Below are 72,089 nucleotides of genomic sequence, written 5' to 3'. Positions count from 1 at the left end.
CAGATTCCTCATGTGATTGCATTTCTAAAGCTGTGATTCGAGCTTCTATTTGATCCATAAGTGATGATTGTGTGAGTGAGGCTCTAGCAGAATGTTCATTTTCACGTTGCGATGAATGATGCATGTGTGAATAGTCATTAGGGTTCATGTATTGCGGCTCGGGACTTTGAAAATGTCCATAATAATTCCTATGACTATTGACATCATGGTCCGTGGAAGGTTCATAACGTGAAGTTTGTCCATATGCAAGTTCTCTAAGGGATTTGTTGTACTCCCCAACTGTAGAAAAAGATCTATTTCATGATTGGCTCAAAAGCTGTAAGAATGTAACAAGCTCGAAATTTGGTTTTTAAAAGGGTTTGGATTTTGGGAAACATTTGTTTTGTGGGAGACTTTTTTTGGTTTTTTTAAAATTTGGGAGCAAGTTTGGTTTTAATGGGTTAAAGAAGAAAAAATTTGGTTGTTAAAATGGGAGCAAGTAAAATTTGGTTTTTGAATGGGAGAAAAGTAAAAATTTTGGTTTTTTTTTTTTTTTAAAAAAGAAAATAAAATTTGGTTTTTGAATGGGAGCAAGCCCACTGTTGGTTTTGTGTTTGCTTTGGCTCAGCTGGTTTGAAAACGTTTGGTGAAACTGAGTCCAAAATCTCGGCCTAGAATTTGGGTACTCGGCCCACTAACGAGTTAACCTAGCGTGATCGGTTACAAGCTCAGCTGGGTTTAAAAACCCAGAATACAAAATACCAGTCCAAATTAAACAAGCTCACAAAAATTAAATATAGGCCCACAAATTAAACAAACAAGCCCACAAAAATTAATTACAAACCCAACAGAAAATAAAAAGCCCACAATTAAAAATTGGAAGCCCACAATTCGGGTTCTCTTAAATGGGTTACCTTTTAAGCACAGCCCAGCTGCTCTGATATTGTTGCAAAAACCCAGTTGGGCTTTGGTTCTTTTCCTTGGTGGCGTCCCAGCAAAGGAAAACAGGTTCAGAACAGCAGGCCCAACAGCAAAAGAAGTGAAGCAGATGCAGATGCAAGTGCTATGCAGTGAAATGCAAAAATAGCTAATAAAACTACAAGAAAAACACAACACCAATCCCCGGCAGCGGCGCCAAAAACTTGGTGGGCCCGGAGGAGTGTGAAAATTAAGCGCAATAAAAACGGGCCTACAGTAATACCGCAAGTGCACGGTCGTCAGTTGTAGCTCGTGCAAGTACGGGTCGATCCACAGAGACTGGGGGTGTTTTGTAGTGTTTAGCTATTTTGGGTTCTAGTTGTCTATTGGGCTTTAGGTATCAAAGGGTTGTGGTACCAATGGGTTATGAATACCCTTTGGAACTGTTGGGCTTTGAATACCCTTTGAGTAAATTGGGCTTAATGGGTTTGTTGTAATGATGAAGTGCTTTAGGCCTTGGGCCTTTAAATGATTTTGGAATGAACTGTGAACTAGGATTTGGCCTTAAACTTAGGCTTGGGCTCAGTGTAGTGAACTGAGCTTGGGATTAAACCTGGGCTTTTGGTATGATTTGGGCCTTAGCTGGAGCTAGGCTTTTTAGCTATGAACCTGGGCTTTTAGCCTTTGGTTTCAATGAACTGAACTTGGGCTCAGTGTTGAAGTGAGCTTTGGGCTCAGTTGGCTTGTATGAGGATCTGGGCTTGACAGTGACAGGCCTTAGCTTGGAAAGTGAACTGTGAGCTGGGCTTGATAGAGCTATCAGTTTGGTTTTTGAATGAGTCCACAGTGAACTGGAATGGGCTCTTAATGATCAATGCACTTAGGCCACAGTGAGCTTCAATGGACAAATGGGGAGCAAAACAGAGAAACTAGAAGAGCAAAAGATAGCAAAAGAAAGAGAATAAAAGAGAACACAGACAGAGATGAGGAACAGGGAAGAATAGGGAACAATAACTAAGAGATTAACAATGGCAGTGCAACAAACTAACAATGATCATGGGAAAGAAGCAAACATCAGTGGCAATGAGGCACAAAGGCAGTTAGCCTAAGGCAAGGGAGCAGCAATGAAACAAATGGTAACAGTGGAGGTAAAAGCTAAGGATTTGAATCCACCCTTGTGTCCTAGCCAAGCAATGTGATCCTAGGTTGAATTGAACATCCTATGCATACATATAGAATGGGAGGAAAATCAGCTTGCTCACTGATATGCCCCTAGTATTGACTGTCTTTTGACAGCACAGTCAATCACAGGCATACCAAAGCACTAATTTCTTCCCATTGCACAAGCAAAACACTGCACTAAGGCTCTAACCTAGCATTCCACTACCTAACAGTCCACTAAAGCTTCATCTGAGCCTCGGCAGTGAACTCAGAACATGAGAAAACAGATGGAACAACACATGATTAACAGGAACAACACAAAAACATCACATTAACAACAACATCAACAGGATATTAAAACAGGGAAAATAATTAAACACATGAACAGCATATGCAGAACATCATGAACATTACACAAAACCAAACATAAAACATATGCAGAACATCAAAGTTCTGGACACTGGCTATTCCAGCATAAGCCAATTTCACACCCACAGTCCCCTTTTTATAGTTACAATCAATTCCCCCAAAACAGGACCAAAACAGTCCCCATTAGGGTTTGGTGAAAATCAAAATTAAATCACAATAATCCTACCTAATGTTGATAACAACCCTAATAGACTAACCCATACCTCAATTTAACATTCAATTGATTTCCCCCAAAAAATTCCCAAATCAGAAAAATTAGGGTTTTAGAAATTAAAATTAGAAATTTACCTAATCTCTGACTCCAATCAAACTTCAACCCATGCTTAGAATTAGTCTTCTCTTGCTTCCCATACCTCCAATTGCTCTCCTAACTCACCTAATTTACCAATTTTTCACACGTTAGGGTTTTGAGAAAAACGTGTATAAAAATGGGAAATTAGGTGGCTAGATAGGTTGTAATGATGGTAGTGGAGATGGGTTATGGTGTTTGGTTGATTTGAGAGGAGATGGTGGTGGTTGAGGTGGTGGTTGAGCGGGGTAGGGTAAGGTGGTGGTTGCAGCGGGTGAGGGAGAAGATGGAGTCGATGGGGTTTGAGGAAGGGGTTGTTTGTTTTGCGGGTATAGGTATTCGGTTGTTTGGGTGTTGAGCAGACCCATCAAATCTCGATGTTTTGTGAGGGGAATCCGTAGGATGATAGGATGAGGGAAAGATCCAACGGCGCGATGGAAATGGATGAGGGGAGATCGTTGGATGACGAGATACATCAAAACTGACGGCGAAGATCGAGGTTAGGTGTTGTAGTGTTAAGCGGAAGTATCGAGATTTGATGCGCAGGCAAAGAAGCGACCGTAGGATCTAAATGTGATCTAATCTGAAGGCTTGGAATTTAGGTACTATGGTGTTTTGCAGAGACTTCAGATTTTGATGCTCTACGAAGGAGCGACCATTGGATGATGAGATGGATCCGATCTAACAGTTGAGAATGGAGGCGGGTATGGATATAGAAAATGGGTTTGGGTAAGGGTTTTGGGCCTTGGGTATGCCAAGCCCATATCTTCTTTAAGAACAATTCTTCCTTCTTGAGCCCATTCCTAGCTTTTTGGACTTGTGCGCACCATTCTTTGCGGCTTCCTTGCGTAATTTCTTCCGGCTTTTCACCACTCTTCAGCTCTTTTCCGCTCCGCAAGTCATCCAGACTTTATTTATTACCTAAAAATGCAAAATTAAGTAAGAAAAATATTTATTCTTGAAAACAATGAAAATACAGAACATGGGATAAAATGTAGAATTACTGCACAAAAAATGAGTTAAATGCCAACAAAAAGGGATAAATATATACATTATTTGGCACTCATCAGCAGACTTATTTGCTACAGTACAAATGACAGTTCATCTTTATCGTTCTCTGTAACAGTGTAATTGCAACACTTAAAACTGTTGTGAATCTCTGTATTAGCTCTTTTCACCTCTTTTTATACACTTTTGAGCTATGAACCAATATTTTGAGCGAGTGAATAATATGAGGAGATAAACCCAACCTTCGGGGCGATGGAGGAAGCCATTCTTCCAATAATTATGTGGTAAAATTTATTTAAAATTATTTACGCAATTGTTTTATGATTATTTGCACCGAATGAAAATTGAGCAAATGATTTTTATTAATTAGTTGTGTTTTCTCTTGATGAAGTATGCTTAGTTTAGGACTTTTGATACTTCATGCTTGCGAATAAGAATTAATGTTTTGAAAATCTAGTTAAGGCAATGATTAGAATCACAAGTTCTTTTAAATTGGAGTAATATTGTCTAGAATTGCATGATAAAAATTAACATTGAATCACATGAATATTGGTGAATGGTGAAATCCTGAACCCCGGTTTCTCTAATTTAATCTTTACATAAACTTTTACTTGCTTTATTTTCTTTATTCTTAAAATTTACATCTAAAATCACAACCTTCACAAGTCTTAACGAACCACTTTCTTACCACTTATACAACCACTGTAAAAATATCATCAATTTTTGGCGCCGCCGACGCGGACTTGTCTTTAGGCTAGAATTTTTAGATTTATTTTTTAGGTTTTTATTTATTATTAGTTTTATTTGTTCTATTTTACGTTTTTGGCTTTTTGTCTTTTCATTACAGATTTTGGAATTTGGAGCGAAAGAAGAAGTTGCCAAAGCTGTTGGTGATTACTTGAAGATTTGGAGTCAAAAGACAAACCCGAAAAGAACGAAGAAAAGAATAAAAAAAAAAGAGAGAATTTTATTTTATTAGATTGTATTAGAAATTTTTTATTTTTCATTTTTTCTTTTCTTTTTGCACTTTATTTTTGGACTCTCTTTTGGACTTTGGACACTTGGACTTTCTTTTATTTTTAAACCCTATGGAAGGGTAGTATTAAATATTAAACTGTTTGCAGAGAAGGACGGCGATTACGATATCGCCTCGGCCCCTCGGGTTCGTACATGACATAGGAGTCGTGGCCCGAGTCGACTTCAGTGGTTCATCCCCCGTCTGGAACGGGAGGTAATTTTGTCGAAACACTCGCGAATCCCCTGCTAGCGAGTTACTATATTCCTTCATTTGCATATTTGCTGAGGAACTAAAAACGGCTGCTTTATTTTCCTAGTAAAGGGCAAGGACTGGCCATACAAGATAAGGGTTCGGATTTCATCACCGTTCTCTTCTTGCCCGCCTTAGGAAAACGAAACCAAACGCGAGCCTAAGATTTAAAATTTGGAATAGAACGAGACCTATAGGGTAACGAGCTTAGGAGGAAAGTCGTTCGAAAAATATTGGTTACTCTTTTAAGCGTACTTCGAAGTTCATGATGGTTTCTGTGAGTTGAATGCGTGATTGCGCCGCCTTGTAATAGCGGTGAGGCCTTGGGTATCAAAGCTCCACTGAGATTCCCTCGCCTCAATTCAACTTACTTTGACTCGGATTGATTCCATAGGGGTTTTCTTAAATTGTAACGAATTCCCTTTTGAAGGATTAGAAGCTGGTCTAGAAACAATCTAAGTGGAGCCATCATGCTTTTTGTTTGCTAGAATCCAGTAGGTTTGTTGTGGTGGAGTCATCATTGTTTGTGTTTGCATAGAGCTTCTCTTCCTTTTAGGCTTTTATTTTTTTTAATTTTGTTTTTCTAGTGTATGCCCGAGGCCATTAAAGAACGGGATTGGAAAAGAAATACTCCAGGTCGTTTGATTAGTGACAAACCTAGTAGTTCTTCTTGTGAAGGCGGGGAGCTCGAAGATTCTTCTTTTGAGAGCCCTGTCTTTGGAAATTTCTGCTTTGGAAACTTGACAATTAGTGAAGAAAGTACTCCTAGTCCGTTGGTAGTTCCAGAAATGGCAACTTTGAAAGCTTTATTAAACCCAAATAGGACCTCTCGTCCGTCTTGTATCAAGTTAGCCGAAACCGAGGCAAATTATGAACTCAAACCTGAGACTTTACAGATGCTCCCAATCTTTTTAATAAAAGAGAATGAGAACCCCTATTTTCATGTTAGGGAATTTGAGGAAGTTTGTAGTACTCTGAAAATTAAAAACCTTAGTGATGATGAGTTGAAACTTAGGTTATTCCCCTTTTCCTTAAAAGATAAAGCCAAATCTTGGTTGTATAGTTTGGATTCTGAGTCAATTGAAACCTATGACCAACTTACATCTGCCTTTATACATAAGTTTTTCCCAAGGCACAAAACATCGTCTATTAGGAAACAAGTCTGTACTTTTGCTCAACAAGAGGGAGAATCTCTATATAGGTATCTGGAAAGGTTCAATGACTTGTTATCTGAATGTCCTCATCATGGTTTAGAGAAATTTAGGCTAGTTCAGATCCTCTACGAGGGTTTAGATTATTCAACGACAACCATGGTTGAGTCCTTATGCACTGGTGGGTTTGAGAATAAAACTTTTGATGAGGCGATGAAATTTTTGAATGAAATCGCCGATAAGACCCAACAATTGGAAAATAGTAGGGAACCCAAGAAAACAGTTCTTCTAAGTAGAGTAAATGTAAATAGGATAGAAGGATATTATGAGTCATATGCTAAAATAGCTTCCATATCAAAAAGGTTAGAAGCCTTAGAATTAGGTCATTCTAGTGGTAGTAGTGGTAAAATGGAGCCTTTTTGGGAAGGCAGATGGTTGAAGAGCAAGCCAATGCTCTTTATAATAAAACTAGATTTGAAAACCGGCAGAAGTTTGACCCATATTCAGAAACCTATATCCCTGGTTGGAGAAACCACCCAAACCTTTCTTGGTCCAAGGGCCATAATCAAGGTCAGTCTAGTAACTCTCAGGTTCCCCCAGGTTTTCGCTATCATAAGAATCCTTCAGAACTAGCACAAACTCAGAGACCTTCAGATAAAAAGATCTCTAGTTTAGAAGAAACTCTCGCCTCGTTTATTAAAAGCTCTGAAAAGATCAACCATATGGTTGCGCAAGGGATAGAAGAAAGTAAAAACATAGGTTACGCTAACTCCCAGGCCATTTTCGAGTTAAAAAATCAGGTTAGTCAGATAAATGAGACTTTGAGAGAAAAAGGAAAGTTTCCTAGTCAACCACAACCTAATCCTAATGGGGTCCATCAAATATCTTTAGTTGGTGAGGAATCATCAAACCATGTGAAATCGATAAAAACCCTTAGGAGCGGTAAAACAGTAGAAATAAGGTAGGCATGACTAGTGAACATACTGTAGCTCCACATTCTACTTCCCAAGAGGAGGAACATGTAGCTAAGGAAACTGAAACAGTCTCTAAGGATTCCCAAGAAATTCCTGATAGGTCTACCTATGTGCCTAGAGCCCCATATCCACATTTGTTAGCCCCAACAAAGAAGGAGTCGACTTTCAACTAGATAATGGAAACATTTAAGAAGGTGAACATCAACATTCCGTTATTAGAATCAATTAGGCAGATGCCCGCTTATGCCAAGTTCCTTAAAGATCTTTGTACACGAAAGCGTAAGCTGAATGTCCATAAGAAAGCCTTTTTAGCTGGTCAAGTAAGTTCAATTCTTCTGAACCAAACACCCCCTAAGTATAAGGACCCTGGGTGCCCCATCATATCTTGTGCAATTGGTAATCACATGGTCGATAAGGCATTACTTGACTTAGGAGCTAGTGTTAACTTACTCCCGTATCATGTATACACCCAGCTAGGTCTTGGTAAGTTGAAACTGACTAAAATGACACTACAGTTAGATGATAGGTCTGTCAAAGTCCCTCCTGGTGTGATAGAGGATGTTCTGATTGGGGTTGATAAGTTTATTTATCCAATGGATTTTGTTGTTTTAGACACCCAGCCAGTTCAGGACCCAAGTACTCAAATCCCAGTGATTTTAGGTCGCCCATTTTTAGCCACCGCTAACGCTGTCATCAACTGTAGTACCGGGCTTATGAACATATCCTTTGGTAATATGACCACTGAACTAAATGTATTTAATGTTACTAAACAACCTTCTGAGAATGATGAATTAGAAGAAGTGAATATGATCAACACTTTAGTTCAGGATTTAGTTCAGGATAATTGGCATGATACTCTATTGGGAGATTCTTTAGATGAATTTGAGGAAACCATTCTCTTAGACCAGATATGTGATCAACCTTTAGAAGAAGCCCTTGAGTATTTTAAAGACTTTACGGACCCAGAAATTCAAGTAATAGTTAGAGGTTTGTCTGTGAGTAGTGAAAACCATAAGTTTGGGGGTAGTGATGGTTCTTGTGATCGTCAAGTTTCGCTAATTGGAGTTCCTAACTTGGGACTCGATCTTTGTGTGTCTGATATGTTACTTGAGTCTATTCAGACTCCGCAACCCGATCCTCTTGATACTGTCCAGGAGGTGGCCCGGTTATTAAATACCAGTATTTCAGATGAATCTCTTTATCGAGACACACATATGAAGCTCTCTTATGTCCCCCGGATAAACCCATTTGTCTTAACAGAAACCTTAGATGTGCTCCTTCTATTCATTTTTCTAAACCAGTGCAGTTGTCTCACTTTTGTGTTAGCCCTATTTGGTCTTATGGACCCACAATTATTTCGAATATTGGTATACGACTTTGGAAGGTGGCAATTCATTTTGAGGTATTTGATGTCTAGCTAAAGACTTTAAATTTAGCATTTTCTGGGAGGCACCTACGCTCATGCTTACGATAATATCCTTCCTTATTTCTTTTCCCTCAAGTGGTAACATTTTCTCCTTTTTCATGTTTTTAATTTCATCTTTAGAACATTGAGGACAATGTTAGATTTAAGTTTGGGGTAAGGGAGAAACTTCTAGCGTCACATGGTATCGGGGTAGCTAAGTTTACATTCAGGTTCTCACCGAAAAGATATAAATTAGAATGCTAGGGATAACAACCCATTGAGACATTAGAGAAAAAGACATTGAGATCCTTGAAATTCAGGAGAAAACTTGTTCCTTTTAGAGGGTAACCATGATGGACCTAACCATACATGATGGAAAGGCAAGTAGGTCAGGAAATGACAGAAAGACAAAGCAATCTCACAATGTAGTCTTAGTTACTGGATTGCGACTCTCTCTCAATAGAAACTTATCATCATCAACAAGCGGAGCGACATCAAAATGTATGAAGAAAGTTGAAGACGTTTAAGGTTTAGAAGCAACAATAGAAAAGAATGATTCAAAAAATCAAAGTTGAACACTTAGTTACAAGAAGTTATAAGAGAAAATGATATAAGTTGTTGAAGTTCATGATACCAAGACATCATAAGTTGCACAGACCCAAGTTTTAAAGTCCTTCTCTCATGGCCATATAAATTTTGTCTTGTAATTTTTGTGTCAAAAACAAAAAAAAAATGAAAAATTGAAAAATGAAAAAATCATCGTTTCGTTTTATTCAATAAGGCCATAGGGAAGTAGAAATCTATAAGGAAGTTTCAAGCAAGAAATTAAGGAGAAAAGTTAAAATGTCAAGGTTCTACGAGGTTCGAGAGTTTATCATCAACAGTTGAAGACCGAGGAAGACGTTGTTTTTACTGCGAATAAAGATGCATTTTGGTTGCTTTGTTAGTCCGCTTTCAATATGGCACAAGATCTTTCTAGAAGTAGTTTAACTCATCACACGTAATTAGTCCAGCTGTGTAGCAGATGTCCCTCTCATCTTTATCTCTCTCCTAATCTTATCCAGCTGTAAAGCAGCGGACGCATCTTACAATGTTTATCTAGCTGTGTAGCGGATATCTCTTTATCTAGCAGTGTTGCGAATGTGTCTCCCCTTTTCTTCAGTCATCTTTAGAGCTGACACCTTTAATTTATCTGGCATTCTAGTTACTTGGAGACAGGTTGAGAATTTGTATGTCCTCATAGCTCCTTGGATAGTTGTGACCAATTAGAAGTCATGGTTTTTGTGGGTACACCTCTGATAAACCTACCCGAGTTTAACTCGGTTTTATTTTCGTTTTTCTCGAGGACTAGCAAATAATAAGTTTGGGGGTATTTGATAGACACATTTTTGTGTCTAAATTGTCCTCAATGTCTGTATTGTTGGAACTCGATTTTGTACTAATATTGTTTTTTTTATGTATTTTTAGGTATTTTTGAGTAATAAATATTGTTGGAAAATTCGGCTCGAAAAGTTGCTCGGAGAACTCCCGAAGAAAGTACTTGAAACATCCCAGAAAAGGCGTTAAAGGCACCCGTATATTGGATCAGGGCACTTCATCTTCAACCTTTGAATATTTGAATTTTGGCGGGAAAATTAGGGTTTGAATGGCCAGAATTAGGGTTTGAGAATTGAAAGCTTTACAATAAGACTAAAGAGCTGATATTGAATGGGTATCTTTCTTATGCCTAAACAGGCCTGGTATGGTCGTCTGATAGAAGCAAAAATGGCTAGAACAGTGATTTGAAGCAAAAGTTTCAAATCTGGTTTTTGGCGGGAAACTTTTTGCAGACTCGCTGCAAATTTTTGTTCGAACTTTCGATTGTGCTTTGATGAGACTCAACGTATGAAATCGTTAGGGGAGAGTTTGGGCGAAGTTTAGAGCATCACAGAGGCGTGAAATCAGAGTTGCAGAGACGAGTTTTTTGCTGGTGCTGTGAAGAACACGAAGAACAACGACCCAGCAAAAACTGTCGTTCATGCTACAGTAACAGCGACACTTTGTAGGCAGACTTATTTGCTACAGTAAAAACGACAATTCATCTTTATCGTTCTCTGTAACAGTGTAATTTCAACACTTATAACTGTTGTGAATCTCTGTATTAGATCTTTTCACCTCTTTTTATACACTTTTGAGCTATGAACCAATATTTTGAGCGAGTGAATAATATGAGGAGCTAAACCCAACCTTCGGGGCGATGGAGGAAGCCATTCTTCCAATAATTATGTGGTAAAATTTATTTAAAATTATTTACGCAATTCTTTTATGATTATTTGCACCGAATGAAAATTGAGTAAATGATTTTTATTAATTAGTTGTGTTTTCTCTTGATGAAGTATGCTTAGTTTAGGACTTTTGATACTTCATGCTTGCGATTAATAATTAATGTTTTGAAAATCTAGTTAAGGCAATGATTAGAATCACAAGTTCTTTTAAATTGGAGTAATATTGTCTAGAATTGCATGATAAAAATTAACATTGAATCACATGAATATTGGTGAATGGTGAAATCCTGAACCCCGGTTTCTCTAATTTAATATTTACATCAACTTTTACTTGCTTTATTTTCTTTATTCTTAAAATTTACATCTAAAATCACAACCTTCACAAGTCTTAACGAACCACTTTCTTACCACTTCTACAACCACTGTAAAAATATCATCATTAGTCAATTAAGATATAAAAACGGAAACCAATTTGTTGATGTCATTTGAACATGAATTATACCTAAGCAGAGGATGTGAAACTTAAAACCATACTAGTGGCTCGGTAAGGCATTTTACCAAACATGTTAAGCAGACAAAACAATTTAGGCCATACAAAAGGAAAATCATTCCTGCATCGTTTGGGTAAGCATGAACATATATAAGAAGAGTAGATCATTTCATACATGAGAAGATAATCCATATAGATTAGAGAAATGGATTGAACAAACCATGTTAAATCATATCAAATGAAACGAAAAAGAAATGAAGCTTATCTGTTCCCAGGAGGTTGTGACTGCACTGCGTGATATCCTACAGAGATGGAACTGCGGAATTGAATCTGGGGAGTTGAACCTGAGTTGCGGAATTGATCTTCGAAATTGAGGCTTCGATGTTGAGTCTTCGGAGTTGAGGCTTCGGTGTTGAGTCTTCGGAGTTGGAGTTGAGCAGCGGGCCTGAAGCTTCGGAGTTGAATTGAGATGCGGAGCGGGATTTAATCGTAGTACTTTGAGCTTCGAAGTAGGAGTTGAGCATCGGAAACTGAGCAGCGGAACTGAAGCTTCGGGGAGGGACTTGAGCAGCGGGAATGAAGCTTGCATCTACGTATCTGTGCCTGCGGTTTTACAAATGTCAAAAGATTATCTAAAGTTTAACAACGCAGTTTATGTAACTTTATTTTCTTCGGCTGCGACTTTCAAGGTCCAAATTTCTCTGCGTTGCTGGTGCTGCGTCCGTAGAGTATCCGTTCTTCTTCGTTATGCCATATTTGTGGATTTCACATGGGAATCTGCGATCAGTGAGATTTTCAACTGTCGTACACTTTTACGCTCTGACAACGGCGTATGGTCAAAAACAAGTTGAGTTAGTACTCTGTCAGTTAAAAAATAGTAATAAAATAAGAAAAGGAAAGAGTAGAGTTTAGATCTGATGGAAGTTTCGCTGACAGTCAGCTTCCCTGAGATAAAACAGATCGAATATCCTCCGAAGTAAAACACGAAGAAATAAATTCTTCCACTGAAGTAGAGGATAGAGAAATAGATTCGTCAGTTAAAATATCCTTGAAGTAAATGTGCAGGTGAAATAAATTCTTTAACATCTCTCCCAGTTTCCTAGCGCCAAATTGTGACTACTGAAAATCTAGTAGCACAACCAAATCTGATTTAATGGTTAAAATGATATCAATGGAATGATAAATGAAATGTAAGAAAAAAGAGATGAGAGATACTGAAATGTTGACACCAGATTTAACGTGGTTCGACATACTCAAGCCTACGTCCACGGGTTAGTAATTTTTATTATGGGTGTGTTAGCCGAGCCTCCATTAATGAGGAGCTCTGCTAATATATGAGATAAAGAAACCGATGAAAAGAGAAGAAGCCCCCACTTCTACCCTAATCTCTTCTTTTTTAAAAGGAGAGATGTACAAAGACATTTACTATATTACCCTTAGCTTAATAATTAAGATGACATAAAAGTTGTAGTGTATGTTGATGTAGAGTTGTAAGTTGCTGAAGCTTTAATCTAATGCCATGTGTCGATGATATATTTGGTATCTACAATTGCCGAGGTTTTTCGGTAACTCAATAAGTGCAGGTTGATACGTCTGGCTTTTTTGCAAGTGTTTTTTTATAGAGAGGTTGTTGTTTCTGGTGATGATGACTCCCAATGAAGCCAAAAGGAAGCAGTTTACGTGTGTTTAAGTGTAAAAACATGACCAACCAACTAACAAATATCTGTGATCATCATGGAAACAAAGCAAAACTGAAAGTATCTTTTCCAAAATTTTTGGTTTATTAGTATGATGACGATGTAAGAGTTTACACAGCAAACACACCATTTTAATTGGTTAAAAATGAAGATCCTCGTGAAGGTTTTGTCGAGAGTTTTAATTGAAACCACTTCCTTGACCAAAATTTCAAATCTCTGTTCCTACTTTTCATTAACTTTTAGTGCACTTTAACAAGATAAATGTAGTGAAAGCCATATATCTAGACTATGTTCCACAATTCCTTGGTCTTACAAAATTTAGAATAACTTGTAACTTTTTCTTTCCGTTTATTCACTCAGTTTACTTGGCCAATGTAAGTTTTTTTGGATGGACATGCAATAAGCCGTCCTGGCTAGTTTAACCAATTGATCTTTACTTAAATCTCTTGAATTTCTTGGAATAAATCAAAGAAACTTAAATATACCTAATTTTTTCTTCAAAATAGCATGTGTTATTAAGCATGAAAGCAGAATTAATGGATCCAGCAATCCCAAAAGGGCCAAAATGCTAATTTTTTAAGTTGCAATAATTTGCTTAATTCAAGTGGCAATCTACTCCTCCTGCTTTTAACATAGTGACTGAATCACTGAAATGTATTCTTCATCATTTTGCTACGTTTGTTTTGTACACACATATTATCATTTTATCATTTCCTGCGCAAATAATTCGATTTAGATAACGAGATTAAACAATGCGGACGAAATAGTATCTTTTTTTTTACAAAAATAAAATAAAATGTAGCTAATTAAAAGAAGATACTACTAGATTTCAGGCTCCGTCACAAACTAGCAGTCTTTGTTATTTGTATTTGTTACTTTCAGTTTGTTACCCTTGTATTTTTGTTGTCCATGGCTCTCTCGAGTCGAGCTTTCCTCATTCAGGTTTCAGCTGCAACTTCATACGTATTTTAAGGCCCGGAGAAAACCAGTTTCGTGGAGATTAATAGTGTATGAACTCTTTTAACCCTAAACTGGGTTTGAGATGACTATTTCTATTAATCAAGTATACATAGATTGCCCTTTAGGAAAGTAAACAATATTATACATCAGTAATACACGGCTCATAGATAGTGCGATAGTCCTAGGTTACACCGACACCCTCTTGCGTTAACACCCTCCCACAAGCTGAACGTGGGGCATCCCGAAGTGAAAGCTTGGACGTAAGAAAATGAAACCGAGACTTGATATGTCCTTTGGTAAATAGGTCTGCAAGTTGACGTTGAGTAGGAACATAACGAACAAGTAAAGAACCACGAGTAACACGCTCCCGAATAAAGTGATAATCAATATCAATGTGTTTGGCACGAGAATGCATGATAGGATTAGAAGCCATGTAAGTAGCACTGATATTATCACATAGCAGAGTAGGTGGTTGCTTTATGTAGACACCCAAGTCATTCAATAGATATAATATCCAAATAACTTCAGCTGCGGCAAGAGCTAAGGCACGATACTCAGCCTCCGTACTGCAACGAGAAACCGTAGGTTGTTTCTTGGAGGACCAAGAGATCAAATTAGGACAAAAAAAAACGCAGTACCAGCAGTGGAACGACGATTATCAGGGTTACCAGCCCAATCAGCATCACTGTAAGCAAATATAGGATGAGAAGAACTGCCAGAGACCTGAAAAGACGATGAAGGCGTAAAGAATAATCCTCGACCCAACGTTCCTTTGAGATATCGAAGAATTCTCTTGACTGCCATAAAATGAATGTCAGTAGGAGCATGCATAAATTGACAAACTTGGTTAACAACATAAGTAATGTCCGGCCGAGTCATTGTCAGATACTGCAATGCACCTACCAAACTGCGATATAAAGTAACATCATGAAATAAAGTACCCTCATGAGCGGACATCTTAGAACCAACAGCAATAGGAGTAGAAACTGTTAATAAATCAACATGCTGAAGAATATCAAGAGTGTAACGCGTTTGAGATATATGAATACCTGAAGAAGACCTGTGTGCCTCAATTCCAAGAAAAAAAATGCAAATCACCCAAATCTGTCATAGAGAACTGTTGTTTGAAAGCCGCTAACGACTGAGAGAAATATCCATAGTCAGACCCAGTGATAATAATATCGTCTACATAAAGTAGAAGAAGGAGAAAACCAGTAGAAGAACGGCGAACAAACATAGAAGCATCATATTTAGAAGTAACAAAACCTAAATATGAAAGATAATTTGTAAACCGCTGAAACCAAGCCCTGGGAGCTTGTTTTAGCCCATATATGGCTTTATTAAGCTTACAAACATGGTTTGGATATCTCTTGTCAACAAACCCTGGAGGTTGAGGCATATAAACCTCTTGATCCAGAAAACCATGCAAAAAACATTTTTAACATCTAACTGTCAAATAGGCCAAGAGAAAGAAACAACAATGCTTAAAACCAACCGAATAGTAACAAGTTTGATCACCATACTGAAGGTTTCATCGTAATCAATACCAAATTGCTGAGTATACCCCTTTGCAACCAAACGAGACTTGCGACGATCAATGGTACCATCTGATTTACGCTTAACCTGATACGCCCATTTGCACCTATAACTTTCATATGAGGTTGACGAGGAACATACTACCATGTATCATTGATTTGGAGAGCATCGTGTTCTTCTTTCATAGAATCTCGCCACTCTGGAATTTTACATGCTTCACTGTAAGTCCTAGGTTCAACAAAACAATCTTTCATCTGATAAAGAAAGCAAGAAGCAACAGGATGCTTCGTAACAACAAGAAGATTCATCTTAACAAGAGGTTTACGAATACCATCACGTAAGCGAGTAGTCATTGAATGAAGTGTAGGACCCTTTTGAGGAGGAGAATAAGTTGAAGCAACAGACTCAGTGTCCGAAGAAGATACCAGAGATGAAGATGCAGAAGAGGTAACTGCTGAGGAATGAGGTGGTGAAAAATAGTCACTGCTAGAGGATGATGAAGTATTGGAGAATGTCGAAACATAACCCGATGGATCTTGTGCAATAGGACCAGAAGATGAAGGTAAAACTGTTTGTGTGACTAATGGCAAAACAAACCAAGTGGGCAAAAGTGAAGTAGTTTCAGGAGGAGCAGCTGGATTAGTAAGAGTAAAAGGAAAAGAAGACTCATCAAATAGAACATATCTATATATATAGACACGTTTACTACTCAAATCAAAACACTTATAACACTTGTGTTGGTTAGAGTAACCAATGAAGACACACGGTTTTGTTTTGTACTCCTTTTTTTTTTTGTATGGAACCAGGTGGGGGTAACATAAACAACCAAAAACACACAGAAAATTGTAGTCAGGCTGCTGATTATACAGCTTAAAAAATGGTGAATAACCATCTAAAACAGGAGTAGGCATACGGTTAATGAGGTAAAAAAGTTGTGGAGTGTGAAGGCAAGAAAATTGATGCAAGACACCATGAGAAGCAAAAAGGTCACGTAAAGAATGAGAGATATATTCTCCACCTCCATCACTCTGGAATATTTTCAAGGTTGTTAAAAACCTATTCTCAGGTTGAGCCTTAAAAAAATTTACACAGTCAAAAACTTGCGTTTTATTATGAAAAAAATATATCCATGTAAATTTGGAAAAATCATCCACAATGAGAAGAAAATATCGAAAACCAGAATTAGAGATAACTGGAGAGGGCCCCCATAAATCACTATGAACTTTAAAGAGTACGTTATCACTCACTGAATCTGATAAAGAAAAGGGAAGCCTATGATTCTTAGCACAAGCACAACTATTACACAAGGTGTGCCTTATTATGGGAGGAATAGAAACTAATTTTTGAGAAGCTAAGATGGAAAGACTTCGACTGTGTAGATGACCAAGACGCATATGCCACAACTGAGAAGTAGAAAGAGATGCAACATGACTTTTAGCAGCAACTGAAGAAGATGTGTGAGAAGGAACGGGACGAATTGAGTATAGACCACTATTACTGGGTCCGCTGAGTAGGAGTTTTCCCGTTTGTCGATCCGTAACAGAAAAACCGAATCGATCAAAACACACGGAAACATTATAATCTCGAGTTAACTGAGAAACAGATATACGATTTTTTGCAATCAACGGGACATGAAAGACACGATTCAATGAGATGGAGTTATGTGGTGTTTTGAGTAAAGCATTCCCAGTAGAAGTAATAGGAAGAAGATTACCATTACCAACCATAACATGATTGGAACCAGAGTATGCAACCAGTGTACTGAGCAGGTTAGGATCGGCTGTCATTTGGTTTGTAGCACCTGTATCAGCATACCAATGTTGATCAAAGGGCGTAGCCTGAAGTTTCATTGCCGCAAAAGACTGAGGAAGGTCACGAGCCTGATACGAATGATTGAATCTTTGTGGACAAGTCAATCATGTATGTGCTTTAGAGTCGCAAATTTGACAAGGTTGGTTGCTGCTTGAAAGCTGTGAAGGAGGAGAACTAAGTATAGACTGTTGTTATTGGGATTGATTGGCAAACGAATAGGTTGAAGGTGTAGAGTAACTACCACGTCCGCGTCCACCAGCACCGCGACCACCACCACGATAACCACGACCATTGTTTCCACCTCGACCACCTCTGTAAGGGTCATAACCACCACGGATGGAGTTGTAGAAGAACCGAGAAGGAGAAAAGTTTGTGGAAGAAGAAGAGGAAAAGATAGAACCTTAGAAGGAATTATAAGGAGTATAGTCTGGTACAGGTTGACTGTACTAGTGAGACGGATTTCATGGTTGAGAAGCAATGGTTTCAACTCAGAGAAAGAAGGAAGAGAAGAACGAGTTTTTATGACTGTTGAGAAGGCTTGATAATCAGGCCCTAGACCTCTTAGAGTGTTGAGAACAAGTTCAACATCACTTAATGGAGCAAAAGAGGTTAAAAGAGAGTCTCTTATAGAAGTGATTTTAGCAAGGTATGCAGAGATGAAAGGTTGTCTCTGTGAAGACTTTGCAGTTGATGACGAAGCTGAAGAGAGCGAGCTGCAGTTGGAGCAGCATAGGTATTAGCTAGGTTGCCAGAGTTCACGTGAAGAAGTGAAATCAGGGATGTCTGCAAAGACGGATTGGGTTAGAGTTGCTTGGAGACAGCTAAGAAGATGGGTATCAACTTGAAACCAGGGAAGATACTTAGGGTTGGGACTTGGTTCTTCATTAGCTGAACAGGGAAGATGAGGAGAGGGAGATTAAACAGTTGGATCTATATGGATGTAGATGTTATGAGAACGCAGGATGGGAACTATCTGTCGACGCCACTGAATATAGTTTGTTTCATCAAGTCTGAAGGAGATGTATGAAGTTTTAAGTTTGAGAGAATAAGTAGAGGAAGAGACGACGGTAGAAGCAGAAACTGATTCGTTAGACATGGTTATTAGGTTTTCTAGAGAAGAGAAAAAAAAATCGAAGAAGGACAACCCTAATAGCTCTATACCATAATAGTTTATGAACTCTCTTAACCCTAAACTTGGTTTGAGATGACTATTTATATTAATCAAGTATACATAGTTTTCCCTTGAGACAAATAAACAATATTATACATCAGTAATATACGGCTCGTAGATAGTGCGATAGTCCTAGGTTACACCGACACTCTGTTGCGTTAACAGAGATTACCATGCAAACTCTATGTTGTTGAAGAGTATTTTTTGCGCTATACTTGCAACTCAGAGAAACTTAGTCACCCCTGTGGTCGGCTGGTATCCATGCATATATTAATGCATGGACTAAAAAATAAATAAAAATTAGTGTGCATGACATGAGGCTAGAAGCCTAGAAAAGATATACGTGTGATTGAGTGTTGGGTATATATTTAAAAAAACATAGTTTTGTAATAATATGCCAAAGTTAGAGAGATAGTATGGTGGCATTGTTTTGAGCTCCCACACTATAGGCATGGGTTCAATTCCCACCCCACACAATTTCACTAGGGTATATACTATTTATACTATATATTATATTACATTAGTCCGGGAGCGGGGCCTTGGAGGTCTTGGGAGGTCTGCTGATCCAGAAACAATTTTTTTTGCTGTTTTTAACTTAAATTTTCAAAACGTATTAAGATAATTATATCATGATTAATTACAGTTAATGTTGAAATTTTAATACGGCCGTTTTTTTTGCTGTTACAAAGAAATTTAATTGGCATTTAATCGAAAATTAATTTTCCATTAATTCCATTGATTCTTTTTGATTATAAAAAAAACTGGTTTCTGGAAGAGAAAAAATAGAACGTCATTTTTATTTCGTCAAGTTTTCTGAGCAAGTGTTGTTGAAAGAGTTATTATTGATTCGATTTCTCAGTGCAGAGAAATCGAAAGAGATAAGCTGTTTTATCCCATAGGGTTTCGACAAAAAACTGACTGCTAGCACAATCAAGAGGCAGAGTCGCGAAACACCTTAAAGATAGCGACCTAGTACGCGACTCAGCGGTTTCTTTGTGTGATTTGATTATAGTGCTTTGTTTCCAACAATTTTAAGGTGTTTCTTTTCTGCTATGGAGAATGAAAAGAAGCGCGTTGATGATACCAACAAGCCTTTCAAATTTGAAGGGTTGCATTTCAGAAGATGGAAGCTGAAGATGTTCTTTTATCTCAAACTGATGAAGCTGCATATGATTGTGTCGAGTGTTCATCCTGGAACCCTGGAACCTGCTGCTGATAAGAATGCTGTTGTTGCTGGTGCTGTTGCTGCTGGCGGTGGTGCTGCTACAGATCCACCTCCTACCGGTGGTGTTGAAGAAGTTGTTTCTCAAACTCCCGAGGAAAAACAAAAGGCCATCGACAAATGGATCGATAATGACTTTGATTGCAAAAACTACATTCTTAATGCATTATCTGACGATTTATATGAGTATTATTCAACTTTTGAAACTGCTAAAGATGTATGGGATGCATTACAGAAAAAATATGACACCGAGGAAGCGGGTTCAAAGAAATATGCTGTGAGCCGGTATGTGAGATACCAAATGGTGGATGATAGATCAGTTGTTGCACAGGCTCATGAACTTCAAAAAATTTACCACGAAATTGTGGCCGAAGGTATGAAAACTGATGAACAATTTCAAGTTTCTGTAATGATTGACAAGTTACCACCTAGCTGGAAAGATTTTCGTAATACTTTGCGTCACAAGACTAAAGAATTTTCTCTTGAAAGTTTGATTGTTAAGCTCAGGGTTGAGGAAGAAGCTCGGAAACAAGATAAGAAGGAAGAGATTCTCATTGTTTCTAACAATAAGACTCATCCGAATTTAAAACCTAAGAAAAGGGATATGAAACATAACCCGAACCAGAAGAAAGGAGGAAGGCCTAATCAAAACAAGAACCAACACCCATCGAAAAATGGACAGAATTCCAATTCTGAATTTCTTTGTTATAAACCAAACCACATGGCTAGGAATTGCAGATTTAACAAGGAAAAGAATAACGCACAAGCTAATGTTGTGGGTGACGTTATAATTGCCATGGTCTCTGATCCAGAGTTCTACATGGTTGGTGGATCTGATGGGTGGTGGATAGACAGTGGTGCTTCGCGTCATTGTTGTTTTGATAGGTCCATGTTTAAGACTTATGCTGAAACCAAGGACAAGAAAGTGTTATTGTGAGACTCCCACAGCACTATGGTGAAAGGTTCTGGTACGGTAGAGTTGAAGTTTACTTCTGGGAAGACACTCATGCTGAAAGATGTCCTTCACACTCCAGAAATGAGAAAGAACCTTGTTTCCGGCTATCTTCTCAACAAGGCTGGGTTGTATCAAACTATTGGGTCTGATATTTACACTATAACTAAGAATAAGAATTTTGTAGGAAAGGGTTATGCTACTGATGGAATGTTTAAGCTTAATGTTGATGCTATGAATAAAATTGATTCTTCTGCTTATATGGTTTGCAATTTTAATGTTTGGCATGGTAGGCTTTGTCATGTGGGTAAAAAGTTAGTAAATAACATGAGTAAGTTAGGTGTCCTCCCTGAATTTTCTGAAAATGATTTTGAAAAATGTGAATACTGTAGTCAAGCAAAAAAACCAAGACTTCACATAAATCTGTTGTAAGAGAATCGAAACCACTAGACTTAATACATTCTGATTTGTGTGAATATGAAGGTATCCTAACTAGAAATGGCAAGAGGTATATCATGACGTTCATTGATGATTGTTCTAATTATACTTATGTTTATTTGTTGAGCCATAAGAACGAAGCTATTGAAAAATTTAAGATTTTTATTGCTGAAATTGAAAATCAATTTGGTAGGAAAATTAAGAGATTTCGTAGTGATAGAGGCACTGAATATGATTCTTCTCCTTTTACTGAAATTTATCAAACTAATGGCATTATACATGAAAGAACTGCACCATATAATCCTCAAATGAATTGGAAAGCTGAAAGAAAGAATCGTACTCTTACTGAATTGACTGTTGCTTGTTTGCTTAGCTCTGGTGCTGCTTCTCATTGGTGGGGTGAATGTTTGCTGACTGTTTGCCATGTTTTGAACCGCATTCCTAATAATAAAACCATGATATCTCCTTATGAACTTTGGAGAAATAGAAAACCTAATGTCTCTTATTTTAGAGTTTGGGTTACTTAGCTTTTGTTAGAAAACCTGATCCTAAAAGACATAAGTTAGAAAGTAGAGCTTATGAATGTGTTTTTATTGGTTATGCTCAAAACAGTAAAGCTTATAGGTTCTTTGATATTAATAATAAGGTTATTATTGAATCTATTGATGTTGATTTCTTTGAAGAGAGATTTCCTTTTAAATCTAGAAATAGTGGGGGTAATAGTGGGGGTTCTTTATCTAGTGTTTTACCTAGAGCTGATTCTGAACATAGATTAGAAGAACCTAGAAGTGCAGAAACTAGGATCACTGAAGTTGAACCTAGAAGAAGTAAAAGAGCTAGGACTGACACAAGAGATCCTGATTTTGAATTTTATGCCGTAGAGGAAGAACCTTCTAATTTACAAGAGGCGTTCAGTTCTGCAGAGTCTAGTTTCTGGCAAGAAGCTGTAGATAATGAATGGGATTCTCATATGTCTAATGGAACTTGGCGTATAGTAGATTTACCTCCTGGTTGTAAGCCTATAGGTTGTAAATGGGTTTTGAAAAGGAAACTAAACCTGATGGAACAATAGAGAAGCACAAAGCTAGACTGGTTGCTAAAGGATTTAGGCAACGAGAGAACGTAGACTTCTTTGATACTTATTCTCCTGTTACTAGATTAACATCTATACGTGTTTTGATTGCTGTTGCCGCTGCTCATAATCTTGTTATTCACCAAATGGATGTTAAAACTGCCTTTTTGAATGGTGAACTAGAAGAGGAAATTTATATGGAACAACCTGAAGGTTTTGTAATTCCTGGACAAGAACAGAAAGTATGTAAGCTAGAAAAATCCCTTTATGGTTTAAAACAAGCTCCTAAACAGTGGCATGAGAAATTTGATAATTTAATGATTTCACATAACTTCAGAATAAACGAGGGTGACAAATGCATCTATTATAAATTTGAGAATGATGTGTGTGTGATTGTTTGCTTGTATGTGGATGATTTGCTGATATTTGGTTCCAATTTATCTGTTGTCAATGAAACTAAAGGTATGCTTAGTTCGAATTTTGACATGAAAGATTTGGGTGAAGCTAGTGTAATCTTGGGAATCAAAATAACTAGAACTAGTAGTGGTATTTGTTTGGATCAATCTCACTACATTGAAAAAATTCTGAGAAAGTATGAATATTTTGATTGTAAGCCTGCTTGTACTCCGTTTGATCCTAATGTGAAATTGTTTAAGAACACTGGAGAAAGTGTTAGACAATCTGAATATGCTAGTATAATTGGAAGTCTGCGTTATGCAACTGATTGTACAAGACCAGACATTGCATATGCAGTGGGAGTTCTGTGCAGGTTTACCAGTAATCCTAGTTTGGAACACTGGGATGCTATTGAGAGGGTTATGCGGTATCTGAAAAGAACCACAAACCTAGGATTACACTATAAGAGGCATCCCGCAGTCCTTGAAGGATTTAGCGATGCTAATTAGAATACTCTTTCAGATGATTCCAAGGCCACCAGTGGATATGTTTTTACTATTGCTGGGGGCGCTGTATCTTGGAGATCAAAGAAACAGACAATTATAGCCCAATCTACGATGGAGGCTGAATTGATGGCACTAGCAGCAGCTAGTGAAGAAGCAGGATGGCTGAAGAGTCTGTTATCAGACATTCCAGTATGGGAAAAACCGATACCAGCCACTTTGATCCACTGCGATAGTACCGCGGCTATCGGAGTAGTAGAGAACTGTTATAATAACATTAAGAATCGACAGATACGTCGAAAGCATGACACAGTTAGAGAATTTCTCACAACTGGTGTTGTTAGAGTAGATCATGTAAGGTCTGAAGGAAATATAGCCGATACTTTGACGAAAGGATTAGCAAGAGAAAAGGTATGGAATATCTCTAAAAGTATGGGACTTTTGCCCGTGAGAAGTTGAGTCATTTGTAATGGATACCCAACCTAGAAATAGGTTCAAATGGACTAGACGAAGTTACAAATAATATGATAGAGTCATGCATTCCCATAGCATGATATCCTGAAGTGGGAAACAGGTTGAGTGTTTAAACTCTTAATGATGTCTATAGCTCTTAAGTTAAGAGTGGGATATACAGGAGTATCCTTGATAGACTCACCTATACGAATGTGAAGGTGTGGCCGCCTTCTATGAGAACTTGGGCATTTCTCTAGATCGTTCGTTAAGAAAGGGATAAGCACATGGCCCTAATGTGCAAAATTAAGAACTTTACTCTAAGATATAGTTGTGTGTGTTGTATAATCTATTATTAGTTAGAGTTCAAGACGAGAGTCACTCTAGTTACCTGATACTTAGAAAGTTCAACACTATGTAGAGGTTCAAGTCGAAAGGCACCTTTGCTTATGCACAACTGTATAGCACTTGCTCAATGTTTTAAAATATAAGTGAGGGATTGTTGGGGTATATATTTAAAAAAACATAGTTTTGTAATAATATGCCAAAGTTAGAGAGATAGTATGGTGGCATTTTTTTGAGCTCCCACGCTATAGGCATGGGTTCAATTCCCACCCCACACAATTTCACTAGGGTATATACTATTTATACTATATATTATATTACATTAGTCCGGGAGCGGGGCCTTGGGGGTCTTGGGAGGTCTGCTGATCCAGAAACAATTTTTTTTGCTGTTTTTAACTTAAATTTTCAAAACATATTAAGATAATTATATCATGATTAATTACAGTTAATGTTGAAATTTTAATACGGCCGTTTTTTTTGCTGTTACAAAGAAATTTAATTGGCATTTAATCGAAAATTAATTTTCCATTAATTCTTTTTGATTATAAAAAAACTGGTTTCTGGAAGAGAAAAAATAGAACGTCATTTTTATTTCGTCAAGTTTTCTGAGCAAGTGTTGTTGAAAGAGTTATTATTGATTCGATTTCTCAGTGCAGAGAAATCGAAAGAGATAAGCTGTTTTATCCCATAGGGTTTCGACAAAAAACTGACTGCTAGCACAATCAAGAGGCAGAGTCGCGAAACACCTTAAAGATAGCGACCTAGTACGCGACTCAGCGGTTTCTTTGTGTGATTTGATTATAGTGCTTTGTTTCCAACATTGAGTAATGTGTGGTTCCTAAATGCTGGCAGCCACACAGAATTAGTTGCAGTTTATCGGATAATTGATGTGCATGGTTATCGAGTCATTCCATTATCGGCACCATCATCTGGATTTAATATACTTTTATGATTCGCATCAATGCATCATACTCGTGAGTCGTCTAATGTTAAGACAACAACCAGAATAGAATCTTGATTTAGTATCAAATTTTTATGCTCACCAATGAAGAATCACACGTTAAAATGTCCTCATTCTTCAATATGCGTAAGATATATTTCATTTGGGAACGTATTCCCGGTGATGTTCCCATACTTGAGGATGGTTCCAAATCTATAGTCCAGTTCGAGAAATGGCATTTAGCTGCCAGGTGTACATCACTTTAGTATGGTCGACTATCTGTGCCATCCCGTACAGCGGTAAAATAGTGAAACACAGTAAATTTTGTATCATTGCATATCAACTTATTTCTTATTTAGTAAAACAAAGTTACAGACATCTGAATGCCAACGATTTTATATTAGTATGAAACCAATCTTACTCCTAAAGAAGGTCTGAATCCCTCGGCTTGGGCAAGTCTTTTGGGTACCCGTTAAGCTTCCAACAAGTATACTTAGTGTGACCGTGTTTGTTACAGTGATCACAGAAAGGCCGCTGTCGTTTGTTGTTTTCAAGATTTTGAAAAGGCCTTGACTGACGAGGATCGAAGCTGCGAGAGACATTCAGGGCAGCAGAGTCCACAGAAGGAATGGAAGAAGAATTGAGTCCTTGTTGTTCTACTTCCTGCCTGACATGGTTATATATCTTCGCAAGTGTTGGCATGGGTTCCATAAGAAGTATTTGACTACGCGGGGCGGAAAACCTATCATGCAAACCCTGCAAAAACTTCATGGAGCGATCCTGACTGTGATGACTCATATAGTTCTTACCTGCTCCGCATATACAAGGTTCAATGGGTCGAAAAGCATCTAATTGATTCCAGAGTGATTTGAGCCGGGTATAATACATAGCAACACTCAGATTCTCTTGTTTCAACAAAGCAATAGATTGTCTGATAGCATATAACTTTGACGCATTAAGATGAGAAAAACAAGATTTGATTTCTAACCATTGTTCATATGCCGAGGGGAAGTTCTGAGTACTTGAACGGATTTCTGGATCCACGGAATTAGAGATACAGCTACCTACTAAGTCATCACATCTCGTCCAGTGAGCAAGATCTGATGCATTAGTTGGCTTTTTTACCGTTCCATCAATGTATCCTAGTTTGCCTTTTGCACTTAGTGCCTTCATTATACCTCGACTCCAGGTGCAGTGGTTTTCACTTGTGAGCAAGGGAGAATAAATGACTGATGTGGGATTATCAGAAGTATGCACATGATAGGGACTGGTAGGAGATAAACCAGTATCCTTCTCTGGAATGACAGGGGGAAGATTGATCGCCTCCGTTAGTCATGATGATGATGTTGTAGGGGAAAAAAATTAACCTAGCTCTAGATTACCATAAAGAAAATTGGGTAACACGGGTTTTGGTTTCTCAGACAACAGTGTGAAGGTTGATGATTTTATTATGTATATATACTGATTGTTGTTACATAACAAGAGTAAAGATCCTAATACTATAAATATATCAAAGGAATTAAATATAATTACAACATATTCTTAATCACATATAATCTTCTCTGCATGCATTGAATTTCTTTCCATATTCTTCTTTGCATGACATCAATCACGTATTATCTTGCATGTACTAATCTTTCTTCTATGTTTAGATTACATGTACTAATCTTCTTTTTATGTTTAGATCATTGAGTAATGGTAGTGATTGATATTATCTTTCTTTCTGTAAATATGTATACGTGAACAAATTTATCAAGGGACCGATAAATCTAATAAGTCCGTACATGACATCACAGTTACATTTCGATTTAATATTTGTTACAATAAATTGTTCGGTTTTGTTGTTTTCTTCTCCACCACTATCTGGAGTATATGCCTCCCCCAGATGCTACTTTCTTACCTTCCGTTGTACAGATCGATCTATACACACTAAGGTGTGGGGCAGTGAGATGAGTTAATGGGAGATTGAGTTGGAGTCCTTGGACCTTGTAGGAGACGTATACGATCAAATTATAAATAAATTAATTCTGGTGGCCAGGATTGAATCGATGACATAGTCATTTGGTGGTCACGGCTCCAAATGGCCGCATAAAGAAGACACACATACCATGTTATCATTTTCTTCATGTATATTTTCGGATATTAAAAACTACTACAAATTAGGAAAAAGATAAAGCAAATAATGCATGGCATGAGGTAGAGCAGATACGTGTGAACTGTGATTGAGTAATGAGTGGTGGCTCATATATGCTGGAAAACACAGAACAATAGGAACTTTAACGGATAGTATATTTCTGGATGGTGATTGAATAATCATTCCATTAATGGCTAGCTAGTTGCATCATCTAGATTTTATTATATTCGCATCGTACATGCACTTCATGTAATGCTTAGATGACGAGAATCGAATCTTCCTGTAGTATCAAAACTTGATGCTCACGAAATATATAGATTAAGTTGTTCTCATTCTTCTATATATCGGGTAGGTTGCTTACTTGCATTTGGAAGCAGATTCCTAGTGCCCTTTCCATATTCGGGGGATGGGTTTCATCTCACGGAAAATGGGTCATTTGTCCAAATATTTTTAAAACATGGTTCAAATGGACGAGTAAAAATTAGTATGGGTGAAATGGACACCAAAAAAATAGCAATGATGGAACTGGATTCATCGCGACTTAAACTTAAAAAATAGCAAAGATGAGACTGGATGCATCCTGATGTAAATTAAAAATAAGATAAATATTTGAAAATGGATAGGATGAAACTGTTTACATCCTGACTATTTTTACGTTTTTGTCCATTTAAACAGTATCAAAATCTAAAAGTCCTTTTCACCCAGGAATTGTTGATTTTGGCCTTTTTAACCAATTTTGTGTTCATCTTAAACAAAAATTCCGCAAAATGGTGGGACTTGTCACGGATTATTCTTCCCCAGACGTGGTGCTTATTGTTGGGTAGTGACTAAGTTGGTTTTGAGGTAGAAGGCCAGAAATGTAATATGGATGATTAGTTAAAGGTTTGTTTATATACGATCCATGTGTCAGAGGTTTCGAAAGAGCATTATACGTGAAGGGGAGTGCTGAGACTAATAATCTAATATTGACTAAAAATTCTAGCCTTCATGCACAATAGAACATAAGGAGTCGCTCCACCAGTTGCTAATTGATTTTTAAGTTGGAAGCCCAAACACCTATAATATATTCATTTTCCAAAACCCTAATTATGATGGTGAAATAGGATAGCTCCAAAATTCCATTTATGTGTACTTTCATGGAAAAAAACCTTTAGGGTTTTCTTTTCTATATACTGTTTGCTCTTACAGATTCAGATTTATTTTCCCCTTCATACCTTTAATCCTAATTGTTCTGCCATTGCAATTATATACATTTACACTCTAGCTAGCCATCGACACCATGGAGCCTGGTAACAATAAGGTCACGCTAATGGAGGGAAAAGGAGGGAAATACGTTTTAACTTTCTACCAAAAATGATAATTAAGTGAACAAAATGAGTTCATAGAACATTAATTAGGGAACTTAATATAGAAATGAAAGGATAGATAGATTGATTGATTCATTATAGATTCCCACTTCTCCTAATCGTTGTGTCCTAACTCTCTTTAAATAAATTATGAAAACCAAACGACATAAATTCAAATTAGGTTGGCAATAAAACGAAAGAGTCCCAGGTATTACGCAACCAGACATCAAATTTGTAGTACCCTGCTACCTTTAACAAAAACAAACAAAACTAAAAAGAAAACCACCACAAGAAAAAAGATAACTTTACCTACGTACCTTCAACTAATAATGCTACGCAAGTGGCAAGTGCACTGCAAATTCTAATGGCTAGAAAAATAGACGAGCAATTATCATAGTTCCAGTGAGTTTTGAGCACAGATCGCTGACATTCTTTCAAAGTTCTAGTGTTTAACAGCCGAAGTTGTTTATCTTCTGCTTCTTGCAGAAGCAGAAGTAATAAGCAAAACCAATTTGCTTCTGTGAAGTTTATATTTATATGGACTTAAAAAAATACTTAACTTGTGTTATTTTCAATCCACGCCAACTTCTTGCTTAATTGTTTTTAGAAGTTGTAAATCAACTTCTTAAATGGTTGCCGAACACCCGATAACAAATAAAGAACTAAGTTTCGGTGACATCTGTGCATCATATTGAGTATCCCCCATGTTTAGCAAGTTTATGTGGGTGTAATAATCAATAACAAGGAGAAATCAAATAAGCAAAAGTTAGTGATACATAGTTCCTTTAAAATGAAAGTGATTGATTTGATGAAATGGATAGGCTCCCAGATCTCTAAAACAACAACAAGGCAAAACTTTGGAAAAACAGAATGAGTCACGTGTTCAACACGCTGTCCTTGAGACATTAGCGCCCGGCTACACTCAACAATAATGTTATAGCCCTCACAAAACGGATATTTCCAAGATAAAAACACCCTACCACACCTACTACTAGCACATGTAGTAGATGCTCAATCTCGAGCTTGGCAACTCCGAAAAAACACTTAAGGAAAATCGCGAACGCTCAAGGAAATAATATATAAATATTTTCCCTTTTGGGTCTCTCTAAAATATAGAGAAACCCATTTCCCATGGATTTTACAAAAGTAGAAAAATTTGTTTATATAATGGAATAATACAACTTAAAAAGCCCCGATGTGGGACTAATAAGATTTTCATTCACGAAGAAAACATAAAATTAATTTTATTTAGTTAAATACTTTAAAATTAAAAATTAATACATATTGTTTCCCAACAATCCACCACATGAATGGAAACTTCGGTAAAACATGAAAAACATAGATAGATATTGGTAAATAAACACCCTAATCCCCACGACCTTGTCTGACCGAAAAGACATACGGACCATCCATGTGTTGAAATCATACTAGTCATTTCTACATCCTCTCCCTCACACAAAAGTGTGTTGACCCCAGGGTCATACTATATGATTGCATAAATCATATTAGTATAGAGAGCTTTCATCTTTTAGTTTCTCACATGTGAGACTAAAGATATCTTTCACCAAAGTGAAAAATCATGAACTGGTGAACCCTTAGTGACCTTTAGGTCCTAAGTTCCAGTAATAGAAAAACCATCAAAACGAAAATCACATAAAATACGCAGGAAATACCATTTTAGGCATAGGTGTCCATGGGGTCTTGAACATTTGCTTAGTGAGATATTACCGGAACTACTTGCTAGAGAAAGTGAACGCGATGTCTTGAACTGCTAGTGTTTGATGTAATTCGCGATAACAACTATAGATGATATCTCCAAGGTTGGTGCCAAGCTCGTGTCACTTTGTCCAATTTGGCCCTGGACATATCATGTTTCTCAGAATGCTCCAGGGAATCAAAACTCATATTCTCATAGGAAGTGGCCCCACTTCCTCATTCAGATAGGTGAGTTTCCATAAAGAGTGTTACTACTACACCCCACTTTCACATGCAATCACACTATCACAACAAAGCACCATAGGGAGGGACAGAGAATGTAATTCTGTTGATAGTGCATACTTTTAATCACCACAATTAGATGTCTCATTCGAAACCTTGATCTTGGGGTCTCCAGTTCGGAAGGTTGAGTATCTTTCATGGAAGTTTTATTTAATGAACTTCAGTCCGATCCCCCTCGATGCAGCACTAACTTTCTCTTTAGACAAGCCTTTCATCAAAGGGTCTGCGATATTCTCCGTGGACTTTATCCAATCAATGGAAATAACGCCTATTGTGATTAGTTTTTTTTTAGCTTTATCTATTTACAGCTTGACTAACACAATGTATAGATATAGTTGGCACAGGCCTATGCCAGATAGGAATGTCTTCTAAGAAGCATCTTAGGCACTCGGTTCCCTCTCGTGCTTTATCTAACGCAATGCTCTCAGATTCCATAATGAGTTGAGCAATATATGTTTGTTTGGAAATCTTCCAAAAATAAACCTGCTTGCTAGAGTGAAAACATACCCACTCATAGACTTAGACTATCTAGTTCGGATCATAAATTCCCTCAAGGACCACAAGATACCTTTCATAAATCAAACAAAAGGTAATGGAGTATTTTAGGTACCGTAATACTCTACTAAGTGCATCCCGGTGCTCTTTCTCCGGAATACAAGTATATCTACTTAAATTACTCACAATAGGCAATGTATGGACTCTTACAGTTCATTAAATTCATCAGAAGTCTTATAAGTCTTGAGTATTCAAGTTAAGATACTCCATTACCCTTATTTTTCTTGAGTCTACAAGAAGAATCATACGGAGTACAAGCAAGCTTACAATCAGACTAATTGTATCTCTTAAGCACAAATCAAACTAATGAGAACGACTAAGACTATAAATGTTAGATTATCTTCTGATCCTCATCCCTAAGAATACATCAACAGGGCCTAAGTCTTTTAAGTCAACCTTCTCATTCAACACATGTTTTTAATGGAATTAATCACATCTATGTTTGAATCAAGTATAAGCATATCATCAACATACACCCATAAAATAGCACAGGCATCCTTAACAAGTTACTTGTAAATATACTTGTCAGATTCATTAATTTAAATCCACTACTCATTATCACATGATCAAATTTTCCATGTCACCGATTACGTGCTTATTTGAAATCCATATAAATATTTGTTCAACTTACAAAGTTTTTCTTCACAATCTTTCACTACAAAGTCCTTAGGTTGGTCTATGTAAATTTCTTTATCTAATTCACGGTTTTAGAAAAGTTGTCTTAACATCCATCTGATGTATCTCTAAGTTGTTTATGGCAGCAATAACAATTAGTGTCTCAACGGAAGTAATTCTCGTCACAGGTGAATAAGAATCAAGGAAATCTATACCTTCTTTTAGTTTATAGCCTTTAGCTACCAACTTAGCCTTATATTTTTTCACAGTTACATCTACCTTACGTTTCCTCTTAAAGACTCATTTACATCCTATGGTCTTACTCCCTGGAGGTAAACTAGCAAGTTCCCAAGTCTGGTTATGAAGGACTGAGTCCATTTCGCTAAATGAAGCTTCTTACCAGAATGGGGTTTCAGTAAATGTTATGGCTTCTTTACGAATCTAGAGCTCAGACTAAGCTAGGCGTATTATGAAATCGGGTTTATAAGAAGTCTCAGTTGTAATCCTTTTACTTCTCCTAAGTCAACTCTACTTCATCTTCCTTTGAAGGTAAATTTTGGCTAGTTGAAAAGACATCTAGGGGATCAACAACACATCCTAAGAAGAAACAGGTTTCCAAATAAACATGTTCAAAGAACTCAACATCCCTAGACTCCATAAAAGTATTCAGACCAATGTCATAAAAAGAAGAACTCAAAACCAAAAATTATATGCAGTAGGGTACTCAAGATACCTTATTTAAACACTCTCACACTTTGGCATATGCATAAAAAGGTTGTCTATTTTTTCATAATCATATGGAGTTTTATCTGATCTTTTAAAAGTTAATATATTCATGATATAACATAATTAGAGGACGTACGACCTCCCCCCACAAGTTTAGAAATGCGTAAAAGCTTTAGAAATGCGTAATTTCAGGCCGATACATAAACGACATCACGGGCAGAAATCGTGTCAGAGGGTCATAACTCATAGTATGTAATTGAGCTCCAACGATGGAGCTAAACAAGGACTGTTAAAATTTATTATTCATGCATATTTATAGAGAAGTCATCAAAATTACACTACCTATCTTTTTTCAAATCACTCGTGTCATCATCCAATAACTTTACCACTTACTATAATAATTTTAGCGTTTGTTATTATTTTTCTTCTTTCCGATATTGGTTTAGCAACAAATGAGTCATATAGGGCAACCTAATTGGAGTGTCGTTACAAGACTGTACAACCATGTGACTCACTACTAGGATGTCTATATAACACCTACTAACACGTGAAAACGTGACCATATCTGACCAACAATATCTAATACTCTAGCAGCCTGGCTATAGCACACCAAGGCCCATACCAAAAGTTTAAAAAATGTTCGCAGAACCAAAATTATGCAAAAACGTAGTTTCTTGGAAGGTAAAATAATTAAAAGTCCTTGAAGAACAGGAATAGAAAAGAATACACAGCACAAAAAACCGGAATATTCCAATTTCATCAAGCAAGTAAAAAAGCAAAATTCTTAGCGAATATTCAAATATGCCACCCAATCACCTTATCTCGTACCGATTCCATACGCAACTCGCCACTACCATAGCCACTAACCACTCAAACGTTGTCAAATCCAACGCTCATAAAGATTGGACCAGCATATTAAAATGCTAATGGTTGTATAAGATAATGAAATCTTAGGTAGAGGCCTTTAATGGTGGCACCTTCCTCAAAGGAGAAACACTCATGGACCTGTCAAATTTTGATGGCTCTTTTCAGAATGCGATGAAGTAATATTCCATCAGCATCTTAATCCGTTTTCTTTATTCTTTTCTTCTTCTTTCGCTCACAATTTGAGAACGAAATCCTCATTATAAATAGATCATTCGACTTCATCAAGTTTTACACAAAAACAAATCTACTTCTTACTTTTACAGAAAAACATACACATTTCCACCTCTCAAAAAAAGAAAACCTCTGTATTCTCGACGTGTAAAATGGCAGGAATTGTGATTGTATTCGACTTCGACAAGACGATTATCGATCACGACAGTGATAATTATGTCATTGATGAATTGGGTTTTACTCAATTGTTTGAAGAACTATTGCCTACCATGCCTTGGAATACTCTCATGGTATGTCTCCTCTGTTTTCGAATTTTTTAGTTTTGATGATATTTTTGATGCCCCATTGTTGATTTATGAATCAAAACCATGTTAGATTTCAGAATCTGGAGTTTTTAGAATTAATTTCGGATTTTTTTTTTTCAGGATAAGATGATGTTAGAGCTTCACTCAAATGGGAAGACAATTGAAGACATTGCCAATGTTTTGAGACGTGCTCCATTGGATCCTAATATCATTTCAGCCATTAAATCAGCTCATGCTCTTGGGTAAATTTCTTGAATTTTTGATACAAATTTCCGAAGTATTTTGCCACGTAATTATCAAATGGGTCTCATTTTTAAATATTTTTTTTTGTTTCAGGTGTGAATTGAAAATTCTTAGTGACGCAAATCTGTTTTTCATTGAAACAATCTTAGAACATCATGGGTTATCAGGTTACTTCTCAGAAATCAACACCAACCCGGGTTTTGTCGATGATGAAGGAAGATTAAGAATCTTTCCGTACCATGATTTCACTATTGCTCCTCATGGTTGCACTACTGCTTGTCATGGTTGTTCCATCTGCCCTCCCAACATGTGCAAGGTAAATTAATCTCATAAAACGAAATAATTAGGGTTTTGTCATGGTTGTTCCATCGGGATTTAATCCTTAAACACGTCGAAACCGTGTAATCGGATCATTACATTGAGGAACATGTAATTGACAAGAAATCTAGTTACATGCTAATCAACATGAGTGGGGTAATACTTTATTAGAAGAAGATTAGTTGGCTAATTGATTAATGTTTATGTTAATACAGGGTTTAATATTCGACCGAATCAAAGCAGAAGCTTATGCAAATGGAAAGAAGAGAATTATCTATCTTGGAGATGGAAAGGGTGATTACTGCCCAAGTTTGAAGCTTGAGCAATCCGACCGACTTATGCCAAGAAAAGATTACCCACTCTGGGAGCTAATTAGCAGTGATCCATCACTAATCAAGGCAGAAATTCATGAATGGACGGATGGAAAAGAGCAAGAACAACTTCTACTTCGACTCATTAACACGATAATCTACGAAGATGCTAACATTAACTCAACCGGGGTAACTCTGTTGGCGGGTGATTGCAAGTTTCAGACGATTCCAGTTTCAAATCACGAGTCGTTTCCTAAAGTTCTTCCAGTGCCCATTAGAAATTAGTTCTTAATGGTAGCACTATCTTGGCTAAGCTATAATAACACTTAAAGCCAAGATTTTTTGTTGTTTACATCCACTGTCATTGTTGATTTACTATTGTAACTGTAAGTTCACTAAATCCATGTGTGTATCGACATGAAGGTTCGTTGTTTTGGGCCATGGCAAAAGCAATGGGGCCATTGTGCTTGTGAATGCACCTCCCAATACCACCACGACATAAAAACACAGGATCAGTGAAATCTACACTAGAGTATGACAAGGTAATTGTTGTTTTCGAATCATGCATTGTGACGGTGTACAACACAAGATAACAGCTTTGAGTGCATGTCATGTTGTAAACGTTTTGAGCTGTTAGCAGTAAATTCAAAACAAAAAGAAAATGTTTAAATTGAATAGAGATAGTCAAAGAAATTGTTGGAAATTGCTTGTTGGAGGACCAAAGGGAGTCCCTATGTGATGAAAAAAACCCAAAGATGTCCGTCACAACAAATGTGCAGAGAAAATAAAATTGAAAAAAAAAATTCACAAAATTCAGTAATGATTTGAGTTAATTGCACAAATTGTTCAATTTTAACCAACAATGATCAGACAAACAAATTAACAGTTCAAAGTTATTCAAAAACTCAATATCTCCAATTTCCCTTGCAGAGTCTCTCTCCGGAGTTTATCAACCATAAACAGTGATGCCTAAGCCGATGTTAATAAACTGAGAACCTAGTTACGGATGACAGGAGCCTTATACATGCAAATGTATGCCGTATGCCAGTCACCTGATAAAATAACATAGAAGTGGTAGTTATATTATGTAAAGTAAAGAAAAGAAAATAAAATTTAAAACTCCGGATAGACTCACCTCCACCGGAGAGCTTTGTGATGTCTTCTTCACATCGTAGAATTGCTTCTTCGTCATCAAATTGAATCCATTTACCTACAAAAAATAATATATACCATTGCTTTTAATCAACCCAAACACCGGTGGTTTTCTCAAATTCAAATAAGCACATGGATTCTTAGTTTTACGCACCACTTTCTTGTTTTACCCAAGCAACATAATGCCCCGAGTCGGCACTCCTTCCTTGATGCGTTAAGACAGAAACTAACTCATAAACTCCAGTTAACTGTCCCTCACTTTTGGAAGTAGAACCTGAAATGTGGCCCCTCAAAGTCGGCAGTTAAAATGCCAATAATGAAGCTAATAATTTGCATTACGGGACGGTTGTTCTTTTCGCTAATATACCTTCATGAGATGAAGAGGTCGATGTCTCCCCTATTTCACTTGATGATCCCTGCAGAAATATGATGCCTTGTTACTGTACACTACATGCTTATAAAACAAATCTTAGGTTCACAGCGGACAGACTATCTAACCATCCTTAGATGTATGTTGGAGACAATATTTATTTAACTAATATGTCCAAAGAGATGACCCGTTACCTCTGCATCAATCATCTTGACATCAGTCTCTTTTGGCTTCTTTTCATCAATTTTCGAACCAGCTTTCCTTCCTTCCTCATCTCTCAAAAGCTATTAAAAAGAATAGGAGAATTTATGTAAAGATGTGGGTTAATGACCAAGTAAACAACAGTTGGAAACTTGGAAAGACAGATCATTAACATCTCTCGATTTTACTACATGCGTACCTTGCGTGGAGCTTCCAATTTTTTGCGAAGTTCATCTGAGCACAGTTCATAAACATCCAGCTCCAATGGGTAGTCGACTTTCTGCAGGGAAATTCATATCATTCAGATTATTTGAAGAGTAGGAGGAGGATGAACGGGAGTGGTTATCGACTGAGAACTAATTAGCTTCACAAACAAATAATGATTTCAATTCCGTACAAAAAATCAAATTTAAGATTACCTGCAAATTCATTTCTGTCTGATGCGATTCCCTATTCCAGAAAAAACGAACAAACTGGACCGTCAAATACCTGGACAGACAGCAAATATTACTTTGTCAAGCAAATATCTTATAGCAATAGATACAGCAAAAGGAAATGATCGAAGTCAAGCAACATCCACGGCGTTGATTAAACTGAGATAATTAGTTTTCCGAAAACGTAAACCTTGCCTTGGTAAATTGTTGATACGTGATTCTTTCAGATAAATAGAACTGCGCCCTAAGGAAGGCGAAACCTTTTTCAGTTCTGATTTCAGACCCTGCATGAGTTAAAATATCACAAGTTAAGACTTTGCAGAAGTTGACCGATAATACATTGAATTTCGTGGAGAAGAAAGTTGTGTTTCGAACTTCAATACTTCAAATTTTCAAATTTCTTTAAAAATTTTAGACAAAACTTTGTTGTTTTTTTTCTTGGAAAAGTTTCAATTATAGATGATAAACAAAACATGTAAAAAATACAAGGGAAAAAAAGAGAGCAAACACGTAATCCATGTAACTGCGCACTTACATGCTTTAATCCCTCGTGCAGATGGTTCACTTCATGTGAGATACGGCATTTAAGCAAGAATTTCGACTCTGCCTCCGACCTTTCTGAGCTTTCTTCACCACTTTCTTCATAATGGGACCTAGCAAACAAGGTTCCATGGATACCTTCTATACTTAAAAAGCAGACTTAACGCAGAAGCAACAGAGGATAGAAACTAAGAATAATCTGGTAAGTATTAGAGTACCTGCTAACGAGTTCAATTCCAAAGAGTTTCTTCACAATTTCAGGATATTCACTGAATATCAAAAAGCTTAAAATTAAACGAATGGATAAAGAAACAGCATAAATGCGGGAGCACATGAAAGCACTTGTCAACAAGCAAAGCACGGTCAATATCCAATGGAAATATAACCTTTCCCATGAAAGCACTTGTCAAATTAGACTACCAGAACGACATAAGGTCAGCTAAAAACAAAAACAAAAATACTACAGTATAAAATTGGGATAAATGAACGGCATTGATTTGATCCTAGAAACGGGAGTTGATGTACCTGTCATGTGATGTTCTAAGGGACCATAAAAGAGAATAAATAATTAGGGTCCGAAATTCCTCGGCATCCTATTTTCAATTCAATAGAGAACACATCAACTGATTAGCAGATTTATATTAGTGGTACTTGTCAGCTTCACAGGAAAAATAGAATACCTGTTGCTTTAAAGCGCCATTATGTCGCTGGCTAAACGGTGGATACGTTATGCACACCATCTGCCAGAATGAGAAACCCATAATGAGACAATGTCATAAAACTTGCACATACATGTGAGTTTTTGAAGGCGAAGTTTAATAAGCTAAAGGTTATCATGGATATCAAATATTGATGTTCATAGTGAAAAGACTATGTATAAATGCTGGAAAAAAGTGAAACATTAACCCCCTAAAATTCCCAGAACTTTTTACAAGTGAAGTATGAGAACATTATGCTGAGATGGAAAGGTTCACGGTAAGGGCATATGTAACTTTAAGCTGTTGAATTCCAGTCATGTTGAACTAATCTGACCTAACAAAAAAGATAAATTCTGGCTCAAAAAAGTTGAAACTTTCAAGATTCACTGTTGTTGTGGGCATTGATCATTTTAGTAGTACAATCAATGGAAGATTGACAAAGTATAGGCGCCAATTTTAAGTTGTAAATGAGTAAGTTAAGCTAACGGAACACTGTTAAGATATGCATGACCTGATAACATAATACAAAACCATTTTAAAAACACCATAAAACCTTAGGAAATCAATACCATACCCTTGCTATCTGATGTATATGCACGAGTCATAATATTAAGATGAAGAAAACATATCAAAGAGAGCTCACCATCCAAAACTGCTTCAGGGAGACAGGTTTAACATTTCGATCTAACTCTCCAAACAGATCTCGAGTTGCAATAGTCAGGAGGTGTGAAGACTGATCCAAGTCATTGGTTTTTCCAGGATACCTAATTGAAAGAAAAAAAATAGTTAAAGCAACTATTGGGGGAAAATACGCAAATACAAACCCGATATAATATGGAAAGATAATTATTTTATGTAAAAACAAATAAAAAATCATAGAAAAAACTCACTTAATTAGCTCAGATTTCAACTCAAGAACTGAATGCAAGCATTGCAAAGTAGAGCTCATATAGCAGATTTTTTCCAGATTATACAAGTCAGCAGTGTGCCCCTGTGAAACCAGTGTAGTCATTCGACTTTAAATACAACGGTGGTACAAACAACATAGAAAAATTGTACACTTTAAGATCCCATAAACTGGTAGAAAGAATGTTAAGACATTAGAAAAGAAATCTCTAAGTCGTAATTTGTAGCCATTATGTTACTCGCAACCACAGAAAATGAAAGAAAAAATCCCATCACGAAGTGATAATATATATACGGATAATGGCAGTTTTAACACACACAGTAGAATAATCAACAAATTCTGTCTCTTCAACGTAACTTTCAACTTCAGAACCTACTGCAATCTCAAAAAAAACTAGCTTCTGCATAGTTGTTAGCTGAAATTATCTAAGGAGACGTCCCACTACCTTCTACATTTTTTTAACGGAGGGGAAATGTTCACGATACAACTTGGTTCTAATTGATTTACCACAACTTGACAACAAAGGTCTATAAATGACCGAGGTAAAATGATGAGAAATCTAAAGATCAGATCAAATTCCATTTGCTCTATGCTATGATCAGGATTCTGTACTATATACATCTGACACAAGGTAGAAATACATAATCAAAGTCGAATTGTGAATTAAACAACTAAAACCATGGAGGCTGGAGCTAGCATTTATCCAGATATTAAAACTAAGATCCAAACCTTAAAGTTAAACTCAAACGTAGCAGCTAGACGTCAGACACAAAATATATTGTCAAGGTTAATTTAAGAACAAACCAATATTATTATTTATTACTATGAATGGACCAATATTAATATAACACAAGAAACTTAAATCAACATGTTAGTTCTAGGTACCACTGTTCTAACTTATCAAACAAAACTTAAATCAACATGGTTATCTCTGAAACAAGACAGTTTTCTATCTCACCACAGCAATGGCTTTGTTCTTCTTGGAGGTCTTTCATAAAAACAGGACCCTTCTCTGGAGCTTTCACAATCTCATCCACGGCTATCCCTTGCACACATCCCTAGAAATATTGAGCAGGATTTAACATTAAAAACGATACAGCACAAAAAGGTTTTGAGAAATTCCAATGCTGCATAACATTAAGGTAGTACCTCTGGTATCCATAAATTTAAAACCCACCAATCATCATCATCCTGTGTAAAAACAATGAATTGAATCAGGCAAGTCAAAAGCATAATATAATCACCAAATGTGCCAGTTAAAACATATTTGATCTCTTGTTACCTTTACCAAGGCACCATAGTACGTAATCTTTTGATTTTCAGGAGGCACTCCCATTAGATAATACCACTGTGATTTTAAAAAAGATTGGTGGAAGCTTTAATTCAATTTCAACCTTTAACAACTCTTCTTGCCATTTTACCATCGCTGTTGAACCAAAAGACAAAATACATCAGAAAGAAACCCTCAAAAAAACAATAAAATAAACACGATAGCACAAATGTCTCATCAGCAATCAAATAAACTTCCTATGAAAACTTTATTTAGCAAATTCGACATGCAGCGCATCTATCCCAATATCATTTATGTTTTTCCACAATATCAGAGTAGTTGCTTACGGTCATCTTCTTCAGGTTTGCATGTGGTTGGAGGTTCCCCAACACGCTCTCCATTAATCTGCTCACTGCCTCTAATTCCTCTGAACTTGGTTGAAATATCTCACTGTCACTTGACGAAGAAGCCAATCTACCTTCAGGAGGATCAAAATCTAATTGAAGCTCAGTGAGTTGACGCTTAGTATGAAATTCAGCTTCAGCAGCTTGCTCTTCAGAAGTCAGTCTCCCTAGCCCTTTGATTTCCAAACATTCTTTTAAGTGATCGAGGTGTTTTAACTCTTCGATTTTACACCCTTCATCTGCAGCACTGACAATAAATGTACTTAAGGTTTGTAGAGACGTCCAGTTTCTAATTCCTTCTGGTAAACACATCAGACCAGAATCTCTAATATCAAGATTTCTCAACTTTATCATTCTCCCAATATCTTTAGGAAGTTTGATAAGCTTATCACAGTGTTTCAGCTTCAAAGTTTGGAGGTTGATGAGACCACACATTGAATCAGGCAATTCACTTAATTCCTCATTCCAAGACAAATCGAGATATCTTAGATGTATGAGTTTATCAATCTCATTAGGGATGTCTGTTATGCCCATGTTTATCAATTTCAATACCCGGAGATATCTAAGGTGATGAAATAAATCAGACGAGAGATGACCAACACTGAATATGTTACTGAAATCTCTCTTACAATGGATAGTTCGGACATTATCTATTTTTCTTATAGAATTATGAAAAGAATTAGGTCCGACGTCACGCTCGTCGTATATTAGACTTAAATGAATGGGTGAACCAAAATTGTCTTCATTGTTATATGACTCATAACAGTAATCCTCTGTGAGATACTGAGCAAAGTCATGAACAAGATCATGCATCTTACAAGAAATTCTGCCAACATCATCCTCAGAAATGTCTTGGAAAAATGAGCCTCAACTAATTCATCAAAATACTCCTCGCCGGTCGACTCTTCCTTACTCGAGTTCAGAAATCCTTGCGCCATCCAGAGACTAACTAAGGTTCGTTTCTGTATCTTGTGAGCCTTCGGAAATATAGCACAATATTGAAAACAATTTTTCAAGTGTGAGTCTATACCATCGTAACTAAGCAAGAAAACTGGATCTACAAGTTTCTTTTGACGATCAAAACTTTTTAATTCCCAAATCTTGCTTTCTAGAACATGCCTCCAATGATTTTCATTAATTTTTTGGTTCAAAAGACCTCCTAACAGACTCAGGGCAAGTGGTAATCCGCGGCACTTGTTTGCAATTTGAGTACCAATGTCTTCCAAAAGTTCATTCTTTTCTTTCTCCCTCCCATGAAAAGCTTGACGATGTAACAATGAACTGCAATCATCAGAATTTAAGCCTTGCACTATGTGTTTGTAAGAGTTTAATGCGTACACAACAGCTTCATTACGGGTAGTCACTAAAATGTGGCTTCCTTGTTTTCCAAGATCAAGTAAATATGTCAGATCCTTCAAATCGTTTGGATCACTAGTCCACACATCATCGAGCACTAGGATGAATTTCTTCTCCTTAACCGACTCACATAATTCTATAAACAAAGGATTCCATGTAGAGGTTTTTGTGTCCTTTCCGGTCGCTTCCCGTATGATTGCCTTGGCAACCTTTGTGCGATCGAAGGGATGAGACACACATACCCACATGGGCAACTTAAAATGAGATTTTACTGTGGGATGGTTAAAAACTAGTTGGGCAAGAGTAGTCTTGCCCAGACCCCCCATCCCAACGATAGAGATGATGCGAAGGTCTCTAGTTTCATTTTCCATGTGGGTAGTACTACTTTCAGCAGCCAAGAGTCTGTTAACTATTATTTCTTGGTCAGATTCACGACCGATTATATTCGGACGATCTACCATGATTGAACTAGTTTCTTTTCTCCGGTGACTGTGAAAACCCTCTCGAATAGTGTCATCTATGCTGAATTTGAACTCATCTTTAGCACGATCAATTAAGTCTAGCCTCTTTTTAATTTCTTTTATCATACCGCAAAGGAATGGTTATGATTGTATTGAAATAAGAGAGAAGAGTAGATCTTACCCAAGAGGTTTCCAAACAAGAGAAGACTGAGCACAAGTATGAAAGCACCTCGCGATTATTGAGATTAGCACCCTGGTGATCGTGATCCCCATCCTCAAGATCATCTTCACTTAGACGTCTCCTCTGATCAATTTGCACTCGTAGCATTTCGGTTCTCCACTGGTCCAAAACATCCTCCATTTGGTAGGCCACGTTTTTCAAATCTTTCAACCATCTGCCTACCCGTTTTTCACTCATTTACCTTTGCTCGGCATCATTAAGAAAAGCTTGAAGGCACTCAAATCTTAATCCGAGATCATTAATCTCGTTATCAACACCGACTACCAACTTAATCTTGCTTTTGGCTTGCTCCTTGATTATGTCTTTCAATTGATTTGTAACACAAGAAACAATCATGCTAGCCATACTTAAATACTCACTTGTAATAGATAAACAGAATCAGAAATAGGGAAAAGAAAGAACAGGTAAAGGAAATTGAGAAGCAGTACCACTCAGAATGAAAGGAAGATGAATCAATTAAGAGCGCAGAGTTTCTCAATGAAGGTGGAAAATATAAGTGGAGAGTGATTGATCTGTGGAAAATGTATATGGGCTAGACAAATGAAACTATTGCTCTAAAAATGAAACTAAGAGTGCAGAGTTTCTCAACCAAAATAATTCAATAGAGATCACTGTAGTGACTGTTGTCTACCTTATTATTTTCACACTGACCGAGACAAAAAATTTACTATCTTCACCTAAATGTTACCGTTGGTTTTTTTTTTACTTGTTCGAATTATTGAGCTAAAGGTAAGATTTAATATGTGTAGGACCTGCTTCTCAACCACGCTAAATCTACATTGTCAAAACGGAAAGATTCGCTTCTACACATGACTCAGCTAATACTGTGCATTTAAAGGAAACGAACAGCAGCATGGTTCACACTTCACAGTGAATGTGAAAAAAGGAACCAAGCAGGAAAAAAAAGTAGAACATTTATATCTAAATGGACGTATAATAAATTACTTCAATCTCCCAGTTCAAAAATTATCATGCAACTTGCAGAATGATTTAAAGTAAAGGTGTGTGTTGACTGCACATGACTTGATTTCCCTTTGTTGACTCTAAGTCACATATCATCAAGCCATTGTTTATTGGGAACTCAGTTGGACGGGAAACTATTGGGATATCACTCACTACTGCAGCACTGAAAGCTTCTTACAAAAGGATGGCAAAACTTTGCTCAGATACCTTGTTTGTAGACTCCCTTTGTCAGTACTTTTGTGTGTTCAAATTATATTTAAGGTTCAGATTGGAAAAATCTAGACTCATAAGTGTTGTCACCAACTTTTGCCGATTTGGGAAATGATTTGACTGGCAAGCTACAAATGTTAAATGTGGTGGCCTACAGATACTTCTCAATGATCAATTTCTTCATAAGAGTACCAAGGATAGGTATCCAATAAGTTTGTTTGGCTCAGCAATAGTACAGGGTAATTTACTTCACCTTCCCTATCATATTAATTTCGTTATGTATTTCATCCAAAAGTTCTGTTAGTTGCCATATCAGATGTGCACGTGTGGCAGATCCAATATGAGTCTAGTGAAATAACAACATTACCCACTCTTATTTCAGAGAATCTAACCCCAATTCTCACATCTCTTATGTAGAACTAGAAAAGAACCCATATGTTTCTCATGGTGATATTTCACTGTTATCACAGACATAATGGTATATAAATTTGCGTCTCATACAAAAGTTAGCCAATCCCCATCTCAAATTAATCTTATCAATTATTGACAACAATCACAAATTGATAAATCTAGGGTTCACACAAATTTCCAAATTGAAAAGGACATAATTTTTAAAACCAATCATAATCTGTTTGTTCAAAGAGGGATTGGGGATTTCTCGTACCTTGATTCGCTAGTCGCAAATCCAAGAACCAGCAAACTTGATAAAGGAATTTCTTCAATCCAAGCTTTGTCTTCGAACACCACCATTTTGTGCTATTACGGGAAGAAGAGCAACTCCTCTAGCTTCACCTCTGGATACCCACACTTTGATTTGTCACCACTAACTACTATTGGTTTCGCTAACTGGTGCCATGAAGTACCGAATGCAAAAAAGAAAAGAAAAAATCATTTTGCTGTGAAGAAATAAAAAACGCGAGGCTTTCTTACAATTCTTAAACGGTGGTGAAGAAGATGAAAACGAGGACATGCCACGTGTTTGTTTTTTTGTCCACATGTATATAGCTGGTTACTCAGCTAACGGATTTTTGAACGGAATACTAACCAAACGAGATTTTGTTAATTTTATTTTTGTAAGGTAGGTAAAGAAAATTATCAATCTTTACAGAGGAGGTTATTTAAATTACCCCGCAATAGTACAATAATGTTCTTCATAATTGAGTACCAAGGAATCCACCATGTTAATTCTTATCTTTTTATATTCAAATTAATCTTTTTTTAATTCTTTTACACTCTATCTTCTTATCTCTCTGTTATATTAACACAGTTGTCAGTCCTTTTCTTTAGATTTGATTAGGAGTCTTAAATTTGGTTACTCTTGTTACAAGTGTTCTACATTCACTAATCAAATGAAAGGTGTCCTCCAATATGTCTTAGTTCTTTACCTTGTTTTCTCCTCCAACAATTCTTATAATACCTTTCTTTTTCCTCTTTTATCTATGGAACAAAACTTGCAACAGACACAAGAAAGTATGGAAAGCTAATCCCTTTCCACTAGACTAAGGGCTTTGAAAATTCCTGATATATCGCAAGAGAATCTTCTGTAGGGTGCGGCTCAATGGAAATTCTGCTTTTTGGGGAAGTTTATTTTGTTAAAAGTTACTCAATTTCTGAATCGGATAAAGAGCTAAAAAAGTTGAGTTAAAAGTAAAGAAATCTTTATCAAAAAAGAGGAAGATGAAGTTTTCATAATTAAGTTTTATACTGAGGACGAATATGAAGTGGTTCTTAAGTTTAGGCCTTGGTTCATAGAAGGAGATTTGCTTGTTCTTGTACCGTGGACTCCTTCAACCTCAAGAAGTCGGGTAGATCTTACTAAACAACTCTTATGGCTAAGGCTTTACAACATGGAACCTGAAGCAGCAAATCCCACAATAGTTTATGTCACTGCTTCAGCTATGGGAGAGGTAAAAGAGTTAGATCCTCCTGACTGCATTGTTCCCAAGGGTAAGGTCCAAAAAGTTCTAGTGTTAATAGATGTTAGAGACCCTTTGAGAAGAGGATTCTGGATGAAGAACGTTGTTAATGAAGAGGTTTAGTTACGCATATATTATGAGAAGCGGCCATTCAATCTTTGTGGTTACTGTTATACTATTGACCACAAAGAGCATGAATATGAAACCATTGCAAACTTCCTTCTTCAGCAGCAAAGAGGATATATCTCGTCAAACTCCATCCTTGATCCACCATCCTGGAACAGTCCAGATACAAGAGTTCAAAGAGCAGGAGCAACTCAATCACAAGCCCAAAATAGGTTGGAAGAAGTTCATGCAACTGAGGAAAACATTCAGGAAGAGGAGGAAAATCCACATGTAGAGGCACAAGCAGCATTAAATGACAATATTTTGATGAATGCAGATAACAATGCAGAGTCGAGTCAACCCTCTGAATCGTTAATGACAAATACTCAAATACAAGTTCAAGTGAGTTGTGTACAGATCCACCAGGATAACTCGGACCTACCTGTCATCTCAGTCACTACTGTGGGTTGTAATCAACAAGGTATGTTAGAAGTTATTGTTAATAGAGGAAGAGAGAGAGAAGATACTTTTGAGAGGCGGGGAAAGAGAATTAGAATGGAAAGGGGAGAATCTAGTCGATTCCTAGATCTAGATGTCAGTTCTCAGAATTCAGAATCTCAGTTGGGTCATGCTAATTTGGTTAATAATAAGGGGAATTATCAAGATCCAGTAGTTGGTAATACCGCTAATCAAGGAGACAGAAATCATATGAATTTGCTAAAATCTTATCTGGCTATGGGAGAGTTTGATGTCTCAATGGATGATTTCAATACCCATAATATAGATCCAGATAGTTTTCATAATACTAGAGCTTTTAAGGAACCAATTCAATCTCTAATTCAGCACTATGAGATGAATCAACCTATTCATTACTCTACCATCCCTAATGAGGACTATTCTGCCAATTCTCAAATTGCTTTAGAAGATGATTCTCAGTCTCCTAATACTTACCCATCTATTCCTGGAACAGTGTCAGAACAAAACCACTCAAGAAATTTCCGAGGCAAAGCTCCAAGTGCGGCTCACCAGGTATTCCTCAATCTCAATTATGTTATTTGTTGCATTGCCTTAAATCATCTTCATTTGGATCCTATCTTGCTCCCTGGATTATTTTCCTATTTTACTGCTGCTCATCAAGTTAATTTCAATTTTCTATCTTTGTACAATATGAAACTACTTGCTTGGAATGTTCAAGGTTTTGTTTCTAAAGACACTAGAGATTACTTATTTCAAATAGTTAAAGAACATAACCCTAATTTCATCTTTTTGTCTGAGACAAAAGTAAATGCTGATAGAGCAAAATCTCTTAGTCAGATTTTTTCCTATCCTAATTCGTGGTACGTTAGTTCAGTGGGTTTATCTGGAGGTTTAATTCTGCTTTGGAAAAATGGTATTCCTTGTGAAATAGTCTGTAGTAAAGATAATATGGTCCATGTGTTAATTCAGTCCAATCCCTCCAGACAAGAGTGGTTATTATCTTGTGTTTCTGGGTCTACTCAGGTGGATATGAAGAAAATACAATGAGATTTCTTACAAGACCTTAGTGAAAATGTCTTTCAGCCCTGGGTATTTTTTGGAGACCTTAATGTTCATCTTAATAATAAAGGTCAATCATAAAATAATAATTCTATTGACAATTGGGTCACTAGAATCATTGATTCAGCTGGATTAATGGATTTGGGTTTCATAGGCTCTAATTACACTTGGCCTAATAAGATAAATGGAAAGGGATATAAAAGAAGAAGGATAGATATGGATCTTCACAATGCTTCATGGCAAATAGAATTTCCCAATTCTAAGTTATATCACCTCCCATTTAGAGCTCAAATCATTGTCCAATTTTATTTCTAACAGAAGATGACTGTCATAAACTTAATGTCTCTTGGAAATTTTATAAAAGTTGGCTCATAGATTCTTCTTGTGGTGAATTAATCAATAATTCTTGGAGATCTTTACCCAACAATATTTCCTTCTCAGATAGGTTGAACAAAACAAGGAAGAACTTAGCCAAATGGAATAAAGAGAAATTTGGAAATATTAGAGAACATATCAAATATTACAAAAATCAATTATCCCACCTTCAGTCTCTTCCATACTGTGATAACATTAGTTCCCACATTCAAAATGTAATTGATAATCTAAATAAATGGGAACAAATTGAATCTGAATTCTGGCAGCAAAAATCGGGTGACAATTGGATTAGAGATGTTGATAATAACACAGCTTATTTTCACTCCAAAGCCAACAGAATAAGATCGAAAAATAACATATCTGCTCTTAGAGATTCAAATGGTAAATGGCATCATAAAAGAGAATATTTAGCTAACCTTCTTAAGGATCACTTCTCTTCAATAGCCAATACCACTAATCCACAGTTACAGGATATGTCTTTTGATCTTATTCAACCAATAATTTCTCCTCAAGATAATGACTTGCTTATGATGATTCTAACTAAGGAGGAAATATATAATACTTTGAAAACCATGTCAAGCTGAAGCTCTCCAGGTTTAGATGGTTTCCCTGTTGGGTTTTATCTTTCGCAGTGGAGTCTTTTGGGCGATGACATAACTTCTATGGTCCAGGATTTCTTTATAACTAAGAAATTACCAGATCATATCAATCAAACCATCACTTTCTTAATCCCTAAATCCTTAAACCCTATATCTCCAAATGACTACATGCCTATAGGATTGTGCAACTGCTCATACAAGATCATTTCAAAACTCATAGTCTTAAGGATAAAACCTTTAATGGAGACGCTGATTTCTCCATACCAGGCAGCGTATGTCCCAAAAAGGTTAATAAATGATAATATCATCATGGCTCATGAATTAATTCATTCGATGAAAAATTCGAAAAAAAAAACAGGGTTAATAGCTCTCAAGTTGGACATGTCGAAAGCTTTCGACAGATTAAAATGGAAGTTTATTGATAAAATGTTATAACATCTAGGGTTCTGCGAAGATTGGAGAACACTTATCCAACAATGCATTTCGACCACGTCTGTCTCTATAAGGCTGAACGGAAGCATATGTACTTCCTATATTCCATCAAGAGGGCTAAGGAAGGGAGATCCATTATTTTCCTATCTGTTCATATTATCCATGGAGTATCTATCTAGAGCCTTAGAGCAAGCTAAAACTTCTAATCAAATACAGGGAATTCGGGTTTCTCATAATGTAATTTCGATAAATCATCTGCTATTCGCTGATGATTGTCTACTGTTTTTTCATGCTTCTCAATTAGGTCTTTCTCATATATCTAAGATTCTTCAGGACTTTGGAATGTTTTCAGGACAATTTATCAACTTCTCTAAATCTGCAGCCTTCATTTGTGGTGATATCTCTCATGAAGAGAAATTATCCATAATTGACAGTCTTGGAGTTAAGCAGTTGTGTAAAAAAGATAAATATTTGGGTTTACCAATTATTCTTGGAAAATCCAAAGTAAATTCCTTCTCGTCCATTAATGATTCTTTTGAAAATAGGTTTAATGGCTAGAGTGCCAAAACTCTAAACCAAGCAGCAAGAACCACTATGGTAAAGTCAGTTCTAAACTCTATCCCAGCTCATTTTATGAGTAACTTTAAATTACCAAAAACTACTTTGAACCAGTTAGACATGCTTCAAAGGAAATTTTGGTGGGGACACAGAGAAAAGAATGGAATTAAATTCATTTCCTGGGATTCTCTTTGTCATTCTAAAGAAGAAGGAGGACTTGTTTTCCGCAATCTTGAAAAGTATAACTTGGCTTTAATTACTAATTGGCATGAAGATTGTGTACAGAAACAGATAAGCCATGGGTTCAAAGTATGAAAGCCAAATATTTTCCAACATGTGATTTCCTTCATCTTCGGGAAAAACATCAAAACTCTTTAGTTTGGAAAGGGATTGAAATGAGTATAGATATTGTTAGACAATACCATAGATGGGATGTTAGGAGCGGAACTAAGATTCTCATTTGGTATGATAAGTGGGTTAGAGACTGGGACTATCCTCCAGTACCGAAGGATTCTTTTAGAGAACCTACAAGATTGGTTTATATTTCAGATCTAATGTTGAACAATCATAGAAGATGGAACACAAGCTTAATTAAGGATCTATTCCCAGATCATATTGCAGATTTAATTTTTCAAATGAATTTAGTGCAAAACAGACAGGATAGACTAGTCTGGGAACCTGATATAAGTGATAATTTACTGTAAAGTCAGCATATAAGGCTTTAACTTATGAGAATTACAGAACACATCAGCAATCTCAAATTATTCCTAAAATAGTTTGGAGAAATGTCTGGAGAGCTGCAGTTCCACACATGGTGAAATTGTTCATTTGGAAATGCTTAAGAGCTATTGTTCCAACTAGGGAAAAAACATAGATACTAAATGCCCTAATTGTAACCCGAAGTCAGAATCATTGTGGCATTTGCTCATAGAATGTGACTGTGCTAGAGCTATATGGTTATCGATGAATGTCAATGTAGCTACCATTCAGTCTCAACACATAGATATTTCTTCTTGGATCTCTAGCTGGCTATCATATACTGGTCAGGCAGATGCAGATCAAACACTTTGGCAGACAACTCTTATGTGCACGATATGGTACATTTGGAAAAATAGATGTATGAAGGTCTTCCAAAACAAAAAATATAACTGTTGGTCCACCTGTAGTGCAATAAAGAGTCTTGTTACTCAATGCATGACTGAAAATCAGTACCAGAACAAGAAGAAAAATCTATCTTCTGAACAGCAATGGTGTCCTCCCCCATATAATTTCTTGAAAATGAACATTGATGCATCTTTTGATCATAATTCTAAAAATGTGGGAATTGGTTTAATTTTAAGGGATCATGCAGGCACAACAAGAGGCATCAGGGGAAGATACATCAATGGAGGGATAGACCCAGAACATGCAAAATGCCTGGCCATGAAACAAGCTATCTTATGAGGCAAATAATTGCAGCTTCAAAACGTTATCTATGAAACAGACTGTATAAATGTAGTTAGCTCTATCAAAAATGCCAACTCTGTAGTCCACTGGATGAACTAGGGATATGTAGATGAAATAAGGCATTTGTTGTCTTCCTTTTCTTATTTTGATGTTAATCATGTCAAAAGAACTTCAAATAATATAGCTCATGTACTAGCTAACAAAGCTAGAACTAGTAAAGCCTCTTTTGAATTTTGGTGTAACATCTAACAAAGCTAGGACTAGTAAAGCCTCTTTTGAATTTTGGTGTAACATCCCTGATGAGTATGAAAAATTATTAAGGGATGAAAGGCTTGCTAGTAAGAAGTTATGTAATGTTTCAGCTTAAATGAAGAAGTTTCTTTCCATAAAATAAAAAAAAAAAAAAAAAAAATCCACCATTTGATTGCTTCTTGAAAACTTGGTACGTATGGGCTGTGTACTATGGACATGTTTTTGACATCATTTTCAAACACGCCAATCAAGAAAATGATGAAAAGTAAAAGGCCATTAGATACATTGAAAATTGAGAAAGGTAGCCAAATTGACATTTTTTTAGCACAGAACCGCAGTATTAGTTGCAGATTTTAAAAATCCACTGGATACCATCTTGGGGACGGACAAATTCCGAATTCAGGTCGTCAACACCAGCTTCACCAAAAAGCAAGCTTGTCTCGCTTAATGCTCAGCATTACAGGTGTGATAAGGCGCCACTCAAGTTATCAATGGAAAATTAATAAGAAAGCTACACCCCAAGCTATCAAAACCAAGTATGAAGAGCTATACGAGAAGCTTTCATGATGAACAAACCTGGAACACCATATGGCTGCTCAAGGACAGTACCGGAAAGATCAAACTGAATAACAATATATAAAAGAAAACAATGGCTATTTCTGTAAATTCTTTAGGGAGGGAGCTAACTCTCAAAAGTATACAAACTATTTTCAATTAAAAGATAAATTTGGCCTTAATTATCTCTCCCAAAGTTACCAACCATAAACAGTGATATCTCAGACGATGTGAATAAACTGAGAACCTAGTTACGGATAACACGAGCCTTGTACATGCAAATGTATGCCATATGCCAGTCACCTGATAAAATAACATAGAAGTGGAAGTTTATTATGCAATAAAATAAAGAAAAGGATATAGAATCTTAAAACTCGGGATAGGTTATGTACTCACCTCCACCAGAGAGTTTTGTAATGTCTTCTTCGCGTTGTGGAATCGGATTGTCGTCATCAAATTGAATCCATTTACCTGCAAAAACAATGTATACCATTGTTTTAGTCAATTAATACACTGGTATTCTTCTCAGATTCAATCAAATAAGCTCATGGATTCAAGATTTTACGCACCACTTTCTTGTTTTACCCAAGCAACATAATGCCCTGAGTCGGCACTCCTTCCTTTATGCGTTAAGACAGAAACTAACTCATAAACTCCAGTTAACTGCCCCTCACTTTCAGAAGTAGCACCTAAAATGTTGTTCATCAAAGTCAGCACACTTAAAAATGGCAATACAGAAGAATGAAGCTAATTGCTAGCATTAAAGTTGGTTGTTCTTTTTGCTAGTTTACCTTCCTGAGATGAAGTGGCCGATGATTCCCCTTTTGCACTTGATGATCCCTGAAGAAATATGACCCCTTGTCACTATACAATATGTGCTTACTAAATGAATCTTGGTCACAGCGGCAAAAGTTCACCATGGACCAACTATCTAACCATTATTATATGCATGTTGGAGACAACATCTAACTGCTATGTTCAAGGAGATGACCATTACCTCTGCGTCAAGCATCTTGACATCAGTGTCTTTTGACTTCTTTTCTTCAATTTTCAAACCAGCTTTCCTTCCTTCCTCATCTCTCAAAAGCTATCAAAATGAACCAACAATGAGTCGATCAACGAGAAGAAGATGTTTCTTGAAGTTACGAAAGCAAAAGAACAAACAAAAAGCGTCAGGTATAACGAAGCAACAACAGCTATTATCTGGGTGTTTATGAGTGAGTACCTTGCGTGGAACTTCCAACTTTTTGCGAAGCTCATCTGAGCACAGATCATAAACATCCAACTCCAATGGGTAGTCCACTTTCTGCAACAAAGACATATAATTCAGATTATTTGAAGAGTAGGAGGGCATAAAACGGGAGTTGTTACAGACTGAGAACTAATTAGCTTTACAGCAGTCATACTTTGATAGAAGTACTATTTACTATTACAAACAAAACATAGTTTGCAATTCAAAAGAAATCAAATATAAGATTACCCGCAAAATCTTTGCTTTCTGGTTCGATTCCCTCTTCCAGAAAAATCGAACAAACTGGACGGTCAAATACCTGGACAGACAGCAAGTATTACTTTATCAAGCATATATCTTGTAGCAATATATACAGCAAAAAGAAATGATGCAAGACGAGCAAAATCCATGGTGTTGATTACTGAGACCACTTGAGATGTCTTTTTGGGCACATAACCTTTTGCTCAGATAAAAGTATAATTCTTCACCTAAAGGAAAAATAACTACCACTCGTGATCCTTTAGACCACTGAGAAGGAAAGATGTTGCAGAAGTTTAAAGATGTTGCAGAAGTTTGGGGGGAAAGGAAGACAGTGATCCAAAATAATACCTAACTTTATGGGGATTGAAAAATAAAATATTTCAGGTTATTCTCTTACGATCAAAGATTAGTTCAAGTGGGAATCCATTGTAATTACATAGTCTGTGACGAATTATTTCAAGTGGGAATCCATTGTAACTTACATAGTCTGCCAGCACCTATTTTGTGGTTTTATTAGCATAACAACTTTTTAAGTCAAATCAATAATATATATATATATATATATATATATATATATATATATATATATATATATATATATATATCTTTTTAAAAAAGGTTGTTCTTGCCTTGGTAAGTCGTTGATGCGTGATTCTTTCAGATAAATTGAACTGCGCCCCAAGGAAGGTGAAACCTTTTCTAACTCTGATTTCAGACCCTGCATGAATTAAAAGATCACAAATGAATACATGATAAGATCCATGATGGATGGTTATGCAAAAATTGACCTTCTTCTTCTTAGCCTTTAGTCCCAAACAAGTTGGGGTAGGCTAGAAAGGGAATACGAGAACTTCGCTCCCGCCCTGTCCCAAGGGAATGGCTGCTTTTCTACCAAACAAAGGTGCACGAGGACTTCCCAAGCGGTCACCCATCTTGGTACTGCTCTCGCCCTCTACTGGTCTATGCCTAGGGTTTTACGGTTGGCTCGCCAAGCCCATAATAAACGTTCCTCCATTGACCAATGCATGCATTTAATTCAGTGGAAAGGAAAGTTGGGGTTCATAACTTTAATACTTTAGATTTTCAATTTTCATCAAAAATATTCTACACATAACATATCTAGATGAGAAACAAAACATGTGAACTCAGACCCAATGTATAAGGGAAACTAAGAAGGGAAGGGAAAAAGAAAGACAACAAACACTAGATGTTCCAAAGTGGAAAACTAGCATGTAATCTTTAGTCGACAGACTGTTCGAAATTCACGTAACTACACACTTACATGCTTTAATCCCTCGTGCAGATGGTTCACTTCATGGGAGATATGGCATTTAAGTGAGTATACTGACTCTGTCTCGGAGCTTTCTTCACCACTTTCTGCACAATGCATCCTAGCAAACAACATTACATGAATACCTGCTGGACCTAAAAAAAAGACTTAATGTACTACAGAAGAAAGAGAAGACAAGAAACTATAAATAATCTCTAAACATCAGAGTACCTGTTGACAAGATCAATTCCAAAAAGTTTCTTCACAGCTTCAGAATTTTCACTGCAAGTGAACAAACAAAGCATGGTCAACATCCAATACGAATATGTAAGACCTACATCACAAGCTCAATTAAATGATAGAGCTTTAACGTAATAACAAGTTAATAACAAAACGACGTAGAGATTCATTCACTTCTATCCAGAGAAAATTGAAAAATAAATAATGACAAGATCACTCTAAAGAATTTAATAACCTTTCCCTCTCTCGATACTGTATATGGAAATAAATCAATAACTATCTGAATGACATAGGATCAACCAAAAACAGAAATTGGATTAAATGATCAGAATCACTAAAATGTTAAGAAACCTGCCAAAAACATTTGTAACTACAGAAGGAAGTTGATATACCTGCCATTTGGTGCTTTAAGAGACTGTGAAAGAGTATACATAATTTGGGTCCAACATTCCTCGGCATCCTATTTTTATTCAATGAACCAGATCAACTGATTAGCAAATTCCAATCAGTGGGTACTTAACAGCTTCATAGGAACAATAGAATACCTGTTGCATGAAGGCACCATTATGCAGCTGGCCAAATTGTGGATACTTTTTCCGCAACATCTGTCGGGATGAGAAGATGAGAAACCATAGCAAGAAGATTATGCTAACAAGAAAAGGTTCACGTAAGAAAAGGTTCACGTTAAAGGCATAGATGGCATCAAAAGGGTACCGCTTTCCTGAGGTTTTATGGTGTTTTAAAATGGTCAAGATTTGTACTATATGATCAGGCTCATGCATATCTTAACACTGTTCCAGTAGCTAACGTTCTCATTCTTACCCACTAAGCCTATATCTTCCCAATTTATTACACTATTAAAATAGTCAAGGCCCAGTTTTATTTGTCAACTGCAGATCTTGAAAGTTTGAACTTTTTTATGCTGGAGTTCATGTTTTCTGTTAGGTCAGATTAGTTAAGATAAAGGAAAACAGATCAAAGAGAACTCACCATCCAAAACTGCATCGGGGAGACAGGTTTAACATTTCGATCTAGCTCACCAAACAGATCCCGGGTTGCAATAGTCAGAAGATGTGAAGACTGATCCAAGTCATTGGTTTTTCCAGGATACCTAATCGAAAATAAAATAGTTAAAACAACTATTGGGGATATGAAAAATACGCAAATGCAAACCTAATATACTATGGAAATATAATTATTTTATGTAAAAACAAAAAAACTTACTTAATTAGCTCAGATTTCAACTCAGGGACTGAATGCAAGCATTGAAGGGTAGAGTTCATGTAGCACGTGTTTCCCAAATTATACAGACCAGCAGTGTGCCCCTGTGAAACCAGTTATAGTCTTTCAAGTTTAGATAGAGTAATGGTACAAACAGAATATTCATCGTAAATTTATACCCATTGAGTTGCAGGTGCACGGAGGAAATGAAAGAAAGAAAATCCCATGACAAAGCGATAATACTAAGAGCTATATAGTTTCAACGCGTCATATAGAATAATCATCAAAAAATAGGCCATTTAAGTGTAACTTTTGGACTTGAGGAACTACTACATCTCTTTTGGACTTGAGGAACTACTGCATCTCAAAAACCAAAAATGGGTTTTTAGTTATCTACTAATTCAGAAGAGGATACACTTAGTTGTTAGCTGACATCTGGCGGTCACCTCATTGAATGATCTAAGGAGACGTCCCAATACCTTCTTTTGCTAATGAAGGGAAAAGTTAACATTACAGCTAGGTTCTAATTGATATACCAACAGCTTGACAACAAAGTTCTACAGATAACCGAGGTAAAATGATAAAAATCTGGTCAAATTCCGCGTCGGCCATGCTATAATCAGGATTGTCTAAAATATAAAATGTTTGACACTAGGTAGAGATACATATTCAAAGTCGAATAGTGAATATATAAATGGAGAACCAACTAAAACCATTGACCACTTATCCAGCCACTAAAAACTAAGATCCAAACCAAAGTTAAACTCAAATGTAGCAGTGCTAGATGGAAACACAAAATTTATTGTCAAGATTAAGTTGTGAAAGTCAGGATTAAATTTAAAAAAAAAAAAGAAAAATCAATAGAACAATTTAAGAATGAACCTAAAGAGTACCAGTATAACAAGCAAAACGTAAATCAACATGGTTAAACAAGAAAGTTATGCATCTCACCACAGCAACGGCCTGCTCTTCTTCCGGGAGGTCTTCCATAAAAACAGGACCCTTCTCTGGAGCTTTCACAATCTCATCCGCAGTTCCCATCATCATTAGTTTTTGCCCCTAGCATCCACAGATATATTGAGCAGAATTCACATGAAAAACTATACAGCACACAAATAGGTTTTGAGAAGTTCCAACACTACATAACAAGAAGGTAGTACCTCTTTTACATTTAATGTCGACCAATCATCATCATCCTGTATAGAAAAGAGCAAAACAAACCAGGCAAGTCAAAAAGCATGATATAATCACCAAACGTGCCAGTTAAAACAGATATAGTCTATTGTTACCTTTAACAAACCACCGTTAATCATAATCTTTTGCCTTTCTGGAGGCACTCCAGTAAGATCATACAACTGTGATTTAAAGACTAGTGGTGGGAGACTTGGATCAATTTCCACCTTTTTTAACAACTCTTTTTGCCATTTTACAGTAACTACAAAACCACAAAGACAAACACCATCAGGAAGAAAATCTCAAAATGCCATACAAGGAACAAAAAAAGCACAAATGCGTCACCGCAACCCGAAGAACTACCTTTGATCACTACCATTAGCAAATTCGGCATACAGAATTAGCCTCCAACAATCACGAAATGAAATTTCTATAACTATCCAACAAAAACTAATGAAATTCTTACAACTTATCAAGTACACATCTACCGAATACTGATTTCAATAGCATTCCAATTCCACTACACTAATTGAACCACACCATAGTTATACAACTATGTAACTGAATAGTAAGACTTCATATTACTTAGTGTATACACATCAACCCCAATATCATCTGTGTGTCTCTACTACCCCCAAACTATCAGTTCTTTTTATTGTTCTTCATTTTTTCTTGTCACCCACAAAACTTCTACACGATAACGAAGACCAAAAATTCAACAAAAAATCACAGAATTTAAAATACAATCTCATCTCCTCAAACTGATATCATAACCTATACATGATAAAAATAAAACCTATCAATTAGTTATAAATATAATAAAAAGAAATGACAAATAACAAAAAAACTACTATCCCAAACTTAGTATCATCGTGTATTCGCCCACATTCCTAAATACAGTATCAGATTTCAATATCAATAACATTCTAATTCCACTGGATCTCATCAATTCCAGTTCAAACCTAACCTAATTTTATCAAATAACAAATTCTCACAAACCCTAGTTTCCCAAATCATAATTACAGTATTAAACAATAAGGTTTTATCTCAACAGCCTCAAAAAATCGAAAGGCAGCTCAAATCAAAACCTCATGCAAAAAGACAAAATTAAACCTAGAAACCACTCAATTACTTCAACATATTGGGGAAAAAAAAGGAATCGACAAACACAGAACAGCTACTATCTGTGTATTCGCCCACATTCTTAATTACAGTATCAGATTTCAATCGATAAAAATTCTAATTCAACTAAAATAATCGTATCCTCATCAATTCCACTTCAAACCTAACCTAATAATTTATCAACAACGATTTCTCACAAGCCCTAGTTTCCCAAATCACAATTAACAGTACTAAACAAATAAGATTCCTCACAAAAACCTCAGAAAACCCAAATCAAAAAGCAACCAAACCATAATAACTTCGTACAAAGATGGAATTAGACCTAAAAAAATACTCAATTAGTTTTAATAATTAAAAAAATTGACAAATGGATTATGAAATCAATACTGCATAAGAATGAATGGGTGATGGAATCGAGGGATTAGAGTATCGAACCTGTAGGCATGATTGCTGTGTGAGAACGAAGAGGGGAGAGTTGAGAGAGGCTCTGAAGAAGAAAGAGTGAAGGAAACTTGTTGAGAGAGGCAGGGACTTATGTGTGTTTTCTCTTGTACTGGAAGCACAAGGGTAGAATGGGTGTTATGAGCGCCGGTGTTGCAGATAAAGGCAGCTGTTCTAGAACTAGAATAAATCTGTGTAGTCAAAGTTGGTCAACGGTTGGTCTTGGTCTGATTCACAAATCTGTAATAGCTTGTTTGGGTAAGAAGTGGAAGTCAATTTTGGAAGTCAGAAGGAAAACATTTTGCTTCACAAAAAGTTAACTTTCTTATTTGTAAAGCAAAAAATTATATTCGTGCTTATGTTATTTAAAAATTATATTTATTAAATTAACTTCTTGATTTTTGACTTTTGGAAGTCGAAAAATTACTTCTCATGGTGCATCCAAACACCTTATAAAAATATCTCTATGGTACTACTTTCGATTTGAAATCCGTGGCCTTTTTCCTTGATACAAGAAGTGGTTCAAGGATTCGTTTGAATGTGAGCTTGAATTGTCTGCCGATTTGGCGCATAGAAAATGAAATTTGCGCCCAATTGTTAGGCGAAAAAGGATATTGATCCATTAGATTAAATCATCCTAGGTAGATCCAACAACTTCAATCCACACTTTTTATTTGCGTCTAACCAAAGAGCAGTTATTCCCAAATCGAATTGTGCATTTAATTTGTATTTTTTACCGTAGAGATTAGGGATTGATTCAAGCTGACAGATCTTGTCAGCTTTATATCTTAAAAGAGTTCTGATATTTATAAGGAGTTATGCTAGTAAGAGTCGGATTTTTAGCACACCCTCTAACAGAGTACTTGGGAGTCTGATGTTGTGCATATCTTCTAAGTGTTTCTAACAGAGTATTTGAGAGTCTGATGTTGTGCATACTTTCTAAATTATGTAACATTCAATATCATTTTTTTGATTAAGTTCTAATAATTGCGCGAAAAAAGATGAGATTTTCTGTAAAGTGGTATTGAGGTCAGTCATTAACTACTCAATCAATCAAATGAAAATTCGATTTAATATTCTTAAAGAAAAGTGTACAAAATTAAATTCATGTTGCGGATACTGAAGCTAGTGAAATTCCTGTGTTGTTGGTGTGGGAATCCTTTCGGGACATCTTTGAATCTAAATGATCAACTTATCAAATCCGGTAATTAAATTCAAACCTTAAAAAGTCACGTCACGAATATATAGATTGGTCTGACTAAACTTTAACTTGGTCATTTGCAAGTGTTGCTAAGTTGTATGAGATGTTTCAAATTCAAATATAGTACATTAATCCGAACAAACTATAGAGGAATGCTTTGGAATGGGCTTTGTGTAGCTCAATAAATGTAAGATAGACCTCTTTATGGATGTCACTGACTTGATGCCATATTTACAAGTTTTATTAGTTTGATTCGGTTTTTTGTAATCTTGTGTTTGCTTGAATTTTGTTTTGTTTCTTTTGTTTGGGTTAACTTCTTTTTGGATTCAAATTTTATATCTTCCTTCTAGCTATACAAACCTTTCACATCCACCAACTAACACACACAACTTTTTTTTTATTTATGTTTTTACAAAAATTTGTCATATTTCTCCAATATCTTACTTGTTTTTAGTCATTTTAATCAAGATTTTCTTTCTTACAGATCCTAATCTGGAAAATAATGAAGCACACTAAGACATGCTAATCTTTATCCAAACAATAACAAGTATTTATACAATAGTTAGATTAAATAGATGAAGAATCAGAGGATGAGAGAACGATGACCAACGCCATGACACAATTAGAAAGGGTAAATTTCTTGAGCTCTCGAACCAAGAGCGCTGTTAACAAGAAGATATACGTAGAGATTTAGAGAGGAAGGAAATCATCAACATATGATGCGTAATTATTTTAACAATGGATGTGTGTACTCTTATGAAGATTTTAAGCGTCGCTTTCATATGCCGCAACATTTGGTCAATATGCTTCTTTATCGGGTAACAAAAGGTCATTAAAACCATAAGGATTTTAGGTTATGGTTTACCAGCGTATTCCCGTGATGAGTACATTCCCATATATAGAGAACATAACATCATACAAAAATCTCAATATATTTTGCGAAACCGTAGTCAACCAATATAGCCCATGTTTTTTACGACAACCAACGCGGGATGATTTCGAATGACTACTAATCGAAAATGCAAAGAAAGATTTTCCTGGAATGCTAGGTAGCCTTGATGGCATATATTGGGTATGACATGGATGTCCTTATGCTTGGAAAGGTCAGTATAAGGGCCAATTGTTATTCTTGAAACGACGCCTTCTTATGATTGTTGTTTATGACATGTTTTTTTGGCCTCCCCGAGCTAAAATAATGACATTGGTATTTTGCATAAATCACCTTTGTTTCAAGAACTGATAGTATGGAACTTCTACAACGGAAAATTTCATCATCAACGACAATAACAATAACATGGGGTATTTTCTCACTGATGGAATTTATCCACCATGGTCAATCTTAGTTCAAGCATACGCTGGCATACCCAAATTAATACGAGGAAAACCGTAACAAAGGGTATTTATACAAGAACCGCAAATGGGGTGTAAGAAGGATGTCGAACGAGCACTTGGAATTTTAAAAATGAAGTTCCATATAATTTGTGTACCATATCGTTTGTTTGAACCAATGAAAATGAATAGGATTATGCTTACCTGAATCATTTTACATAATATAGTAATCGAGGAAAGTCGACAGGATACTAGTTGGACAAGGCATCCATAAGATTTGAGGAAAGAAGTTCAACCCTAGGGTGTGCCTGCAAGATAGTATAGATTGGTAGAAGGGAATTAAAGAACCGGTTTATATTTAATACTATGGGAGGATCTCACTGCATATGCACAATTGGGATGAATTCGGAAGAAGAAACCCTCAAAGGATTTAGTTTGATTTTACTTTGTAGTTATCATTTCAATAGTAAAACTAATCATTAGTAATCTGAAATGACAACATTTTAGTTCAGTTTTACTAATGTACAACTGCAAATTACGTAATTTCAAATAACCAAACATTGAACTTCAAACAAAGGATCAATTTTAAAACTTTACATTGAGATTCAAATACTATCACATCCAGAATATAAAATCAATAACTAAAACAGTGTAACAACATTGTTGTTATCCTCATCCACGGTGTCTTCCTCATCAGAATCGATGTCAGCTTCTTGTTGGGTATTGTCGTGCTTTCTGTACTTGAATTTCATCAAATTCATCCTGCCAGAGTCGTAGTTGTGCAAGGTTTATCCTTTACATGTCCATTCCCAGGATTCCTCTCATATGCGCATTAAACATATTATGTTCAACCATCTTACGACCTTTTTCATTTCTGCAGTCATTTTCTTACGCTCTGTTATTTTAATAATATTGGTATTTTCTTATTTTAAAAAAAATATCTTGAATGTTGATTTCCGAAATTGATAATTTTGAGGCATATTGAGCTGCCTTTCTATTTCTTTTTGCTCTTTTGAGACCTGGTCCATCATATCTTTATTCATTTCCATTAACATTAAGATTTGCATTACTATGTTGGGTTAGGGGTTTGAGTTTTTTTACGGTGAAAAATAAGGAGATCCTTGAGAAATAATTATAGTATCATAAGACAATTACTTTGGTTATATCGGTTCATCTTTCTAAGAATGTTGAAATAGGCTTCGTGCTTGAAACTCTTATTTCTTGTTCTTTGCGCGCGATTCCTCTCGAGTTTTTCGCTGCTTTAGTTTGAATGTTTATAAATTAGCTATCACAACAAACTTAAGAAGTTTTAAAAATCAATTAAATAATTTGAAATGCGACTTGACACATTGAATTCATCAACACTTTGCAACTATTCATTTTCATCATCAACCCAATTATTAATATCTTTATTAGTTGTACTAAAACGGCCTGGAAACTCAATAGTATCACGGCTTTATATACTCCAAGTTCCCTGACACAATTGTTTAAAAATATTCCCCTCAAGGTGTATTAAATGGTTGTGGAACACCATTGATAAGATCACGCGTAAATGATACATAACCTCTACAAATAACTTTGTCTTAGTCCATACTATACTTTGGACCACAAACTTTTGGTGATGAAGCATTTTCTGTTGAAGTATTTTGTGCTTGTGATGAAGTGGTTTGAGAGTTTTTTTTATTATGATTTAGAGATTAAGATCGTTTGGGATTGAAAGTGAATTTATAAGAAATTTTAGATATAGAAGGTGTAATTTTAGAGTCGAAAATGGTTTATAGCTAGAGAATGAAATTAGAGTCGTTGGATGAACTACCTGTTATATATCGGATTAAGGAAGTACGGTCAGTTCAATCTGTGACACTTGTCGACTCAAGATAACTGAGCATCGAGCTTTCCTTGGCCGATCGGCTAAAACTGATCGACTCAACTTGAGTCGGGATGTGCAAATGCCTGAATTTGAGATTTTTCTCGTCTTGTCTGCATGTTTGCCATTTCTGTTATGGGGCTGGGAATTTTCCCACCTCATTGTCATTGAAGTTGCTCTTAGAAAGGGGCTTTGGATATTTCCACCAATATCTCATCGTATGTTGCAAACAGCGACAGGACGAAGTTTGGACAAGTATGAGATAACTGCCCCATTTGCAAACTAGTTCCAAGATCTATTTATAAACTCCCTTTTCCCACGAAAAGTGATGATGTCACTTTTTCACTTTGGTCTATTTTCATACAAAAGTGAGAAGTAAAAGTATCAGTTTTCATGGGATGGAGGTAGTATACTTTAAGGAACAAACCTTTCTAAGTCATTTTATCTTTAGTTGTTTTCCCCGGCTAAGTAGTCTTTTTACCCCCACAACCTTCAATTTGGGTATGTTCTATTGTCTAGTACAACCAGTAATACACCTCTTTTCGTCCATATTGTAGGCGAGAGATAAGGGGATCGACTCCCCCTACGGGCAGTTGGATCCCTTATTTTGTGAAAACGTGGGGGTACAACAACCACACCCAACAATTTGATTAGAAATCTGTATAGACAAACTCCAATATACTTTCTAGAGAATCAACTAAACATTCAGACTCAATCTAGATAAAAGTATATCAAAGAGTTTATATCTCAATCTCTCGATTTTATCTTTACTCAAGAAAATAGAAATCTGCGAGTCTTTATCAAAGAGAGATAACTTGGATGGTACCAAAGACCAATATCCAAGTGTCAATCAATTTAAATCAACAACCAAAAGGTCGGATATTCTAATTGATTGAACAACGCACAAATTGTGATATTTCAATTATATAACAAAATATAATGCGGAATAGAAATAACACAGACACCAGAATTTTGTTAACGAGGAAACCGCAAATGCAGAAAAACCCCGGGACCTAGTCCAGATTGAACACACACTGTATTAAGCCGCTACAGACACTAGCCTACTCCAAACTAACTTCGCCCTGGACTGTAGTTGAACCCCAATAATCTCACACTGATCCAAGGTACAATTATGCTCCTACGCCTCTGATCCCAACAGGATACTGTGCACTTGATTCCCTTAGCTGATCTCACCCATAACTAAGAGTTGCTATGACACAAAGTCAAAGACTTTAATAAACGAATATGTATCACATATAAAAGTCTATGATAATAGATAAATCCGTCTCCCATGAATATACCTACGAGTTTTGTTCCGTATTTTGATAAATCAAGGTGAACATGAACCAATCAATAATACCAGACTTATATTCCCGAAGAACAGCTTAATATTATTAATCACCTCACAATAATCATAATCGACGCATCGATAAAAGATATTGTGGAATCACAAACGATGAGACGAAGTTTGTTTGTGATTACTTTTCTATCTTGCCTATCGGAGATATAAAATCTCGAGCCAATTATTTCAATTGTACTTGTAACGATAGAAGATGCAAGATCAGATCACACAACTACAAGAAGTAGTATCGGTCTGCCTTCACAATCCCAATGAAGTCTTTAAGTCGTTAACCTGGTTTAGAAGAAGAAACCAAAGGTTAAATGAGAATCGACTCTAGCTTAGCACAACTAGTATCACACAAAATGTGTGGGGATTAGGTTTCCCAGTTTCTAGAGTTCTCCCTTATATACACTTTCAAATCAGGGTTTGCAATCGATGTTAGCTTAGTAACAAAGCATTCAATATTCACCGTTAGATGAAACCTGATTAGATTCAAGTTAATATTTCTCAACCGTTGGATCGAAAACTTAACTTGTTACACACAAATGAAATGTCCAATTTTGGGTTTACGAACCGTTCCCAAACATTAACATTTGTTGGTTCAACAATAGTTAACCAAATGGTTATCCATATGATTAATTTCATATCAACCATATTCTTCTTCACCATAACCAGTTCAAATGACTCAAATGAACTAGTTAGAGAGTTGTTCAATTTCTTAGATCTTATGTAACTACACAAGACACAATCGAAGCAAAAACGGTTTGATTCACTCGAATCGGTTCATGAACTTTATATCCATGGTTTGCAAAAGCATTCCTTAGTTTAAATAAACATGAGTTCAAGAACAACCGGTTTTAGATATAACCTGCTCAAGTTCGCGGACTGGGTTCGCGGACTTAAGCTCATGGAAGAGTTCACATATTCCAGCAGAAATTCTCGGATCGAGAACTTCCGCCAGTTCGCGGTCTGAATTCGCGTACTTGGCTCACGCCACTTCCATTTCTCTTGATCAACAAAGTTTGAAAACTTTGGTTGAAGGAATAAGGACTGATACATATATGTGTTTCCACAATAATGCTTATGTTAGGACATTGCTCGGTCTAACTCGCATGCGTTGCTATCTCAAGCATGTTTGTCAATATCAGTGATCAAAACTATAAGTCTTGATTTCTAGCCTACATAGATAAAGGTCTCGGACTAGGATAGAAAGTGTAGTTGAGCTTAAGACTCCATGGCAATCATCATATAAGACGAATGACTACTCAAGGAACTGGTGGATCTTCATCGACTAAAAGGTATGTGGAGACTTGAAATTATCTGTCTCTCAAAAGTCTATCTATTCTATATACTACTCTTGAGACAAAAGTCATTTTGATATATAGACTTTCATTATACACATTTGTTATTTCGAGCCGGGTTTATCTCATCTGTCTATTTCTCGAAATATGTGTTGGTAAGCTTTCGCTTTAGCCGAATTCATCTTTACCTACTGACTAAAGTCATGTTATGTTTCAATCACTTTGAAAATTGCTCTGACGAAAAATGGTCTGTGAATAACGGCTATATCCGTCCTCTGAGAATGTTTCAATGATCATGAGAGTTTAGATTACATAATCATTGGTATGATATAAGCATTGTTGTGGAAACACATATATGTATAAGTCCTTATTCCTTAAATCAAAGTTTGTGAACTTTGTTGATCAAGAGAAATGGAAGTGGCGTGAGCCAAGTCCGCGAACTAAGTTCGTGAACTCAGTCCGCGAACTTGCGGAACTTCTCGGACCGAGATTTTCTGCTGAAGTTCGTGTACTCCTTCCACGAGCTTAAATCCGCGAACCCAGTCCACGAACTTGAGCAGGTTATATTTAAAGCCGGTTGTTCTTGAACTAATGTTTAAATAAACTAAGGAATGCTTTTGTAAACCGTGGCTATAAAGTTCATGAACCGATTCGAGTGAATCAAACCGATTTTGCTTCGATTGTTTCTTGTGTAGTTACATAAGATCTAAGCAATTGAACAACTCTCTTACTAGTTCATTTGAGTCATTTGAACTAGTTATGGTGAAGAAGAATATGGTTGATATGAAATTAATCATATGGATAACCATTTGGTTAACTATTGTTGAACCAACAAATGTTAATGTTTGGGAACGGTTCGTAAACCCAAAATTGGACATTTCATTTGTGTGTAACAAGTTAAGTTTTCGATCCAACGGTTGAGAAATATTAACTTGAATCTAATCAGGTTTCATCTAACGGTGAATATTGAATGCTTTGTTACTAAGATAAAATTGATTGCAAACCCTGATTTGAAAGTGTATATAAGGGAGAACTCTAGAAACTGGGAAACCTAATCCCACACATTCTGTGTGATACTAGTTGTGCTAAGCTAGATTCGATTCTCCTTTAACCTTTGGTTTCTTCTTCTTAACCAGGTTAACGACTTAAAGACTTCATTGGGATTGTGAAGGCAGACCAATACTACTTCTTGTAGTTGTGTGATATGATCTTGCATCTTCTATCGTACGAGTACAATTGAAATAGTTGGCTTGAGATTTTATATCTCCTATAGGCAAGATAGAAAAGTAATCACAAACAAACTTCGTCTCATCGTTTTGTGATACCATAATATCTTTTTTCGTTACGTCGATTAAGATTATTGTGAGGTGATTGATAATACTAAGCTGTTCTTTGGGAATATAAGTGTGGTATTATTGTTTGGTTCCTGTTCACCTTGATTTATCAAAAGACGGAACAAAACTCGTAGGTATATTCGTAGGAGACGAATTTATCTATTACCGTAGACTTTTCTGTGTGATACAAATTTGTTTATTAAAGTCTTCGACTTTGGGTCGTAGCAACTCTTAGTTGTGGGTGAGATCATCTAAGGGAATCAAGTGCGCAGTATCCTGCTGGGATCAGAGGTGTATGAGCATAACTGTACCTTGGATCAGTGTGAGATTGATTGGGGTTCAACTACAGTCCAGACCGAAGTTAATTTGGAGTAGGCTAGTGTCTGTAGCAGCTTAATACAGTGTGTGTTAAATCTGGACTAGGTCCCGGGGTTTCTATTCATTTGCGGTTTCCTCGTTAACAAAATTCTGGTGTTTGTGTTATTTCTATTCCGCATTATATTTGTTTATATAATTGAAATAATACAGGTTGTGCGTTGTTCAATCAATTAGAAAATCTGACCTTTTTGGTTGTTGATTTAAATTGATTGACACTTGGATATTGGTCTTTGGTACCATCCAAGTTATCTCTCTTTGATAAAGACTCGCATATTTCTATTTGATTGAGTATATATCAAATCGAGAGATTGAGATATAAACTCTTTGATATACTTTTATCTAGATTGAGTCTGACTGTCTAGTTGATTCTCTAGAAAGTATATTGGAGTTTGTCCATACAGATTGCTAAGAGAAATATTGGGTGTGGTTGTTAGACCCCCGCTTTTTCAATTGGTATCAGGCAAACACGTTCAAGACCTTACAAGTCTGTGTTTGTAGCGATCTGACTCTATGCTTAGAGGTGTTACCTCAATTAACGTACCACCAGTCTTCGATGGCTCAAATTACTTATGGTGGAAAATTTTTATGCGAGCTTTTCTTCAAGCACGTGATTTTCAGTCATGGGTATATGTTGTTAATGGCTCTGACCCTCCCGTTGTGGCAGTTGGAGATGTAAACGTTCCCAAACCTATTGGTGAATACAACCCTGCTGAGATACTTGTTACAAAGCAAAAATCTGACGGTTTAAATGTAATCATACATGCAATTACCCCAAATCTTCAACACCATATGACTAATTGCACTAAGTCGCAAGAAGCTTGGGATATCTTGGAAACTGTATTCGAAGGTAACTCCAGTGAAAAGGAAGCTAGGCTTCAAAACCTTAATTCCGATTGGGAAAACCTTCGTATGGCAGATAAAGAGACATTTGATGAGTTTAATCACAAAGTGTCTGAAATTGTTAATGCATCTTTTGCATTGGGTAAGACTATTTCTGAAAAGGACATTGTGATGAAAAATCTCAGATCGCTGCCATCTAGATACGATTCTAAGAAGCATGCCATCGTTGAGGGAGATAACCTTGATAATCTTTCCAGAAATACGCTGGTTGGGAAGCTTAAGATTTTTGATCACGAACATTCATCCAAAACTAAGGATGTTGCGTTCAAAGCACAAAATGACACTAAATTACTTGATAAGAGTAAAAAAGTGTATATCTCTGAAGATGATCATTCTGAGACAGATTCATCAGATGAAGATCTTGACAAGTCAGTCTCGACGATCACAAGACAGTTTAGAGATCTTCTGTTGAAGAGAAGTAAACGGTTCTCTAGAGATAAACCTAAAGCATCAGTTAAACCTCATAATCGTATTCCTCCTAAAAATAGGGAAACAAATGAGACTGATGATGAGAATATGCCTCAGTTCTTTAAGTGTAAAGGATTTGGTCATTTTGAAAACGAGTGTCCAAATTGTAGAAAATACACTGGGAACAAAGGTCTTGCTGCAACTCTCGATGAAATGTCTGACAGTTATGATTTTAATGAAGACGAGAAATCAAGTGTTGCACTTCTTGGTGCAAACATTGATTTTGATAACTGTAGCAATACATACATCAATCTCAATATTCTTTCAGAAGATAATCCAACTAATCTGGAAGAAAAAATTGACCCATTTCTTGGAAACTCTGTTTGTAATGTTTCAGGTTCCACCATGTGTCTAGCTGCATACACATCTCAGAAGCCTGATTTATATCCTAGTTTGACGTGTTCGTATTGTTCTCTAAAGGGTCATGAACTTTCAAGGTGTTACAAGTTCAAACACCAATTGAGGCACGTCAACAAAATTCAACGAAGAGCAAATCATTTAGCAAGGAAGCTTAAACTTGCTCAGAAGACCGCTGAGGTATGTAGGATCTTATCTTCGTCTAAGAAGTTAGTTTCTAAGGATAAACCAAGACCATTAAAGAAGAAAGTATGGTCAAGTCGTTTTGATAGACAGAGGTCTGAGGATTCCTGTCAAGAGGAAAATGGTGGAAAAATTGTTGCTCACCGCAACGCAACATGATTGTGTTGATTTGGGAATCTTGTCTCATGTGCCTGATAAAAAAATACAATGATTTTGTACCTCACAGGCTTTAGGAAAAGTTTTTTTCTCTCTTTTTTTTTTAGATTTTCTTTTTTTTTGTCTATCAAACAAAAGAGAGGGTTATGATCGTCAATTCTACTCTTTATAGGGTTGGACGTGTACGAACCTGTTAAAGGTTTCGAAACCCTACATTCCTTTTCCTTCCTTGAAACTCCTTTTTATCTCAAGACTACTTGTTGAAATTATGATTTCCTCTCACAAACCCATACACCTATGGAAGCTCCAAGTGCCCTGTCTTCTGATGGAAAGGATGTTAATATGATTGTTAAGCCATCAATCATGAAGGAAAAAGAAAAATCTCCGTTAGCTCCAATATTGAAAAGAAAAAGAAGGAATGTGAGAAAACCAAGAGCTGTTCCTTCAAACTCTCAGAAGTTTTCTAATGTTCTTGAAGTGTTGAAAGAGATGCTAAAAGAGATTCAACAAATAAAGGCTTTTGTGTATAAGACTCATGAGATTCAGAAGGTCCTGGTTCGACATCATCATCCAAGAAGATTTATTGATATAAGATCCTACCTTAATGAACCTTATGTCCCAATGGTTGTTGACGACAAGGAGTTCGGGGACGATAAAGAATTCTTCAAAGGTCTTAATATCTAGTAAATCTTCTATTTTTATTGTTTTTAGAAGAATAACTAGAGGTTGGAATAGCCATTATTGTGTTTACACATAGCTATGTCCAAAGTTTTCATCTTCATGTTTTTAGATTTATTGGTTTAAATTCTAAACTTGCTTGGAAGATGATTTTTGCAGTATTAATCTTTATGGTTTTATATATTGCAATATTGTTATGGGATATGTGTGTTTGCGTCCGCGAACTTGATTATCCCATATCTTTTCAAAAGTAAAGTCTTTCATGAATTGATATGCATGTATTGATGAAAGATGAATAGACTTTTGACAAATATAAAAGTTAAGCCTACATTGTCAATTATTGATGGCAGATAGGTTAAAATCTTTTGTTTGCAAGGATTATGTCTATTAAATGTCGTTATGCAAATAATGATGGAAAATAGAATGAATCCTTTTATATTCCACAGTAATTGATCTTCCCTGATCCATATTTTATGTATTACTGTGTGGCTCCGTAATGTGTCTTATGTTGAGGACGAAACAACTAAGTTGATTATTTTTATGATTAGACTTGTTGTTGTTCCGTAAGGTACTTTATGTTGGCCATTTTGAACTAAATTAATCATCTTGTTTGGTTATTTAGTTATGACTCCATAAGTCTTCTTATGTTTGAGCGTTCATGACTGGGTTGATTGTTTTCATGATTAACTTAGTCATCGCTCCATAGACTCTCTTATGTAAGTATGACCAATTAAATTGATTACTTTGTGATTAGTTTGATTGTGTACTTCGATTAGATTAATTGTGGGTTTACTTTTGATTAATCTAATTGGGCGCTCTTAAGACTCCATAAGTTTACTTGTGTTGAGCATTTTTGGTTAAATTAATCATGAACTTCTTGTGGTTAATTTAGTATTTTGTATTCAAATTCATACTTGTATGTGATTTGTTATGTCCAAAGAAATCCTTTTTTTCTGTTTCGAAATTAAGGTCGCTCTTGTTGTTCCCTTAGGAATGACATTTTATAGGGGAGAGTTCTTTTTGAACTTGCGCTTAATTACCAAATCTTTGCGGGGAGTGCGGCTGTGGAATATTATAGGGGTTATCTTGTACCTTTATAAAATCCTTGATGAATGCATTTAGCTTCGGCTTTATTATTGCATCTAAAGAACAAGCTGATATTTTTGCTTTCTTTTGGTCATGAAATGTCTCTTTAAGAAATTTCATTAGGATCCCGTTCTTGTACCTTTGCTAATTTTATTGACAAAAAAGGGGAGAATTAATATGTAGTTCACACTACAAATACATATGGTTTTCGGATCATTATGTAAGGGGGAGTGATTTCCATGTGAGACGGAGTCTTGACTAAGGGGGAGTGTTACATATCACCATAGTATTGTTGTTGAAGTTGTGATACAATTGAACTTTGACGATGTATAATGATACTATGACACTGTATAACAATGATTGAGAAATATTGTTTTCTTGTTGTTTTAGCTACATATTTTCAACAACGATGATGCTAAACTTACAACCTTTGGGATCATTGGAGTACTTGGAAATGACGAAGATTTCGAGTAATGTTGAAGATTAGGCATGTGGAATAGGAGCTACAAAAGTTATATTTATTTTTTGTATTCCATATGTATTAATAGTTTTGCCACTAAAATTTACAAAGCGGGAGATTTTTAGAGCATTGCTCGGTCGAACTCGCATGCGTTGCTATCTCAAGAATGTTTGTCAATGTTAGTGATCAAAACTATAAGTCTTGATTTCTAGCCGACATAGCTAAAGGTCTCAGATTAGGATAGAAAGTGTAGTTGAGTTCAAGACTCCATGGCAATCATCATACAAGACGAAGGACTACTCAAGGAACTGGTGGATCTTCATCGACTAAAAGGTATGTGGAGACTTGAACTTTTCTGTCACTCAAAAGTCTATTTACTCTATCTCCTACTCTTGAGACAAAAGTCGTTTTGATAAATAGACTTTCATCATACACATTTGCTATTTCGAGCCGAGTTTATCTCGCCTATCTATTTCTCGAAATATGTGTTGGTAAGCTTTCGCTTTATCCGAATTCATATTTACCAAGTAACGAAAGTCATGTTATGTTTCAATCACTTTGAAAATTACTCTGACGAAAAATGGTCTGTGAATAACGGCTATATCTGTCCTCTGAGAATGTTTCAATGATT

The 72,089-nt window shown here is 36.3% G+C and overlaps 3 protein-coding genes across 6 annotated transcripts; 1 reads left to right on the top strand and 2 right to left on the bottom strand.

Moving 5' to 3' along the window:
- The first annotated feature begins 33,229 nt into the window (after positions 1–33,229).
- On the top strand, positions 33,230–35,140 carry LOC113315259 (inorganic pyrophosphatase 1-like). Its single transcript, XM_026563563.1, has 4 exons — positions 33,230–33,591; positions 33,727–33,848; positions 33,943–34,165; positions 34,383–35,140. Exons 1-4 carry the CDS (start codon positions 33,454–33,456, stop codon positions 34,761–34,763), a joined length of 864 nt encoding a protein of 287 aa, XP_026419348.1. The 5' UTR covers positions 33,230–33,453; the 3' UTR covers positions 34,764–35,140.
- Positions 35,141–35,245: 105 nt separating this feature from the next.
- LOC113315258 (ubiquitin carboxyl-terminal hydrolase 6-like) lies at positions 35,246–44,571 on the bottom strand. 4 transcript variants are annotated; one of them, XM_026563562.1, is made up of 19 exons: positions 44,350–44,571; positions 40,398–40,701; positions 40,063–40,206; positions 39,930–39,971; positions 39,739–39,838; positions 38,764–38,864; positions 38,517–38,637; positions 37,856–37,915; positions 37,701–37,768; positions 37,394–37,444; positions 37,171–37,288; positions 36,831–36,919; positions 36,621–36,690; positions 36,401–36,481; positions 36,195–36,284; positions 35,998–36,046; positions 35,785–35,904; positions 35,614–35,688; positions 35,246–35,530 (listed from the first exon to the last, which is right to left on the bottom strand). In XM_026563562.1, exons 6-19 carry the CDS (start codon positions 38,820–38,822, stop codon positions 35,475–35,477), a joined length of 1,107 nt encoding a protein of 368 aa, XP_026419347.1. In that variant the 5' UTR covers positions 38,823–38,864; positions 39,739–39,838; positions 39,930–39,971; positions 40,063–40,206; positions 40,398–40,701; positions 44,350–44,571; the 3' UTR covers positions 35,246–35,474. The 4 variants fall into 4 exon arrangements, with proteins under 4 accessions (XP_026419347.1, XP_026419346.1, XP_026419345.1 ...); XM_026563561.1 differs by having other exon boundaries at positions 40,398–40,693; XM_026563560.1 differs by lacking the exon at positions 40,398–40,701.
- Positions 44,572–51,509: 6,938 nt separating this feature from the next.
- LOC113318606 (ubiquitin carboxyl-terminal hydrolase 6-like) lies at positions 51,510–58,534 on the bottom strand. Its single transcript, XM_026566788.1, has 18 exons — positions 58,413–58,534; positions 56,972–57,117; positions 56,843–56,878; positions 56,634–56,741; positions 55,686–55,786; positions 55,452–55,572; positions 55,007–55,066; positions 54,854–54,921; positions 54,453–54,503; positions 54,234–54,342; positions 53,581–53,669; positions 52,940–53,009; positions 52,685–52,765; positions 52,457–52,546; positions 52,251–52,299; positions 52,029–52,148; positions 51,856–51,930; positions 51,510–51,762 (listed from the first exon to the last, which is right to left on the bottom strand). The coding sequence occupies exons 1-18, from the start codon at positions 58,420–58,422 to the stop codon at positions 51,707–51,709; spliced, it is 1,440 nt and encodes a 479-aa protein (XP_026422573.1). The 5' UTR covers positions 58,423–58,534; the 3' UTR covers positions 51,510–51,706.
- Between the last annotated feature and the right edge of the window lie 13,555 nt (positions 58,535–72,089).

Source organism: Papaver somniferum, chromosome 10 (genome assembly GCF_003573695.1).
Source record: "Papaver somniferum cultivar HN1 chromosome 10, ASM357369v1, whole genome shotgun sequence".
Classification (NCBI taxonomy): domain Eukaryota; kingdom Viridiplantae; phylum Streptophyta; class Magnoliopsida; order Ranunculales; family Papaveraceae; genus Papaver; species Papaver somniferum.
Note: the sequence above shows the minus strand (reverse complement) of the source record. Positions and strands in the feature narration are given on the sequence as shown.

What these genes read in the sequence shown, in the direction of transcription:
- LOC113315259 (XM_026563563.1), top strand. Translation starts at nt 33,454, where the DNA reads ATGGCAGGAATTGTGATTGTATTCGACTTCGACAAGACGATTATCGAT. An exon ending in TGCCTTGGAATACTCTCATG is followed by an intron (nt 33,592 to 33,726) that starts GTATGTCTCCTC and finishes TTTTTTTTTCAG; the next exon opens with GATAAGATGATGTTAGAGCT. An exon ending in AAATCAGCTCATGCTCTTGG is followed by an intron (nt 33,849 to 33,942) that starts GTAAATTTCTTG and finishes TTTTTGTTTCAG; the next exon opens with GTGTGAATTGAAAATTCTTA.
- LOC113315258 (XM_026563558.1), bottom strand. Translation starts at nt 42,397, where the DNA reads ATGATAAAAGAAATTAAAAAGAGGCTAGACTTAATTGATCGTGCTAAA.
- LOC113318606 (XM_026566788.1), bottom strand. An exon ending in CTTAAAGCACCAAATGGCAG is followed by an intron (nt 54,504 to 54,853) that starts GTATATCAACTT and finishes GTTCACTTGCAG; the next exon opens with TGAAAATTCTGAAGCTGTGA. An exon ending in AGAAAGCAAAGATTTTGCGG is followed by an intron (nt 52,766 to 52,939) that starts GTAATCTTATAT and finishes TCTTTGTTGCAG; the next exon opens with AAAGTGGACTACCCATTGGA.